The sequence below is a fragment of the Physella acuta genome, unplaced genomic scaffold (assembly GCF_028476545.2).
Source record: "Physella acuta isolate Inbredline_101_S28 unplaced genomic scaffold, ASM2847654v3 ptg000600l, whole genome shotgun sequence".
In the NCBI taxonomy this organism is placed as follows: Eukaryota; Metazoa; Mollusca; class Gastropoda; family Physidae; genus Physella; species Physella acuta.
In genome coordinates this window covers 1568462-1640550 of record NW_026732119.1, presented here as the reverse complement: position 1 = coordinate 1640550, position 72089 = coordinate 1568462, and the positions used below count along the sequence as shown (strand labels likewise).

At 32.8% G+C, this 72089-nt stretch overlaps 2 protein-coding genes and 3 pseudogenes across 2 annotated transcripts; 3 read left to right on the top strand and 2 right to left on the bottom strand.

Annotated features, from left to right (window-relative positions):
• Positions 1-11557: 11557 nt before the first annotated feature.
• On the top strand, positions 11558-12593 carry LOC131947608 (ragulator complex protein LAMTOR1-like; annotated as a pseudogene).
• Positions 12594-17467: 4874 nt separating this feature from the next.
• On the bottom strand, positions 17468-17976 carry LOC131947610 (small ribosomal subunit protein uS10-like; annotated as a pseudogene).
• A 14920-nt stretch (positions 17977-32896) lies between these two features.
• On the top strand, positions 32897-33208 carry LOC131947603 (S-phase kinase-associated protein 1-like). The gene has a single exon (XM_059308840.1). The coding sequence runs from the start codon at positions 32933-32935 to the stop codon at positions 33206-33208; it is 276 nt and encodes a 91-aa protein (XP_059164823.1). The 5' UTR covers positions 32897-32932.
• Positions 33209-61281: 28073 nt separating this feature from the next.
• Positions 61282-63223, bottom strand: LOC131947602 (S-phase kinase-associated protein 1-like; annotated as a pseudogene).
• Positions 63224-65240: 2017 nt separating this feature from the next.
• On the top strand, positions 65241-66011 carry LOC131947601 (uncharacterized). Its single transcript, XM_059308839.1, has one exon. It carries the CDS (start codon positions 65241-65243, stop codon positions 66009-66011), a length of 771 nt encoding a protein of 256 aa, XP_059164822.1.
• Positions 66012-72089: the final 6078 nt, after the last annotated feature.

The following is a 72089-nucleotide window of genomic DNA, read 5'->3' as shown; positions in this document are numbered from 1 at the left end:
ACAGTTACTTCGGCCCCAATCGATGTGAGCGCGCTGGCCGTGATCGTATAGTGGTTAGTACTTCGCGTTGTGGCCGCGACAACCCAGGTTCAAATCCTGGTCGCTCAAGATTTTTAGTCCGTGTATTTATAAACACTTTTTTAAAAACCACGTTTTTCATGTGTAGCAACGGACTAAAAAGGAGAAAATAAAATACTTAAAAAAAACTTTTTAAAAAACCACGTTTTTTATGTGTAGCAACGGACTAAAAAGGAGAACGGACACGGTAACATATTGTTAACGGTGACACGGTTGGTACGCTGGGCATGCTAAAATACACATAAACACGTTTTTCCTTAACTCAGCTTCGCGTTTATTTGTTTGTTTATGGGAGATTTGATCACGTGATTCGTGAGTAGATCTCCACGCCAGCAACGTAAATTACACCCTTTCTCTGTTTAAAGCGTATCGGTCGCTCAAGATTTTTTTAGATGTGTATTTAAAAACACTTAGTCAAGTCATACTTAATCAAGTGATTAGATAAAGTAGAAAATAAACTATATAAAAAACTTTTTAAAAACCACGTTTTTCATGTGTAGCAACGGACTAAAAAGGAGAAAATAAAATACTTAAAAAAAACTTTTTAAAAAACCACGTTTTTCTTGTGGACTAAAAAGTAGAAAATAACTATTTACATACATTTGATGACAAAAAACGTGGGTCGGGCAGATGGGTCGGGAAATTTGATGGTGAACGTACCCACGTTTTTTGTCATCAAATGTATGTAAATAGTTATTTTCTACTTTTTAGTCCACAAGAAAAACGTGGTTTTTTAAAAAGTTTTTTTTAAGTATTTTATTGTGAATTTTAGATATTTGTCTTGGGTTTCGTTGTTGGTTTCGTCTTTATAAATAGCTAATGGCAGTAATCAGTGAAGCGTGCCTGATTTTTGTCCAAGTCTGCGCCGTTGTCGTGTGTTATGATTTGTATTGGTTTAGAATGGGCGTGTATTTGCTATAATATTATGTTGTGGTGTGAGGGCTCTTCACTTCCTATTGTATATTCTCAACAACCATGTATATGTGACAGGTGAAGTAACTATGTACAATACTACACCACATATACCATATCCGACAAATATCATACACGCGAGTTATGTGCTTTATGTTATAGAGGATCTTATACACAGGATTATTGTATTTACTGAACTAAATATTAATACATCGCCAAAAAATATTCGAATTACTGTTTTATCTTCTGATTATCTTTCTCAAAAGATAAGCAAATTGACTTTTTTTTTAAAGTGTAGTATACTTACATAGCCATAAAACAAATGTAGTTACTTTAATATTGTTGTGTTTGCCTTGTCAAAGGGTAGAACACTCGGGTCCCGAAAGATGTCCCTGAGTTTACCCCGGGTATCTAACGGTAGTAAAAGTAAAGGCGATAAGGCTTACAGCTTAACACACTCTCTTTTCAATGCTGACGTTATACGAACAGGTAAACTCTACATCATCTGCACCATGTAGGTCAGGTTTTAAAAGGTAATTTTAGTTACTTTATTTACTTTACTGTTTTTTTTGCAATAAGTGCTGCGTTTAAATTCTGAATAAACAAAACATGTTTTTATGCGGTATTTAAATTTGCATTAGTTGTGTGTAAATATCGTTTTATACAATATCTCATCCATGTGGAACATTTCATTAAAATGTTCTAAGTTGTAGATAGTAAATATATTTTTAAAAAAAATGATTTTTCCGATGTCAGACCGGTGTTACCAAATATCGACCTTAGGAAATACAATAGATCAGTGACAACTTTAAATCTGTATGTAGTTGTTAGCTGTTGTGTTGTATAAAATATTTGAAGTGGTTAGCTGTTGTGTTGTATAAAATATTTCAAGTGGTTACCTGGAATTTGTTTTCGAAAATCACAAAGATAAAACAAAAATGTTATTTTATTCAGAATGCATTTCTCTATGAGTAAGTAATCCTTAATTTGACCTGAGCGACGTAGTTTTCTTTTAAGCTATTAGCTTCCTACTGTTGAGCCGGGTACAGGACGGTGGGGTACGATTTTACCCTGGGCTCTGTGGGGTGGAAGATAGGCCTGATGAGAACCAAAGGACAGAAGCGACCGATCCACTGTTATCAAACCGATATTCAAGCCAGTTAGTCAAAGTTAGCCGTGTTGAGGCCTGACTGGCAGACACGTCCCCTGCCAGTGATGTCTTTACTTTAAAGAAAGAAAAAAAAAGTTAACTCTTCTCAAGTGGATTGGGATAGTCCTATAGTTATATTATTTGATTACTTAACTGATTATCATTGCTAAACATGTGTATGCTTTTATATGAATAAATATGATTTCATATTTATAGCTATTTATTTTAAATAACAAATCACTAGCTAGCTTTTGTAACCGAAAAACAGCTTGAAATACTTTTTTTTTTAATTTTCAAAAAAAAAAAAAAAAAAAAAAAAAAAAAAAAAAAAAAAATATTGGTGAAATTCCATTGAATCTAGCATTAATTTTAATGGAATTTTGTCACACCAAATTTTGAAAATAAAAAAAAAAAAAGTATATTTCTATAGTGATTTCTGTTACAAAAACTAGCCAGCTAACTCTATTAGTGTTAGTACAAGAACGATATGTGTTATATAGCCGATATATATGTTACTTTATGAAATTTTAGAACTCCAGAAAAGAACGTTTTTTTTCAAGATGGCCGCCGTTGCCAGGGCAACCATAATTTCAAAAGAGTCCCTGATGCATGGAAATATTTTCCTTTAAGTACCCTAACTTATACATACACAAATGAATCCATAAAAGGTTTTAATTAAGAAGTGGAACCCCTAAATAGATGAGTCTCGATAGCTGGAGACAGCAACCCATCTAGGACAGAAGAATATAGTTAGTATAGAACTAGCGAACCGCATATTAACATCAAAAGAACCGCATGCAAATCGCGAGCCGCATTTTACCGACCCCTGCATGCGAATATTTTGGTTAAAACAAGAAATCTTGTATACATTTTTTTTTCCTCTTCTTTTTGGCCTCAGACATGTAATTTACAGCGTCAGTTGTGTGTTCGCTTTAGTATTACAGTTTTCATCATCGGCTTGTTAGGACTGATATAGATTTAGAATAGTAATATTTCTTTCTTACTTGTAGCCTACTTTCATTCATTTAAGATGGTTTACTTATACATAGATCTAATACAAAACATCTAAATATAAAAAAAAAAAATAAAAAAAAAAAAATAAAAAAATAATAAAAAACAACCTGAAAATGCAAATGTGTAATTAAATGATGATTCAAGGGATTTTTTCCCTCGGCGTGGTGGGGTGAGGGGGGGGGGGGGACGGGGTGTAATTTGGGTTTTTAAGTAGAGCTGAAATACATTTGTGATTACAGAGAATTACAGTGATACAAATTGTAAGCAATCGGAAAAGTTATGTTATTAGAACAAGACACATTAAAGAAAACACATTCTTCCCTTTCAAACATCTATATCTATACAGTCTTCAATTATTTATTTTTTAATCAATTGTTTTAAACATTTAAATCAGTAATAATAATGTGTTTGATAGTTTTACACAGCATCAAAGATATGAACATCAATTACATATATAATAATCAAAGAGAGAAAAAAAAATGGCATAAGACCAGACTAAAATAAGGTGTGCAAACTCGGTTTCTCTTGACTGCTTTTTTTTTTTTTTTTTTTTTTTTTTTTCAGTTGTATACATATTTTGAGAAACGGAACGTTAACAAAGCTGCTATCGATTAATAATACTATAATAATGAATTAATTTTATTAACGCAAAGTTATCTTACATAGTTATGAGTTTTGTAATTTAATTAAGGATATTTTTTTCTATCAATATCAATACACTTTTAAAGGAGGACAAAATATGTACATATCTTTTAATAAAGCTTATAGAAATAAAAACAAACACACCATGGATTTACATAAGTTTTATATTTCAACTGGGCTATTGGTTTATTTATTAATTTAATAATATAGTTTAAAGTTGTTTCCCTTATCTGTTTAAACTAAAATATGGGACATAACAAAAAGAAACCAATATAATACAGATATATCAAGTTGCAACATTGCTGTTATGTATAGAAGAATTAATATTTATGTTTACGAATAAAGGGCGGAGCATTGTAAGAAAGGTTAATTTATTTTACTATATTGAACGTAGACCTACTTTCCTAAAATAAAAAAGCTACATTTTTGAAACTATGTGAGTTTTCCAATTTGTTAAAAATAGTAATCATACTAAGTAAATGTACGAAGTGTAAACAATTTCTTTATCTTAATAATTATGCAGATGATATATTACAGTATGATCACAATATATTCAAGTGTATAAAACAACGCCGATAAAAACAGAAGATTAGCGTTTCATCTCTTACATCGTGCTGTAAAAATCCTAACTTATAATTAGGTCACTGCCTCTTTGCCTGTTCGAACGTCTTGTCTTAACATTATAATTATCATATAGTCCCGATGACAAATAGAACATTCATCTATACAGGCTATACAGCTAAAAACCCCCTGTGAAGTGGGAGCGTATCCCCACCTTGAAGTGGAAGCGTATCCCCTCAGATAATTTAGAGCTTATTCTCATCGTGAAGTGGGAGCTTATTCTCACCGTGAAGAATTAGCTTATTTTTACTAGTAATATAATAGTAATTTAACAAACCTTTTTATATATAATTTAAATAAGTACAGTCGGTGTGTTTTGTTTTGATAATTGGATTGTGATATTATTTAATGTAAATAAACTACTATTGTGTATCTTGTCATGTAAAACAACAGTTGTGACTTTCGTTGTTTGTCTTTCCCTTACCACTCCAGTTGAGTTCAACGAGGGGTTGAGGGCAGTTTTAAAAATATTTGAATTTATAAATTAATTCAAAACGGCTTTTCATCAGTTTATATATTTTTTTAATAATATGAAACTGGTTGCATTGGATGGTTTCCAAACAGCTTTACTTCTTACAGAGGTAACTATAATTATATCGCTTGCCATTTAAAAAAAAAATCTTTTTGCACATCTTAAAGAATCATGGCAAAATCAATAACGATTATACATTACATTATTTTTGTATAATAGAACAGTCCGTTTTGTAGTAGGACCCTATATTGTATCATTAACTAGGAAAATATTTGATTAAAAGTAGACAATATTTTTATTTTAGTTTAAATTTTGTCGTGTAATCGCCAGGGCCGAACTACAATGCCGCCAGACCCCGCAACGCGATTAGTCCATGTTAATATCCTCCTAATTATCCTTAAAAAAAAAACAACTCAGGTAGTTTGGACACGTAACATGAGCTGTCTGACAAAAACCTTCATGCGGGACCCGTAACAGGCGGGAGGATGCGGGGAAATTCACGTATTTGGATGGAGGACTTCAAGGAATCAATGTTTCTTCCAGACTTTTTTCTCCCGGGAGGGCACTTGATACTTTCGGGGGGGGGGGAGGAACTGGCAAAATATATGTTTTTAATATGAATTCCATTTTGTTCGGGGGGGGGGGGGGTGGGTGGGGGTGGTTGTAGACTTTTTTTCGGGGAGGGGGTCCTGCCTCCCCCCTCCCCCCCCCCCCCCCCCCCCCCCCCCCCCCGAAGAGATGCCTGGAAGAAACTTTGCAATGAATTGATTCGGCTGCCCGTTACTTAATATTTTTAAAGCTTCAGATAAAAGAAAAATATGGCTGAATAAAGAGCAGGAGAAATTAATATGTTGGTGAAATCATCGATACGATGAATAAAATGGGTAATCTATCTTTTTGGGTACGTAAAATCGCCCGCGGCTAATTATGTACGAAAATGTTACTTCATTGTCAAGGCTTTAATGAAAGTATATTGTGATATGTTTGTGTCAAATATTATAGATAAATGGATATTAAACCTAAATCAATGGCTAAATATATCAATATAGGTCAACATTAACTTTAAACAGCAGTGTCTGCGAGCAAGATTTGCTATATAAACAGCAGCCATTTGTAAAATAGAGTGGCTTCCACCTGAATCTCGCGTTATAAGTTTATAAAAATAAACTTAAACAAGATGGCTGCTATAGTAAACGAGCATGGTTGCATATGTTGCAAACATCGCTAGGCTATATTTATTACTGAAACGTTTTATTTCAATTGTTTTTAAAAACAGGGTCATTAATGAGACAAGGAATATTTTTTGTATTTTAAAAGCATAAATCCTCCTCAAAATGAGAAATAATTATTAAAACTTAAGGTCGCCTGTTTTCATATTACAAGTCGCGGGCGATTTTACTTTTTTTTTTTTTTCAAAACTGAAGAATAGCTGTAAATATTTTTTTTTTTTATTAATTTTTTTTTTTCCATTATAACAAAACGTTTACATTTTTAATTGACTACTTCTTTCCCTTCTGAACTGTGAAAGTGTACTCTTTTACCTTATGGCTTTCTCTCGCCCTTTCTTTCTGAGACAAGAGATTTGAATGGTGAGCTAGTACGTGATGATGAATGCTTTTTTCTGGGAGGTTTTTATCACAAAAGCAGCAACTAAAGTTGGTTTCGCTGTTGTGTTTTTCTGTGTAGTGTCGATGTAAGTCTTTGTGAATTTTTGCATCATTACAGAAGTTGCATTGTTTGAGATAAGTGTGTTCTGTTCTTTCGTGATTTAGTACTTCCTTAACTGTTTGGTACGAGCTGGGGCAGAAGCTGCATGTTAGGTGATCGTGGATTAGTTTCTCGATTTTTTTGGATTTAGTTATTTTTTCTTGTTCTGTGGGACTTGTTTGATATTTCCTTTTTGTTGACGAGGCGGTTTCTATTTCTGAATCCGGGTCTGTTGCTTCTGTCTCTGTGTCTTTTGCTGCGTCCTTGGTTGGATGGTTTTGGATTTTGCTTGATGATGGAGCTTGTGGTGCAGTATTTTGCGCTGAAGATTGGTCCTTGGGCGTTAACTCTGGGTTGAAAGCTTGGCATTGGTTGGTCCAATGAAGAGTTGAGGAGCAGAATTGGCACGCCTGCCTTCTTCCAGCAACTGCTACAAGGATGTTCAGAGATTTATTTTTGTAATTTAGTTGAATGTAATGTGGGATGGTTGTTGGGTTGTCGGTGTATATAGTGAAGCTGCGGTTACTAGTGTGGGGGATCGTGGTTATGGATGGTTCTTTGTTGCTGTAGGGTCGTAATGCTTGTATGAGAGTGGCGTTGTTGAGTGTGGGGGGTACCCATCTAAGGGTCCCGTTGATCTTGTTTTTTTCGTGTAGTGTGAAGTGAAAGTGTGTATGGACCATGAGTTTTGTGTGTGTTGTGTAACGTGGTAACATCAAAGGTTTGAGAGGTGAAAAACCAAGTGTCTGCTCTGCCATCATTTAGAAGAAGGATTTGCTGGTTGCTGATTAGTTGTCTCAAGATGTGGCATCGCAGGTTTGGTTGACCTTTGGAGGTGATGAGAACTTGAATAGTGGGTGATTCTGCTGGGCATTCTTCCTCAGGTAGGTTCAGGATTGCCGTCGTTGATTTTGCTGAAAAGGATTGGGCCCAGGATTTCATTAAGAGAAACCAGAGAAACCATTTTTTGTTCCGTATGAAAAATTGTTAACGCAGTGTTCTATTATGCAGGACACTTGCCAAAATTTGCTGTTCCGATGTCCACCAATTACGTAGCTAATAAAGTGATTGGTTTTATTATTAAACTAAAACTGAGCTTTTATGGATCAATCAATAAAAAATTAAAAGCTATAAAAATTTGAATGACATATAGGCCTAATATTTACTATAATATTAAATGCTGTTTTGATGATTATTTTTTTTATAATCGATAAAACGATTTGTATTTACCTGACTTTAAAGAACTTAGTTGTGTGATCTCCCCTGGTAATTTTAAATTTACAAATTGAAGCAACGAATAAACGTATTACTATTAAAATTAGACAATATTTGTATGTTATTTTAAACTTTGTCGTGTAATTGCCATGGGCGGAACTACAATGCCGCCAAACCACGCAATGTGATTGGTCCTTGTTTTGATCCTCCTAAGTATCGTAAAAACAAAACAGCTCAGGCAATTTGGACATGTACCACGAGTTAGCCGTCTATTAAAAACAGGGGGGAGGATGCGATGAAGACATTGACGAATTTGGATGGAGTAAAAACAAATAAAAAAAATAAATAAAAAGGAGAAATCCATTTTTTTTCCGCCTCAGACAAGTAATTTACAGCGTCAGTTTGCCTTGTCATGTTCGCTTTAGTATTACAGTTTCATCATCGGTTTGTGAGGACTGATACGGATTTGAAATAATAATATTTCTTTCTTGTAGCTTTCTTTCATTAATTTAAGATGATTTGTTTATACATATATATATGTAGAAGAAAACGTCTAATTACAATTTTTTTTAAACCTGACAATGCTAATGTGTAGTCAAAAAATGATTCAAGGGAACGTAGAAATCAATGTGAGAAAAATTTGAAAAGAATGTAATACCTGTTAGGCAATGTAAAACACTTTATTTTCCCATAACTAATACATACGTAACTAATAAATTCATTGGTTTTATAATTTAACTAAAAGTAAAAAATTATACTTTAGATATACCTTGATGTATTTCATGAAAAAATAACATTTTCTAAATTAATAAAATATAAACATTAACAATTATTTGGACGAATTTTTGTATAGCAAACGAAACTATCGGTATTTACATTACTAATCAGAACTTAATATTGTGACCTCCCCTGGTAATTGAAAATTTACAAATGGAAGAAACTAATACACGTTTTAAAAGTAGAGCATGTACTACATCTCATAAGAGAATAAAGCTTTTATAAAATAAAACAAATTAATTTTATTTAATGTTTTATCTATTTCAGTGCTTTTAAAAGCTTGCCGGTGTGAAGGCTTTTATATTGTTTTATTAAAATATTTTTAATACCATTTTTTGTTTGTTGTTCATGCGTTTATTGAAAGAAAAAGCTGTTAATATTAGATTTGTGCCAGATGTGATGTTAGACACTGGTACACACCGACAAAAAATGGTTGCATCCCTATATTCTAAATTATCCCCCTCCCCTGTTTTTTTTTTAAAGAAAAACAACCTTAAAACGACATACCTTTATAGATCTAGTAGTTTATGAATATAGAGAAGAGAACACATGTCTCACGCTGGTTTGTTCGGTTTTTTTTTTAATTCCTCAGACATAAAATATTAACAGCCTGAATTATCCGTGTCTCAAATTCTTCTGTTATTGCATTACTATGCTCATCATTCGACGTATGTATAACATTGTAGAATTATATTGCTTGTTATTTCTTATACTCTAGAAATCTGTACATATTATGCACAATTTTAGCCAGAATGATCTCAATTTCTAAAAGTTAAAATTCGGGAGTGGAGAGTTTTGTAAGAATACTTTGAGGGGGGGGGGGAATGAATGTAAAGAAAGCATTTGGGCCAACTAAATGTAGACTATGATCTTTGTCTGGTAAGTTTGGTGGGGTTTTACGGTTTTTTCTGTTATCGAAAGAGCGTATAGGGTACACGAGTTGACTGCAGAAAGTCAATATAAAACATGAAGAAAAACATTTCTTGTTTAGTATAGTGCGAGTTTAGTAAATTTTAAATTTAGAATATTGTGAATTTAGTATATCTCGGGAGTTTATATATTGTGAGTTTAATAAAGATTATTATATCTTGAGTTTAGTATATCGTGAGCTTAGTATATTATAAGTTAAGTATATCGTGAATTTTAGTATATCGTGAGTTAAATATAACATGTGGCTAGTATAACATGAGTTAAGTATAACGTGGGTTTAGTATAACGTGGGTTTAGTATAACGTGGGTTTGAAGATCGTGAGTTCACAATTCGTCACTTATTAAGTGTAAGTAAAGAATGACATATATATAATTAGATAAATTAGATACACACAATGCAATGAAAGTATAGTAATTTTGCAAAATCAAGTGGAGTAAAAAAAATGAACAATAGGTTATATAAATACTTATATAAATTTTCAACTGTCTTTTTCATTTAGTTTTACAATACATTTCTCTAGCTCTACAATCTGTCCAAGAAAGTTATTTATAGATCTAAAAATATCATGTGGCCAAGCAAGTTATGTATAGATCTAGATATAGAATCTAGGTCAAACCAAAGATTAATTAGATACATAACAAAGATTAATTAGATAAAAATACAATCCATTTTACATAATCATAATGCATTTTTAGTCATTAAATACTTGATATAAATCTTTGTGATTTATCTATCTAGATCTAGATCTATCTAGCTAGAATAGGTCTAATGATTGGATCTAGATTCTAGATCTAGATTATTCTAGATCTAGCAAGTGTTACGCAAAAACTAGACTTAAGACTTAAGCAAACGAGTCGTAGAGTCTAGATCTAGATAATTCTATCTAGATCTAGATATATTCAGACCTTCATTATTTTATATAAATCTTTGTTTAGCTATGTAATTGACTAATTTAAGATCAAATTTAATTTGAAAGTTACTACTACTAGACTTAGATCTAGATCTATGCGCGTAAATTAAGTTGCATAAAGAGACTCAAAGTATTAAACTATAGTATAAAATTACTTCGTCACGAGTTAAATAGCTAAGTTGTTAGTGTAATCGGCTTGCATGCGGGTGGCACAGGTTCTAGACCAATACGGCAATGATACATTTATTGTTTCAATTTTTATTTTATTTTTTAGATGTGAATGATAAAGTTTCCTATCTGAACTTGGCAGGATATAGGGCAGTTGAATAAGAGTTAATCTGTTTCTTTGCCCTAAGCATATGAAGGCATAGTGTGGTCAGAGACATGCTCGGCTGGAATTGTTTTATTGAAACGATAAAAACAAGTTGTCTGAGACTTGGCGGGACACAGGGCAGGTGAAGTAGAGTTGAGTAGGTCACCTGTGACATCAGTATATGAAAGGATAGTCCGAAATCGGTGTTTTCGGTGTTTTTAAAAGATATAAAAAACATCTTTTTGAATGTGAGGTCTGGTTTTTTGTGACGATAAGTGACAGACGTGATGTTTTTATGGATGACCCCCGAAACCCACAGTTATCTAACGGATGACGGGTAGTCTTGTAGATTATTAAAACGTTTACTGTTTATTAACATCCAATTTAAAGTGGAATTCCACTTTAAGGCAATCTTGTAGACTTTAAAAGGCGTTTTGCAAGTTTTAAAACATAATGCATTGTTGAAAATAAAAAGTTTAGAAATATATTTTTTTTCAGATTGTGTGATTTAGCAGTCAAGGGAAACAACTTACAACTACATATTAAAAATAGCATAAAACCGCAACAGATTAAATTGTTCTAAAATAATAAATGAATATTGTTTTTACTATAAAAGGTATAAATTGCAATTTATGAGCTTGTCAAAATAAATTATTTTAAATTTGTAAAAATTCAAAATTTAAAAATATGTTTTTACTGTACCCTAAAAAAGAAATGAAGATATTTTTTCCTTTTAAAATGAAAAACTCTTGATTAATAAATGTAGCCTTCTTAACAATTACTGTTTGGTAATTTATTTTATGCAAAATATCTGCCGAACTACTATCATGTGAGAAAGGAAGTTACAATGTTGTTGATACCTTTTTACTGAGGTTCATAGACACTAAATCTATAACAAACAAGGAAATGGGGTGTTGTTTTAGTTCTGACGAAGATAAAGATATCACTGCATCCGAGAGAGCTCCATTGTTGATAGATCCTAGTGACAGAGTTCACACCCAACCTGTTCCTGGAAGTAGGCCTGATCCGAGCTATCCTCAGACCCCTACAAATAATGAAACTTCTGAGTTCAGTCGTATTCTCAAGCAAACAGCCATCAATGTTATTGATGTGACATCAAATGAATCAAAATATGGAGCAAGGGGAGATGCAGGATAGGGCAATACAACATAGCAATCGTTTGAACATGATGCTTTCGGGGTCAGGCAAAACAAGAATATACAGGCCTAACTTGCCTAATGGTATGACATCACCACAGATGACATTGTCTGCAGCACCTGTCTCTTTGTCAGATGTGCAGTTGATAACAAGCTGCACTGAAAAGTTAGCCCTAGCCGCTAAAGATATTAAAATTCAACACAAAGAGAATTTGGTCGTCACTTTTGGTGTTCCATGATATCGCTAGGGTCTTACCAGTGTGCATGTCTTCTAACTGTACATAATACATGATTTTAAAAGGGAGTGTGAATGTGTTACATGAAGTAAGATATTTCTGTTGATTTTTTAACCTTGCTGGGAATTTAGTTCCCTGGTTGTAGTCATGACATGTCTTTCAAATAGGTTATATATTTGTTTGAGGTCTTGTTTTCATAGTTACCTGAAAGTAATATTGTACTAGATCACCCTATTTCAATTTTTTCTTTATGGGATGTGTGCTAGGATTCCTTGAATATGGATGGCATTTCCATGGTACAATTTTTTTTTAAAAGTAGCATGCTTTTTTAAGAATCATTAAGAGTTTTTGTAAATTCAATCATATTAAGGATTTTGAATATTATGTCATATTTTGCACTTCCATATTCACAGAGCAATGTGGAGGAAATGAATAAAATAATGAAACTAAAAAAAAAAAAAAAAAAAAAAAAAAAAAAAAAAAAAAAAAAAATTATGCAAAAAAAAAAATGTTGATAAAATAATATTTCCTTTTCGATTAAAGTGAACTACCACAACACCACAGGGGATGGGGTGTGGGAGGGGGTGAGGATTATGTCGATATCACTAAATATTCAATTAGCGGAGTTGAACTATGTCCAGTTTGGGTTATATCAATATTATCGATTGCATATTTTAACGACATCTCACTTATGAAATAAAAGAGTGAGAACGGCCGATAACGCTTAATTTTTGGCAATGTACAGTTTTTATTAAATAATTGGGATCGTTTAATTTCAGAAACAATTAAAATTTAACATTTGCCTAATTAGATAGAAAATGGAAATTTAAAACAAAAGAGTTATTCTTTAGATAATTCCTCGAGAAACCATTTTGTTGTCTTTATGTACACAATGAAAGTACCTACAAGAAACAAAACTTGATAAATACACACACACACACATACACGCGCACACCCCTCAGGCAAGCGTACAATCGCACACGCCCACACGCCAACACACGTATTCGCACACGCACACACATCTTAGAGTAAGTTTTTATGCGGTGTATGAAAGTGGCCAGGGAAAGTAAAACAACGAAAGTCACACTATTGTCTTACATGACAAGCAGAGTTTCTTCTCGGCATCTCTTTCACCCCCCCCCCCCCCCCGGAAAATGTTGACCCCCCCCCCCAGGAAATAAAAAGTGCCCACCAGGAAGAAAACAGTCTGGAAGAAACACTGATTCCTTTCCCCACATCCTCCCGCCTGTTACGAGCCCCGCATGAAGGTTTTTGATAGACAGCTCATGGTACATGTCCATACTACCTGAGTTGTTTGGTTTTTAAGGATAATTTGGAGGATATCAACATGGACTAATCGCATTGCGGGGTCTGGCGGTATTGTAGTTCCGGCCCTGGTAATTAAACGACACAATTTAAAATAAAATAAAAATATCGTCTACTTTTAATACGTTTATTTGTTGCTTAAATTTGGAAATTTTAAATTATAACGGGAGATCACACAACTAAGTTCTTAAAAGTCATGTAAATAAAAATAGTTTTATCGATGATAAAAACAATCATTCAAACTGAAGTCAGTTTTATACTTAACATTACATGTCATTAACATTTCCATAACTTTTATTTTTTATTGATTTCTTTATAAAATCTCAGTTTTAGTTTACTAATAAAACCGATGACTTTATTAGCTACGTAATTGGTGGACATCGGAACAGTAAATTTAAATTAGTGCATTACAAAGTAGAAAACTGCGTTAACAATTTTTCAAACTGAAAATAAATGTCCAGGGTTTTTTTTTTGTCCAGGGGTTTTTTGACCGGACACAGAAATAGAAACCACCGTGGGAGAAGTGTCTCTGTAATACACATACTGATCTATCATTCCAAAACTTTCCATGACATAAAATTAAATGTGTTGTATAAATATTTTAAGAACCACCACAGAACATTACACTGATTAATAAGAAGGAGTTCATGTTATTAAAGCGAATCTGTCTTACATAATTATAAGCTTCGTAGTTTAATTAGGGATAATTTTTTCTATTAATATTAATAAACTTTTTAAGGCAGACAAAATTTGTGTATACATTTTAAAAATATTTATAGAAAATATACACAATCAACAAGGATTAACATAATTATTATATTTCAACTGGGGTATTTGTTTATAAAATTAATTTGATAACATAATATAAAGTTGTTTCCCTTATTTGTTTAACCTATAGTAGGGGAAGTAACAAAAAGAAACCAATATAATATAGAATCTATCTAGTCGCAAAATTGCTGTGTTGTATAGAAGAAATAAAAGTTATGTTTACGAGAAAAGGTCGGAACATTGTAAGAAAGGTTAATTTATTTTACAATATTGAAGGTAGACCTACTTTCCTAAAATAAAGACGCTACATATTTGAAACTATGTGAGTTTTACAATTTGTTAAAAATAGTAATCATACTAAGTAAATGTACAAAGTGTAAACACTTTCTTTATCTTATTAATTATGCCGATGATAAATATTAGTATGATCACAATATATTCAAGTGTATAAAACAACGTCGATAAAAACAGAAGATTAGCGTTTCATCTCTTACATTCTGCTGTAAAAATCCAAACTTATAATTAGGTCACTGCCTCTTTGCCTGTTCGAAAGCCTTGCCTTAACATTATAATTATGATAAAGTCCCGAGGATAAATAACACAATTATCTATACAGGCTATAAATTAAGCTAAGTACGTAACAAAAATCAAACACTAACTACAAGGTAAACCAAACGTGTCTCTAGTTTAAGCGTTTAACCCTAACATCAAACGGAAAACACGAATCTTAACATTTAACCTTCTCACATAAATGTTATTACTGACCATTTCTTTAATACCAAAGTTAAATAACAAAACAACCAAGCGCTAGAACTAAAACCAACACTAAGCCTAGATTTAACTTAATTCTTAACTCTGTTCTCTAGGCCTCTCTAATATAAGACTGCCTTAGTCTGCCTCTAACACATTACAGTAAACATTACATTATGTTATTGTAGAAAGCTATAATGAACTATGTAAGAAATGGAAAACGTTTTTTTTTTTTTTTTAATTTAAAACAATCCAATTTAACATCGAAATGCCATAACATAATATTACTTGTCCTCCCCTTGTATTGTTTATTTAAAATGCGATTGGCCGGGCTCAGAGACTGGGCCACACGTGTAGGTCAAGAGCTGGATCTGGTTGTCAGAAACTTTCAGTGACATGGGGTGTTAGGGGCATTTAGTGGGAGCTAATCCTCACTGTGAAGTGGGAGCTTATCCATACCATGAAGTGGGAGTTCATCACCACCGTAAAGAATTAGCTTAGATAAGGGGGGGGGGGGGCAACACCAAGACAAATAATTGTAAAATATAAGAGTAAAAAATTATGTTCAGTTAAATTATTGGTTAATTAGAGTAAAAAAAACAACTATTTTAAATAGAAATTAATAATTCGTACAAGGGTATGGGGGAATGACACCTGCTAAATATAGAAAAAAAAAACAATGCTAGATCCAGCTGTATTAATAACCGACAATAGATACGCATCATCAATATTAGCTGTGAACACTTTAAAGCTATCACCCAGGGTTGGGGGTGAAACCAAATGCAAAATTTAAAGAGAAAAAAAAAGTGTAGTTGAATGTTTTTAAAGGTGAATTACACGGATGTATTTTTAGTTTTAAGTCTCACATTTAATATCTTCAATAATGAGTTTAATTATTGTTTATTGTTTAAGTTCATGTTAATTAAGATGTTTGTATCTGTCGATAATAAAATTTATGAAGACATCGAGAGACTGATCCAGAAGTCAGACATGAGAGATGACTTAGAGATCTCATGCATAGATCAAATAGGAAATGTAGAGTTTTCTTAGAATAATCATTAATGCGAAACGTCTCTGCTTAGTATCGTAAAAACAAAACAACTCAGGTAATATGGACATGTACCACGAGCTGTCTATCAAAAACCTTCATGCGGGACTCGTAACAGGCGGGAGGATGTGTGGAAGGCACTTACGTTTTTGGTTGGAGGACTTCAAGGAATCGACTCGGCTGCCCGTTACTTAATATTTTTAAAGCATCATAGAACCGAAAATGGTGGCACGAAGTAATGGGAGAAATTATTTTAAAGCAGCTGCCATACCCAAATCCGCAGAACTTTGCAGAAATAACAATTCCTGAACCTCTTCAAACGACAACAGGAGGGCATCATTTTGTTTTGTGGGATTGCGGACCGACTGACGTTTACAGAATGATGGTGTTCAGAAAAACGTATAATATTAATCGTCAATACCAGATTTTTAGTTTAAAAAAAAAAACAGAACTTTTAGTTATTTTTCATGAAACAATAAAGAGTTAACATCAAACAATGCCTTCTGATCTGAGTTAATTTTCTTGTTCCTATTAATTAAATATTGTTTTTCGATCTTTAGTTTGCGCTCTTATGTCGGCGCTCCTTTGTCAGCAAATTAGTGCGCTCTTTGTCGACGCTCTTATGTCGGCGCTCTTTTGTCGTGCGCTCTTTTGACGGGTCACCCATAAATATATTTTGTTTTAATAAAAAAAAGAATATATATAATTGCGTAAAGGAATAATTGTATACCCTTGGTAGTTTAAAATTTAGAAATAGAAACAACAAATGCACATTTTAAAAGTATACAACATTTTTTGTTTTAAATTTCAGCTTTGGCGTTTAATTACAGCATATTAAATAAAAAGTGTCATATAATATTACCTATGCTGTTACAGATGTATAAGTATACATCTATATGTCAAAGATGTGTTTTTTTATCATTTCCTCATACATTTTTCGAACAAGCAAAATATTAAACATCAAAAAGCAGTCGACATACAACACACACAGTACATTTTAAATAGAACCTCAGACGACAACAGGTACGTCTACGTCGTATAAGGCTTTGATTAAAAATAATGATTTAACTTTCTGTCATTAGGTTACACAATCTATTAGGGCCTTGATCTAGTTGCCTCTCAAACCAATGTTTCAGTTATTTTAAATGTTTAAAAATTAACTTGAAACGCCGTGTGTTGTTTTTTTTTTTTCCGCGGTCCAACACGTGGACGGCCAGAATGACCCCCAACCCCCCACTCGTCCACAAAAGTCTACTTTATTCGACTTCCCCCCCCCCCCTTGTGGAAGTCATACGCGGTTGACCCCAACTGTGACGGTGGGAAAACTACAAGAAATGTGTTTGGATGGAGCACTACAAGAATTGTTTTCGGCTGCGCTTAACAGATTTCGTAAAGCGTCAGAAAACCGAAAAAAAAATTAAAATATTAAAGTAGGTGATATTTTTTTTTTTTTTTTTTTTTTTTCATTTGAATATTTTATTCATTAAATCAGAGACCAAGTCAGTCTTATGCAGCATCAGCAATAGTCACTTCAACCTCCACACCAGGCTCAATGCTAATAGAGGTAATTTGCTTAACAATCTCAGAGGGGCTGTGCAAATCAATGATGCGCTTGTGGATTCTCATCTGGTACCTATCCCAGGTCTTGGAACCCTCACCACAGGGTGTTTTACGGTTAGTGATGCGCAAAATCTTTGTTGGCATTCTAACTGGACCTTTAACTTTGAGGTTCTTTTCTTTAGCACCCTTGATCAAGTCAGCACATACTTTCTCCAAAATTTTGTCAACTCTGCTGGTGAGAGTAATTCGGATTCGGTGAATGGGTGCCTCCTCAGAGAGCCATCCTTTGTGTAGTTGTTATCCTTGAATCCTGACATTTTATGAGATCTGGCCGACTTAATCTAAGAAAAGTTTTAAAAGTCTTGAACAGCGGTGAGCCAGCGACTTGCTTGTTCGAAGTAGTTGAAATCAATATTTTTTTTTTTTTAAATTTTAAATATTTTTATTGTTTAAATATTTTGACATGTAAACATAAAACAGTGGTGCTTGAACTGGATTGTGATGAAAAAAATGACATGATGGCAGTGTAGAATCAGTCAACCTTTTTAACATTATTGACAGAGACATAGTGGTATAACACTACTAGCAGAAACAAGGCAAATCATAGGCCATTGGCAAAAATAGCTAGCTGCACATCAGTAATCATTCTTGTATTTTAGAATACTCGTTAAGTGTACTCAAGATTCAACGTAACGATTATTATAATTTGAAATCAATATTAGAAATGATTTCACAGATATGCAATGGAGATAAAATACTAATAATTCTTAATTTTCGCATTACTATAGCTTAAGTGGTTTATAAAGTCATTGGTTTTATAATTGAACTGAAAGTAAAATTGTTACTTTTTAAAAATAAAAAAGTATATATTGTAGAAAGAATGTAATAAAACGTTGCTTTTTGGTTCATACAAATAAATCTATAAACAATTTTGTTAGCAAAAATGTTTGTATAATAAATAAAACTATTGGTGTTTACTTGAATTTAAACATTAAGCTGTTGGTCTCCCCTGGTAATTTAAAATTTACAAATGGAAAATACTTTAACTCTTTTTAAAAATAGACAATAATTTAAAAAAAAAAAAAACAACTTACTTTACATTTTGGCGTGTAATCACAACATACTAAATAAACATATAATAAAATATCATTTAGGCTGTTACATATTATGTATATATATATATATGTTAAAAATGTTTTAATTTGTTAAAATGTATGTGTTTAACTCACTTATAGTATCAGATACTTTACAATTTAAAACAGCGTGAGAACTAAAAAAAAAAAATACTTTAAAAAAGTTAACAATTACTTGGTGTTTAACTAGGTGAGTTGTGTTAAAGTCTGCTTAAATTGAAAATGTTTTTTTTTTTTTTTTTACCTTAAATTGTTTCCTATTTTTTCATCTTAAAGCGTTTCAGTTAACGTTCTATAAATATTATTTTTCGTTTAGTATTACTATTGACGTGTGTAGAATTTGTGTTAAAACCATCGATATAATATTGAATGTTTTCACATACAACAGTGTCAGCTTCACAAAAATATAATTAAATGTATGCAAATGAGCAACTTCATCCATTGCACAAATATATATATATATACTTTAATAACATGTAGGCCTATACACCTATTGTTATTCAATATTAAAAAGCTAAAACAACATATTTGCATTCCCATGATATTGTTAAGCTTTAAATAAAATTATTCTAAATCTGCTTTAATTACTTCTCATTTGTTAATTAAACAAGATAATCAGGGGAACTGTAATGATTGCTGATTAGTTGAAGAGAAAATATAGTTTTGAAAATATTAAGAAACATCAAATCACCGTATTAATTAGTCTCTCTACTAAAGTTGTGTAAAGCGAGATAACAATGCATAGATCCGTCAGTGTATTATTATAGTAGTTCCCCTTGATTAAATACAGTAGTTTACTCTCGGTGTTGATCAAAGCTCGTTGATCCTCGCTTCAGATGTGAGAAGTCACGAGTTCAAATCCAAAGACTTTTTATTAAATGCATTTTTCAAATTTCAAAAGATAGATTTCATAGTCTGTAAATAGTCATGCTAGTCTTCTCACATTGACGCCAGGTGTAGACACTCAATCTCCAGAAAATATATGTGTGTTTATTTTCATGGTGTTTATTTATAGACCATTTGCGATGATTTACTAAATTGTTTTGATTCAACTGAGTTCTCTGTTTTATATTATTTTGTTATAATAGTTTAAAGTGGTTTCCAATATGTATTTAAAAAAATAAGATGGGAAGTAACTAAAAAATAAATATTTAACTATACTGTTACAGCATTGCCGTAGTACAACTCACGCTAATGCTATACGTGCATGCTGTACATTATAATATTAGTACAACATGACTATAGGAAAGCAAAGTGTGATATTAACACTATAAGAAATATTCACAAAAAATGTGGATTATTGAAAGAAGATAAATTTGTTTCAAATAATTGATGTAAAATTGGTAGAGGTTTTTTTTTTTAATTTTATTACTTTAACTAATTACTTAAATTTTTATCTGCTGATTTTACTGCTCAAATAGTGTAGATGAGCTAATTTTATGTTAAAATAGCTAAATTTTGTTAATCTTAAAGCAATGCAGTTAATGTTCGATAACTTTTATTTTTATTTTGGTACGAAAAAAATTGGGATTGTTGTGTTAAAATCCTAAACATAAAATTGCATGTTTTTCAGGTACGAACATCGGTCTATGTTTTACAAAGATTTAACAGCATTTCTGCAAAATAAAAATTAAAAAAAATCATACACTGCATAAAAACTTTCTCTAAGATGTGTGTTCGTGTGCGCATATGTATATGTGCGCGTGTGCGTAATCGCGCGTGTGGGCATGTGTGCGTGTGCGATTGTACGCTTGCGTGAGTGTGCGTGTGCGATTGTACGTGTGTGTATGTATTTATTAAGTGTTATTTCTTGTAAGTACGTTCATTGTGTACATAAAGACAACAAAATGGTTGCTCAGGAAATTATCTAAAGAATATCTGCATTTGTTTTGAATTTCCATTTTCTATCTAATTAGTTCAATGTTAAATTTTAATTGTTTCTGAAATTAAACAATTCCAATTATTAAATACAAACTGTGCATTGCAAAAAACCAAGCGTTATCGGCCGTTCTCACTCTTTTATTTCTTAATGGAGATGTCATTAACATATTTATAAAGAAAAATATCTTCATTTGTCTAAGGCTACCATAAAAAAATGTTTTAAAATTGTAAACATTTAAACGTATAAATCATAGTCTTTGACAAACACAAAATTTGCAATGTTTTGCAACTTTATAGTAAAATTATGTGTTTATTACTTTTAGAATAATTTAATCAACTGCTGTTTTGTGTAATTTTTAATAGGGAGTTTTAAGCTGTTTCTCTTGACTGCTAAATCACATAATCTGAAAATAAATATATTTCTAAACTTTCTATTTTCAACAATGCAATCTGTTCTAAACTTTTAAAACGCCGGTTAAAGTCTACAAGATTGCCCTTTTGTGTATGTAAATATCGTTTTATACAATAGCTCTTCCATGTGGAAAATTTCGTTAAAATTTACTAAGTTGTAGATAGTAAATTTTATTTTTAAAAAGTGAATATATTTTTTAAAATGTTCCGATGTCAGACGGGTGTTACCAAATATCGACCTTAGGAAATACAATAGATCAATGACAACTTTTAATCTGCATGTAGTTTGTAGCTGTTGTGTTGTATAAAGTATTTGAAGTGGTTAGCTGTTGTGTTGTATAATATATTTGAAATGGTTAGCTGTTGTGTTGTATAAACTATTTGAAGTGGTTAGCTGTTGTGTTGTATAAAATATTTGAAGTGGTTAGCTGTTGTGTTGTATAAAATATTTGAAGTGGTTAGTGGAGATCTACATCAGGATATAAACTAGATGGAGGTGTGGGTAAAAAAATAAAACACTTCACATTTTTAAATTCCAATACTATCATAATGCATAGATGAACCTAATCATATAGTATTGTATCGTCTATTTTACTATTCTATTTTTAATATCATTACATACACTTCAAGCATTTTAAAAATCCGTATGCAAATCTTTAGAAAACATGGAGTGGTCGCGCTGGTAATGCTTCACCGACAAGTCCCTAGGTTAAACCCCTAAGTAGATGAGTCTCGATAGCTGGGGACAGCAATCCATCTAGGAGAGAAAACTTCAACATCCAACAGATACGGCTTTGTAGTTTGTTCTTGAATGGACACATTTTCTGAGAGGAAATCCACAAATAAAAGTTGTAGAAACGAAAGTTTTAGCGGCTGGACATAGTGTTGTAACCAATGATAGAGAAAGTAAAAGCCGCTATACATAGTGCTGTAACCAATGATAGAGAAAGTAAAAGCCGCTATACATAGTGCTGTGCTTAAAATACCAAAGTCTCAGACTTAGGTTGACTCTACTTCATTCGCACATTCAGGTTCGAAAAAGGAACTTTACTGTCCCAATGTATCGCTATAAGACATTTGTTGCAACAAACACTATACATGCTGCATGTATGTTCGTGTGTGTACGTGTGTTTGTGTCTAGCAATTAATAGTATGGTTAGGCTGGCTTGGTTCCTGCGAGCAGGGGTCGGCAACCTTTTGAGACGGAAGAGCCAAATGTTACAATCTACAAAATTTCCCAGACTTTAAAGAGCCACTAACATTTGTATGTGCACTTCGGTAGTGGAAAGCTTGGAACCATTAACACGGGTCTGGCCACAGCATAGTTGTGGGGCTGGGCCTAATGCCTAATGTCCTAGGCTGTCAACTGTCCATATATACACTCTACTCCACCTATTCTCATTGTTTTTAATTTTGTTTAAAGTTTTTGTTTTTACAGTATATTTTTTTTTTTTAGTTTCTATAATAAAAGAATATACTTATTATAGAAATCCGCATGTTGACATCAAAAGAACCGAATGCAATTCGCGAGCCGCAGGTAACGACCCTTGCGTTCGAGTAAATTCATTAACACAAGAATTGTTGTATAAATATTTTGAAGCACCAAGTAGCAAGTGAAATACATTAATCATATATAGAGAATTCATTTTATTAAAGCAAAGTTATCTTAAATAATTACAAGTTTCGTAATTTAATTAGGAATATACTTTTTCTATTGAAATCAATTAACTTTTAAAGGCAGGCAAAAGTAGTACATACAGTTTATTAATACTTATCGAAAAGAAAACAAAATCAACTATGATGTACATAATTATTATATTTCCAATGAGGCATCGATATTTTTGTAAATTTGATAACATAATTTTAGGTTTTTTCCCTTACTTGTTTAAACTAAGATATGGGAAGTAACAAGAAACCCAGATAATACAGATCCATCAAGTTGCAACATTGCTGTGTTGTAGAGAAGAATTAAAATGTATGTTTACGAGAAAAGGGCGGTGCATTGTAGGAAAGGTTAATTTATTTTACTACATTGAAGGTAGACCTACTTTCCTAAAATAAAGAAGCTACATATTTGAAACTATATGCTTTTTCCAACTTGTAAAAAATAGTAATCATACTAATTAAATGTACAAAATGTAAACAATTTCTTTATCTGAATAATTATGGAGAGGATATATTACTGTATTTTAACAATATACTAGGCATGCTGCCCAGCTTCGCTTAGGCTTTCGAAAACATTGAGAATTTGAATGCTTAATTAATTCGCCCGAAGGTCGGTCTACGACCTCAAGAGTTATGAAGAGGTTCCTCCGTGGACATTTTTTTTTCGATTTATAGCTCATATAAGGTACCGGTCAGTCCAGGTCAGTTTTGACCCCCACATCGTAGACTTTTCGGCCAACCGGCCCCCGTGTTCTGTCGCACCAAGGCAAGATCATGCCAAATTTGAAGCGCCTGCGGCGCCGGGAAGTGCCCTGTCGGACACCCGTCAATCTAGATCTAGATCTAGATTCCTAAAAGAATTTTTTTTTAAAATTTAGCCCGAGCATAATAAAAAAGAATACATTAATCAAGTTGACTTGCTGTGTCTCGAACCCGCACCACCTGCGTGGTTTAATGTACACTAACATCTCCGCTATTTAGGCACCTTATAAAATACGGAGAATGAAACACGTATTTTAAAATCTTAACTTACGCGAATATGCCTATTCTTTCAAATTAATTTTTTATCCCAAATTAGCCAGTTCCAAACAAAGATTTTGTATAAAATAAATAAGTCTTGAAATAGTTTAGTCCTAATATAGACATTTATTTTTGGAATTGATTTTAGAGAAGTTAGAGTCTAAATCTAGATCTTAGCGTCTACGTCTAGATCTAGTTATTGCGTAGATTTAGATTTAGATTTAGTCTAGATCTAGAATCTCTAGATCTAGAATCCAAATACATAAAATAAATTTTATGAGTTTAGGCCGGAAAAATTGTATTGTATACATTTCATAGTGTACGTAGATCTAAATCAAATTTGAATGAAATAGTTCATTTCTTTTCATTCTTAACACGGCAGATGACGTCATTAGTTAATGTATAAGCAATAGTGACGTCACAGTTTTATGCGTTCTTTTTCACATATATTAATGCTTTTCCGGTTGCATAAATAATACTGTTTCTCTACATTCGAATACGCCTTTAATTTTTATTTTTCTTCTTTAAGTAAAATTGTGGTTATACATTTAAAACATCTAACATATTATTTTCAACAAAAGTCCGTAAAAAGTTCTCCATATACCGCTGCCGATTCTGACGTGATGTCCGGCGAAAATTTTTTGCGGACAGAGAAAGAGAGAGAGAGAGAGAAGAGCGCACATGGCCTTTTATAAATTAGGATTCAAGTCTATAAAACAACGCCGATAAAAACAGAAGATTAGCGTTTCATCTCTTACATTGTGCTGCAAAAATCCTAACTTATAATTAGTTCACTGCCTCTTTGCCTGTCCGAAAGTCTTGTCTTAACATTATAATTATCATATAGTCCCGAGGTCATAAAAAACATTCATCTATACAGGGTATACACTAATCTAAGTACGTAACATAAATCAAACACAAACTACAAGGTAAACCAAACGTGTCTCTAGTTTAAACGTTTAACCCTAACATCAAACGTAAAACACGAATCCTAGCATTTAGCATTCTCACATAAATATTATTACTGACTTTAACTACAAAGTTAAATAACAAATGCAACCAAGCGCTAGAACCAAAACCAACACTAAGCCTAGATTTAACTTAACTCTTAACTCTGTTCTGTAGGCCTCTCTAACATAAGACTGCCTTAGTCTGCCTTTAACACATTACCGTATACATTATATCATGTTTATGTAGAAACCTATAATGAACTATGTAAGAAATAGAAATATTTAATTTAAAACATAATATTACTTGTCTTCCCCTTGTACTGTTTGTTTAAAATGCGATTGGCCGGACTCAGAGACTGGGCCACTCGTGTAGGTCAAGAGCTGGATCTGGTTGTCAGAAACTTTCAGTGACGTGGGATGTAAGGGGCATTTAGTGGGAGCTAATCCTCACTGTGAAGTGGGAGCGTATCCCCATCTTGATGTGGAAGCGTATCCCCTCAGTGAATTTAGAGCTTATTTTCATCGTGAAGTGAGAGTTTATTCTCATCGTGAATAATTAGCTTATCTTTACAGTGGAATAGGTGCTTATTCCAACCGTGAAGTGGGAGATTATACTCACCATAAAGCCTGAGCTTATTTCCACCTTGGAGCGGGAGCTAATCTCCACTTCCAACCCGCGCTGTAACGATAATTAAATCTACAATTAAGTTATTCGTTACCGATAATAACTCGTTAAAAAAATGTTAACAAAGCATAAAAGTGCAGACACGATTTATATGTCACTATTTGAATTTACTTAACAGTAGGTAGTTACGTTAATGGTAGCAAACTTTTAACTAGAGGCGTCGTGAGGCGGTGACGGGGGTTGCTGAACAGGTAACAACAATAAGGGGGGGGGGGGGCAACACAAATAATTGCAAAATATATTAATATTAAAATTAATTATTTCCTGTTAAATTAATGGTTTATTACAGTAAAAAAACTATTTTAAATACAAATTAACAATCCCTACTAGGGGGAGAGGGGATTATATATGTTAAATTTAGAAAAAGCAGCTATATTAGTAACCGACAATAGATACACCTCGTCAATATTAACTGTGAACACTTTAAAGCTATCACCCAGGGTTAGGGGTGAAACCAAATGTTAAATTTAAAGGGAAAAAAAAAGTGTAGTTGAATGTTTTTAAAGGTGTATGTACGTTCGTTATCTTAAGGAATGCCTTTAATTATGATGTAAGTTCATGTAAATTAAGATGTTTGTATCTGAGCAATAACAAAATGTATTCAGACTTCCAGAGACTGATCCAGGAGCGATGAATGAAAGATGACTTTGAGATCTCATGCATAGATCAAATATGAAATGTAGAGGTCCGTAGAATAATCACTAATGCGATTGGTCCCTGTTAAGCACCTGGATGTAGTTGCCTCTTAATCCAACGTTTCAATTGTTTGAAATGTTTAAAAATTAAACTTGAAACGCAGTGTGTTGTTTTTTTTTTTTCCGCGGTCCAACATGTGGACGGTCAGAATGACCTCCAACCCCCTCTCGTCCACAAGAGTCTACCTTGTGGACGTCATACATGGTTGACCCCAACGGTCTAGCAAATATAATTTTGGGCTGGTGACGTTGGGGAGAAGAGAAGTTAAACGAAAAAAGATATCAGTGGAATAAGGTAGATGAAATCAGTTGGAGAAAATGTGTTTTAAAATCTTCATTTCTAATAAGTCTAAATTGATTCAAAATTGTAATTTTCGCATTACTATAGCTTAAGTACTTTATAAAATCATTGGTTTTATAATTAAACTGAAAGTAAAATTGTTACTTTTTAAAATGAATATATATATATTGTGGAAAGAATGTCATAAAAAGTTGATCGTTGGTTCATAAAAATAAGTCTACACACAATTTTTTAGCAAAACTATTTTATATAACAAATAAAACTATTCGTATTTACAAGACTTTAACAAATTAGTTGTGTGACCTCCCCTGGTAATTTAAAATTTACAAATGGAAGAAACTTTAATGCGTTTTAAAAATAGACAATATTAAAAAAAAAAAAAAACTTTACATTTTGAAGTGTAATCACAACATACTAAATAAACATATAATAAAATATCACTTAGGCTGTTACATACTATATATACGAGTATACATGTTAGAATGTTTTAATTTGTTGGGATGTATGTGTTTAGCTCACTTATACGTTATAGTTTCAGATACTATACTACTTAAAACAGTGTGAAAACTAAAAAACTTAAAAATAGTTGACAATTACTTGGTGTTTAACTAGTTGGGTTTTGTTAAAGTCTTCTAAAATTGAAAAGTTTTTTTTTTATCTTAAATTAATTCAATTTTTTTTTTATCTCAAAGCTTTTCAGTTCTATAACTTTTATTTTTAGTTTAAGACTAGACATGTGTAGAATTTGTGTTAATACCATCGATAAAACCTCTGGCCATTTTCAGCAAAGTGGCGCCTTTTTGGAAACTTTTTAAACTCAAAGTTTTAAAATATGATATTTGTTAAAAAAAGATTTTTGGTTGGCACATCTATGTAAATCACAAGATTTCTTTTCATGCAGCAATTAAGCATTATTGTACTAGTCTAGTAGTGTCTACGTTTTCAACACGTATTAACAGATGCATCAGTTTGCCATTCTAAAAATAACCATTACGATGCATCGCAATGTTTTAAAAACCTCTACGGTAGTACCACTTGGCAAGAGGGGTGTTAAATTTAAGGCTTCTGTATAATGTATTTGCTTACGAATAATTGAATTAGAAAATGGTATACATAAAACTTCACACATAATTACTTTATATATATACAGTTTGAATAGTGTGATTAATTAAAAAAAAATACAATACAGAAACAAATACAATTGATGTGGCACCTCTATTTAAGTTTACTTATGAGCAAACTGCGTAGTGGTTGGGACATTTTGACAAGGTTAACAATGTCATCACGATGAAGTAGTAGTATTCTTACAGTTTGGGCGATAGTGATTACGATTGCAAATTATATGAAACAGTTACAACCCCCCTCCCCCATGGACCCCTCTGTAAAAAAAAATATTGTCATAATACGACTGCTACTTATTTAAATTTATTTCTGTAATATATATATATGTGTGTAATATATATATATATATATTTGTGTAATATATATGTATGTTTAGAACAGTCATCTAAAAACTGACGCTATGTTCACTCTGAGTTGGTTATCTCTCCCCCCCCCCCACACACACACACCTCACCACCACAATTGTGTAGAGCGACATAAATGTCACACCTAGATATACACTGGGTTGGATAATTGACCTAAAGTGAACGGACAGTGGTGAATGAAGTTGACCCCCCCCCCCCCCACAACCCACCTTGAACTGATCTGATAAGTACATGTAGAAAAACGCGTAATGATGTACCAAAGTACCATGCCGCCAGAAAATTAGCTTTTTAAACGTAAATATTGTTTTTGCACTTAGCAGTAAAAAGGTGTGTGAGCAATATAGTGATCTAACCCATACCTATCACTGTTAAAAAATGATCTTTAAAGAACACAAAGAAGTAATAGTTAAATAAAAATACATGATCAGAACTAAAGGACCAATTATTAGTTCAATGTAGGATGGTATTCTTCAGAGTGCTACTTTCACTTTATTTTACATCAAAGCGAAGTAACGACATACAGCTAGTAATTATACATATATATATATATATATATATATATATATATATATATATATATATATATATATATATATATATATATATATATATATATAATGCATGTATATAGAACGTGTTAAAAATTCGGCGCCTTTTTTTGCTCTTTTCGCTCCACCTAGAACGAAAACCTGGATACGCCTCTGCATAGATGAACCAAGAACTCTCACACAGTGTTTGCTGACACTTAATATTGAAAAAAAAAATTCGTATTTTCACAAAACTAGGATTTAAATTTTTAACAAGCAGAGAGACATGGTAAAACATATACTTTCGTGTTTAGTATATCGTGAGTTTAGTACATTGTGAATTTAGTATAAAGTAAATGTAGTATATCATAAGTTTATATCGTAAGTTTAGTATATTGTTAGTGTAATATATATTGATTTTATTATATCGTGAATTTAGTTTATCGCAAATGTAGTATATCTCGTGAGTTTAGTATATCGTGAGTTTAGTTCACAATCCATCTGCACATTGTTATGTGTAAGTAAAAAATGACAGATATATTTATATACATTAAAATATTTAATGAAAGAAGAGTGACTTTACAAAATCTAGTGCAGCAAAATAAAAAATCCAACGATATCACATAACATACATGTTGAAGACAGACAGACTGCGGTTAACCAGTAAAATATAGCTTGTAAAAACAATAAGGCAACTAAAGTAATAAATCACGACAACGCCATTTATACAACATGTACTTTTAGATGAGTAAAAGTTTATTTTTATTTTTATTTTCAGGAATCACAGAGGTGTGTCTATCTGTTAAGTATGTGGTCAGTTGGAAATGTACTTGTGTCTAGCAATTAGTTGTATGGTTAGGTTGGCGGGTAAACTAAATGATCCGGTTTTAATACATTATTGACAACATTTTTTAAAACCTTTCTTTGTGTCTCAGACATATAATTTACAGCGTCAGTTTACCTTCCCATGCTGTGTTTAGTATTACGGTTTTCATCATCGGCTTGTGAGGACTGATGTAGATTTACAACAGTAATACTTTTTTCTGACATGTACTTTTATTCATTTTTAAATGGTTTACTTTTACATAAGGCAAAGCGTATAATTACAATTTTTTTTTCAACCCGATATGGCATATTTTTGTGATTAATATGTGATTTAACAATGTGTGTTAATTTAACCCGAATTTGATTTCAACTCCACTTATGAGGCCATACCCCATCACCCCACTCACCCCAACGAAAATGAAATTTGGCAAAATACCTCAATTGTTTTAATCCTTTCAAAAGAACAACGTTTTGTATAAAAGGTCTACCAGTTCTGATGCATTGATTAACCATCAGAAAATTATTTAAATTAAAATTCAGTAATTTAAAACCATGAACGTTTTTTAATTTAATTAGAGATAACTTATTTTTGTTAAATCAATTAACTTTTAGCACTAGAAAGTTTGTTTCATTTTAAATATTATTTTTATGTTACGATAATAATAAATAACATGAATAATAATTTACTAATTTGTATTACTTCAACTGGAACTGGGCTATCGGTTCTATATTATTTTGTTATAATAGTTTAAAGTGGTTTTCCATATGTTTAAAAAAAAAATTAAGATGGAAAAAAACTAATAAAAAAATATTTAACTATCCAGTTACAACATTGCTGTTGTACAAATCATGCCAACTCTGTGCGTATATTTAAGCGTTATCGGCCCTTCTCAAACTTTTATTTCTTAATTGAGATGTCATTAAAATATACAATCAATAATATTTATATAACACAACTGGACATAGTTCAACTTTGCTTACTCACTGTTAAGTGATACCGACATGTAACTCACTTCCGACCACACACCATCCCTAGCTGTTGTGTTGTATAAAATATTTGAAGTGGTTAGTTGTTGTGTTGTATAAAATATTTGAAGTGGTTAGCTGTTGTGTTGTATAAAATAGTTGAAGTGGTTAGCTGTTGTGTTGTATAAAATATTTGAAGTGGTTAGCTGTTGTGTTGTATAAAATATTTGAAGTGGTTAGCTGTTGTGTTGTATAAAATATTTGAAGTGGTTAGCTGTTGTGTTGTATAAAATATTTGAAGTGGTTAGCTGTTGTGTTGTATAAAATATTTGAAGTGGTTAGCTGTTGTGTTGTATAAAATATTTGAAGTGGTTAGCTGTTGTGTTGTATAAAATATTTGAAGTGGTTAGCTGTTGTGTTGTATAAAATATTTGAAGTGGTTAGCTGTTGTGTTGTATAAAATATTTGTAGTGGTTAGCTGTTGTGTTGTATAAAATATTTGTAGTGGTTAGCTGTTGTGTTGTATAAAATATTTGAAGTGGTTAGCTGTTGTGTTGTATAAAATATTTGAAGTGGTTAGCTGTTGTGTTGTATAAAATATTTGAAGTGGTTAGCTGTTGTGTTGTATAAAATATTTGAAGTGGTTAGCTGTTGTGTTGTATAAAATATTTGAAGTGGTTAGCTGTTGTGTTGTATAAAATATTTGTAGTGGTTAGCTGTTGTGTTGTATAAAATATTTGTAGTGGTTAGCTGTTGTGTTGTATAAAATATTTGAAGTGGTTAGCTGTTGTGTTGTATAAAATATTTGAAGTGGTTAGCTGTTGTGTTGTATAAAATATTTGAAGTGGTTAGCTGTTGTGTTGTATACAATATTTGAAGTGGTTAGCTGTTGTGTTGTATAAAATATTTGAAGTGGTTAGCTGTTGTGTTGTATAAAATATATGAAGTGGTTAGCTGTTGTGTTGTATAGAATATTTGTAGTGGTTAGCTGTTGTGTTATATAAAATATTTGAAGTGGTTAGCTGTTGTGTTGTATAAAATATTTGAAGTGGTTAGCTGGGAAATGTTTTCAAACTTCACAAAGATAAAACAAAAATGTTATTTTATGCAGAATGCATTTCTTTTTGAGTAAGTAATCATTAATTTGACCTGAGTGATGTAGTTGTCTTTTAAGCTATTAGCTTCCTACTGTTGAGCCCGGTACAAGACGGTGGGGTACGATTTTACCCTGGGCTCTGTGGGGTGGAAGATAGGCCTGATGAGAACCAAAGGACAGAAGCGACCGATACACTGTTATCAAACCGATATTCAAGTCAGTTAGTCAAAGTTAGCCGTGTTGAGGCCTGACTGGCTAATGGCAGACACGTCCCCTGCCGGTGATGTCTTTACTTTAAAGAAATAAAAAAAAAAGTTAACTTCTTCTCAAATGGATTGGGAGAGTCCTATAGTTATATTATTTGATTACTAAACTCATTATTATTGCTAAACATGTGTATGTTTTTATATGAGTAAATAGTATTTAATATTTATAGCTATTTATTTAAAATAACAAATCACATTTGTTTACCTAGTTCTAATCAAATAATCCATATTAAAATAAAAATATTTGTGGCTCTTTAATAACTGGGACATTTTGGAAATTGTATTTTTGGCTCTTTCGTCTCAAAAGGTTGCCGATCCCTGATCTAGTCCTATGCTATATTCTAAACTTTAATCTGCTGTAAAGTACGAGAAACTACTTTTTATCTAAAATGATTATCCTTTTTTTTTCATTAAAATGATTATCCACTTATACTTTTGAAGAAAAAACAGATGAAGAATCATAAGCAATCTTAATCAAAAATTTGTCGATAATAAACTTTATTTTACCTTAAAAACCTACAGGTTTTCTATTTTTAATTTAAGATAAAATTTTATTTTTTTGCAAATTATAAGAATTGAAAAAAATTACTTGTTCTAACTTATGTTGTTATAAGTAATATAAATTACAATGTTTTGCATGTTTTCTTGTGTGTTACTTAGAAAAAAAATATTTTTACATACTTTTAAGTACTTAGTTGTGTAGCCTCCCCTGGTAATTTAAAATTTACAAATTGAAATCATTTAATACACATTTTAAAAGTAAACATTTTTTTTTAAAATCGCAGCATCTAGGTTGTTGGCTAGTAAAATAATCGTATTTATGTATTTGTATATCATCAATACATTTAAAATAAATTGATTAAAAACATGTGAAAGAACAGCTATAGATATGTTTGAAAGTGAAGAATGTTTAATTTGAAGTATTTGATTGTACTGAAAATATTCCGACTTCTTATAATATTTACAATGTTTTTATTTATCCCAAATTTCTTTCGTCTACACTTAAAAGCCCAAAACCCCCTCAAACTACCATGCCGATGAAAACAATCCATTGAATCACCATTTAATTACACATTTGTATTTTTATGTTTAAAAACAAAACTGTAATTAGGCGTTTTGTATTATGTAAACCATCTAAAATGGAAAAGAGTCAGGAGGAAGTATTATGATTGTAAATCTGTATCAGTCCTCACAAGCCGATGATGAAAACTGTAATAATCAAGCGAACATGACAAGGCAAACTGACGCTGTAAATTACATGTCTGAGGTAAAAAAAAAAGTAGGGACATTTTCTGACAATGTTACATTGAAAAAGAAAGAAAAAAACACCCTTCTATCATTGAAAACCCTTTGTTTACACTTTTTCATTTGAATATAATATCAATTGTAAAATAAATAAATGTTGAGATTGTTAAACAATCTGTCACTGTTAAAAACATGTTAGAAGATTTGGGAATGGATGAGGATGAAGATGAACCTGTTCCACTAAATAATGTTAATGCTGCTATATTAAAGAAGGTAATTCAATGGTGTACCTTCCATCGGGATGACCCTCCACCACCTGAAGATGATGAAAACAAAGAAAAAAGAACCGTTGATGTTTGCTCCTGGGATACAGAATTTCTTAAAGTTGACCAGTGCACCTTGTTTGAGTTGATTATGGCTTACAACTTCTTAGATATCAAAGGCTTGCTTAATGTAATAAACTATTAGCACTAGAAAGTTTGTTACATTTTAAATATTATTGTGTTACAATAATAAGAAATAAAATGAATAAGGATTTACACAATTGTTTTACTACAACTGGGGTATCGGTTTTATATAATTTTGGTATAATAGTTCAAAATGGTTTCCCATATTTTTTAAAAATATTTAGGTGGGAAGTAACTAAAAAAAATATTTAACTCTATCCAGTTACAGCATTGCCGTAGTACAACTCACGCTAATACTATACGTACATGCTGTACATTCTAATATTAGTACAACATGACTATATGAAAGCAAAGTGTGTTATTTACAATATAAGAACTACTCACAAGAAAAGGATGGGGCATTGAAAGAAGATGTATTTGTTTCAATGTATTGATGTAAAACTATAATTAGTAGATTTTTTTTTAATGTTATAACTTTAACTAATCAAGGGAGTGTTTAACTGTTGTTTCTACTCTTCAAATAGTGTAGTTGAGCTAATTTCATGTTAAAATAGCTAGATTTTAAAGCATTTCAGTTAATGTACGATAACTTTTTTTTGTTTTTTTAGTACGACAAGTTTGTAACTGTTGTGTTACAATCATAAACATAATATTCTATGGTTTTTTTTTTCAAGGTACAAACAGCAGCGGTTTAAAGATTTAAACAAAATAAAAAGTAGCATACACTGCATAAAAACTTACTCTAAGATGTTTGTGCATGTGCGCATATGTGTATATTTGTGTGTCTGCGTTAGTGTGCGTGTGCGTGAGTGTGTGTGCATTTGTGCGTTTGTGCGCTTGTACGTGTGTGTGTATTTATTAAGTTGTATTCTTGTAAGTACTCGTCTTTCTTTGTGTACATAAAGACAACAAAACAGTTGCTCAGGGAATTATTTAACGAATATCTTCATTTCCTCGACATTTTTTTTTTTTTCTAATTAGTCAAAAGTTAAATCTTAATTTATTCTGAAATGAAACAAATCCAAATTTTAAATAAAAATTGTGCATTGCAAAAAAAAAAAAAAAAAAAAAAACTTTACGGGTGATCTCACTCTTTAATTTTACAAGCTTTTATTTAACTCACTTCCTCTGTCGTCAGTCTAGATCGAAACGCCGGAGAGAAAATTCGGACACTTCTACTTGACCGATACGATTCACGGCTGGCACGTGGGTCAAGACATAAAGACAATGCAATCTGAAATTAAATTTGACTTAATTGGATGCCTAATTATTTTTTATGAATTAATTAAAATTTGGACCGAATTAGTAGGCATGACTATCCAACTACACCATACGCGTCATCACGTTCAATAGCTGCGCCATCACGTTCAATAGCTTCGCCATCACGTTTAGTAGGCGCGCAATGGTTTTTAGTCATGTAACTCTATTGTAAATAAAACATGTAAAGTACTGATTTTTTTTTTTTATAAAAAACGTTTTAATAACAAGCTTTTATGTAATAATGCGCTAAAAAGTAGAAAATAAATTATAGACTACTATTTAAATAACTGTAAAGAAAAGCGTGGGTGTCTTCCTTAACATTAGTAAAGGTATCCAATAGATACTAAAGTGACCCACGCTTTTCTTTATAGTTATTTAAATAGTAGTCTATAATTTATTTTCTACTTTTTAGTGCATTATTTCATAAAAGCTTGTTATTAAAACGTTTTTGTCATTCAAATATGCAATCAATAACATTGATATAACCCAAACTGGACGTAGTTCAACTTTGCTTACACATTATTAAGTGATACCGACATGTTATCCACCCCCGACCACACCACATCCCCTGTAAGGTTGTTGTCGTTTACGGTAATTGAACAGGAAAAAAAATATTTTGTAACGTTGTGTTGGTGTGTGTCCCTTTTAGCAAAATAGCCTTGCGGGAGTGGTATAGTTTGTATGTTTTTTTCAAGAAATAAAGCTTTAAAATATGTTATTCGGACTGGGGAGCTAATCTCCACTTTCAACCCCAGTTGTAACAATAATAATCGAGTCAGTTTTATTTCCAGACTTTTTTCTCGAAAAAAGGGGGGGGGGGGGGCGTTGAGTGGGGGGGGGGGGGGGGGCTGGGAAAACTTAAATGTTATGGGGTCGAACCCTCTTAAAAGTACATGCGCTGTTTCTTTTTCTTTTATGTTTTATAATATGATTATTTTTAGTTTATTAATTTAAAATAGACTACGTCTACGTCGTCTTAGAATTTGATAAAAAATTATTTAGGTTTCTGTGATTAGGAATCTATTAGGGCCTGGATCTAGTTGCCTCTTAAACACATGTTTTATTTATTTTAAATGTTTATACATTAATTTGAAACGCAGTGTGTTTTTTAGCTGCGGTCCAACATGTGGACGGCCAGAATGACCTTAAGCCCCAACCCCCTCCCCTCGTCCGTCCGTCCATACTCGTCCACAAGTGTCTACTGTATTCGAACCACCCCCCCCCCACCCTAACTCCCCCCCACACCCTTGTGGACGTCATACACGGTTGACCCCAACGGTCTATCAAATATCATAAATCTGGGCTCGTGACAATGGGGGTATAGAAGGAAGGCGTTTGGATGGAGCAATACAAGAAATGTATTCGGCTGCCCGTTACAGATTTCGGAAAGCATTAGATAAACGAAATAGATATCAAACGAATAAAGTAGCTGAAATCAATGTGAGAAAATAATTTTCAGTTAATCTTAGAACTGTCATGAACATATAAAAAAATTTATTTTTCATATTATTTCAGCTTAAGTTGTTTTAAAGTCATTGGTTTTATAATTAAACTGAATGTAAAATTGTTACTTTTTTAAATAAAAGATATATATTGTAGAAACAATTTCATAACACATGTTTTTTTTTGTTTATTAAAATAAGTCTATAGAAATGTTGTCTGCAAAAATGTTTGTAAAACAAATAAAACAATTGGTATTTACAAGACTTTAATAACTTAATTGTGTAATCTCCCCTGGTAATTTAAAATTTAGAAATGGAATATACTTTAATGCGTTTTAAAAAAAAGACACAAAAATTGTTAAATTAACTTTTCATGTTGGCGTGTAATCACAGCAGAGGCGGAACTACAATGCCGCCAGACCCCGCAATGTGTACTTAGGAATGAACTTAGCAAATGTTTATTTATAAATCTATAAATGTTTATAAATGTTTAGCAAATGTTGCATACTATAACGGCAAGACTTGCATTGCTTTGGTTATCGTTAGTTATTATTTTGATACTCGCGATGCTGAGGTAGCACCAGAGATGTGCCAATCTAGTGCCTGCCTGGTGATGTTGTTAGTTGGTTCACAAAGATGCTTGCAAAAGTTTGTAATAAGAGTGGCGTGTGGAGGGAACATGGGTATGTTATTACCTATTTGTTTATAATATACGAACAAAATTAAAATAAGAGGAAATATACATTTTTAAAAGCGAGGAAACTCTGGTGTCCTCTTTTTTTGGTCAATTACTCGTTTGTTTCCCTTGGGTGATATACCTCAAGCTCACAAGACAACTTCCGTATTCTCCAAAATCACCCGCCCCCCTTGTTTATTTTTAAAATAATTTAAAGACGAGCGACCAAAGTAAAACCTTGTATTTTAAGATCAGCGAGCATACTACACATGTCTATTTTATTACATTTCTAGGAAAACAGCTAAATACTATGTATTACTATATATATATATATATATATATATATATATATATATATATATATATATATACATATATATATATATATATATATATATATATATATATATATATATATATATATATATATATATATATATATGCCCGAATGGACACTTGCCCGAATGCGACAAATGCCCGAATGCCACTTGCCCGAAGGCCGTTTGCCCGAAAAATGTTAACATTATATATTACTAAATAATCATTTGTAATCAATTTAAATTTAAAATGTTGGTAAACAAAACACATCTACGCAAACAGAAAGTGAAAAAAATAATATTATATATTACCACGCAGACATTTTAAATTAATTTGTATTTTATATTTAAAAAGTGTAAAAACATACTTTCTCTTCCATATATGAAATTAGACAAAAATACAATTTTCATTCATCTCCGGATTTTAAAATGAGTTTCGCTTTCTTTATTAATTAATCGCTTCTACGCATTGTCTTAACAAGCTGCATTAAATGGGGATCAAACATATTTGACTACGTTTAGTTTTTAAATTCGCCACCTAGACATCGCCTCATTCTTTTGTTAAGCATAACAAGATAAACAAACGCGCCTCTGTTCAATGTTGCGAGACCCGCGCCGCCTACGCCGTGTCATAAAAGCTATATAACCACCGCAACACGTCAGCTTAACAAGGTGTTCAAAACTTACATCAAAAGAATGTAAAGACAACGCCGACAACGCCGCCAACATCACCTTATATTTATTAAAGAATAAAGTGTTTCTTACTGCACTTTCACAGTTTTGAAAAAAAAAGCTAAATTTAAAAATATAAACAACTTTGTTTTATGCTTAGAATTGTGTTTATAATCAAAATTTCAAACTTAAATTGATTAAAGAATGTCTATTTGGAAATATTATTTATTATCTAATATTAACATTTTTCGGGCAAACGGCCTTCGGGCAAGTGGCATTCGGGCATTTGTCGCATTCGGGCAAGTGTCCATTCGGGCATTTGTCCCATTCGGGCAAGTGTCCATTCGGGCATTTGTCGCATTCGGGCAAGTGTCCATTCGGGCATTTGTCGCATTCGGGCAAGTGTCCATTCGGGCGTTTGTCGCATTCGGGCAAGTGTCCATTCGGGCGTTTGTCGCATTCGGGCAAGTGTCCATTCGGGAAATCGGCCTTCGGGCAAACGGCATTCGGGCAAGTGTCTTTCGGGAAAACGTCCGGCTCCCATATATATATATATATATATATATATATATATATATATATATATATATATATATATATATATATGTATATTTAAATTTATTTTATAACTTATAACTTTAACAAATCACTGAAGCCTATCGGGATAAAATAGTAATCATTATATATATAAAAACCCATCGTCCCTATAATTTGGTCAAAAATATTACAGTATGGTCACAATATTTCCTGTTTATTGAACAACACCGATCATAAAAGAATAATACCATTGCATCATTCACATTTTCTGTGGAGGAAATCAAGAAATAAAGGAAAGTTTTAGCCGCTATACATAGTGCTTTAACCAACCATAGAGAAAGTAAAAGCCGATATACATAGTGATGTGCTTCATGTAACTAAGTCTCAGATTCAGGTTGACTCTACTTCATTCGCACATTCAGGTTCGTAAAAGGAACTTTATTGTCCCAATGTATCTCTATAAAACATATGTTGCGACAAACACTATACATACTGCATGTATGGTCGTGTGTGTACGTGTGTTTGTGTCTAGCAATTAGTAGTATGGTTAGGCTGGCTTGGTTCGTGCGAGCAGGGGTCGGCAACCTTTTGAGATGGAAGAGCCTACAGTTACAATCTACAAAATTTCCCAGACTTTAAAGAGCCACTAACATTTGTATGTGCACTTCGGTAGTGGAAAGCTTGGAACCATTGCTACAGATCTGGCCACAGCATAGTTGTGGGGCTGGGCCTAATGTCTAATGTCCTAGGCTGTCAACATCACCTATACACTCTACTCCACCTATTCTCATTGTAAAGTTTTTGTTTTATCAATATAATTTTTTTGAGTTTCTATAATAAAAGAATGTAATTATTATAGAAGTAGAGAGCCGCATATTGACATCAAAAGAACCGCATGCAACTCGCGAGCCGCAGGTTGCCGACCCCTGCGTGCGAGTAATTTGGTTAATACCTAATGCCCTAGGCCGTCAACTGCCCATATACACTCTACTCCACATATTCGCATTGTTTTTTTTTTTTGTTTAAAGTTTTTGTTTTTCCATTATAATTTGTTTTTGAGTTTCTATAATAAATGAATATTAAATTTTTGAACTAGAGAGCCGCATATTGACATCAAAAGAATAGCTCGCAAACCGCAGGTTACAGACCCTGCGTGCGAGTAATTTGGTTAACCCAAAAAAAGAAATCTTTTATATATTTTATGAGAAGACATTGGTGGCATAACGGATTAATTAAAAATTAAGGAATTAATTTTATAAATAAGATGCTATCTTGCATAGTTATGGCATTCGTAATTTAATTAAGAATATATTATCTATTTGTGTCAATACATTTTTAAATAATGACCAAATTTGTACATAACATTATTTATTACTCATGGAAAACAAAACAAAATCAAAAAGGATTTACTTAAGTTTTATATTTCAACTGGGGTATTGGTTTTATTATTAATTTGATAACATTATTTAAAGTTGTTTCCCTTACTTGTTAAAACTATAATATGGGAAGTAATACAAATAAACCAATATAATACACATTTATCAAGTGCAACATTGCTGTGTTGTATAGAAGAATTAAGATTTATGTTTACGAGAAAAAAAATCATTTTACTTTATTGAAGGTAGACCTAATTTCCTAAAAATAAAGAAGCTGCATATTTGAAAGAATGTGAGTTTTCCAACTTGTTAAAAATAGTAATCACACTAATTAAATGTACAAAATGTAAACAATTTATTTATCTTAATAATTATTCAGATGATATACCACAGTATGATCACAATATATTCATGTGTATAAAAAAACGCTGATAAAAACAGAAGATTAGCGTTTCATCTCTTACATTGTGCTGTAAAAATCCTAACTTATAATTAGGTCACAGACTCTTTATATTTATTTAATAAATGTACTAAAATGTACCACGTCATGCAAATCATTATCGAAGACCAATATGCATTGTGTCTGGAGCAAATATTTCAGGAGCCTATTTGTTGGGAGCCTATACGGTGGGAGCCAATATGTCCTGAACCTATTTGTCGGGAGCCTATATGTCGCGAGTCCATATGACGGGTGCCGATGGAGTCAATAAGTCGGGGCCCTTTTGACGTACCTATTTTGACTTGGTCGTTTTGCAAGGGGTCGATTTGATGGGGTCATATTGTGTGAAAACGCGGATAGGATATCTGTATAAGATATTGGTCTCGTTCAGCTTAGGGGTTGGGGATTTCCTGAAATAGGGCGTGTAATTTAGGAGGGCGGAACGATAAGAATAATGTACAACACTTATTAAGAAATGTCAATGACCCCATTCATTTTTACATACTACCTACAAGAGTCGTCTTTTTTCTGGTAAAAAGGAAACAACAAATGTACACATTCCACACGAGCACAAGTAGAATCCCCTGTTTTATCTGCAATAACAAAGCAATAAACGCAACATCACAAGCATCACAACAGTAAAACGTCCATCACAACAGTATAACGTATATCACAACAGTATAACGTCCATCACAACAGTATAACGTCCATCACAACAGTATAACGTCCATCACAACAGTATAACGTCCATCACAACAGTATAACGTCCATCACAACAGTATAACGTCCATCACAACAGTATAACGTCCATCACAACAGTATAACGTCCATCACAACAGTATAACGTCCATCACAACAGTATAACGTCCATCACAACAGTATAACGTCCAGCCATACAGTATAACGTCCATCACAACAGTATAACGTCCATCACAACAGTATAACGTCCATCACAACAGTATAACGTCCATTACAACAGTATAACGTCCATCACAACAGTATAACGTCCATCACAACAGTATAACGTCCAGCAATACCACAAGGATCACAACAGTATAACGTCCATCACAACAGTATAACGTCCATCACAACAGTATAACGTCCATCACAACAGTATAACGTCCATCACAACAGTATAACGTCCATCACAACAGTATAACGTCCATCACAACAGTATAACGTCCATCACAACAGTATAACGTCCATCACAACAGTATAACGTCCAGCCATACCAAGCCGTCAAACAACCACAGGTGCCCCTCCTCCCCCTTCGTTATGGCACTACAAAAAATACTGCTACACTATTGTATGTATCATACCCATTTTAATACAACACCAGGGAGGAAGCTAAGTGTTTTAATTTACTTTCGTCATATATAATGTTGTAAGAAGCTGAACTTTAAATAATCCCCTCCCCCTAATCTAATTCCTGTAGATTTATTAAAACATAAAACAAAAAATAAAATACTTTAAAAAAACTTTTTAAAAAACCACGTTTTTCTTGTGGACTAAAAAGTAGAAAATAACTATTTACATACATTTGATGACAAAAAACGTGGGTACGTTCACCATCAAATTTCCCGACCCATCTGCCCGACCCACGTTTTTTGTCATCAAATGTATGTAAATAGTTATTTTCTACTTTTTAGTCCACAAGAAAAACGTGGTTTTTTAAAAAGTTTTTTTAAAGTATTTTATTTTCTCCTTTTTAGTCCGTTGCTACACATGAAAAACGTGGTTTTTAAAAAAGTTTTTTATATAGTTTATTTTCTACTTTATCTAATGACTTGATTAAGTATGAATTGACTAAGTGTTTATAAATACACGGACTAAAAAAATCTTGAGCGACCAGGATTCGAACCTGGGTTGTCGCGGCCACAACGCGAAGTACTAACCACTATACGATCACGGCCAGCGCGCTCACATCGATTGGGGCCGAAGTAACTGTGTCAACAAACCTCCAGTCTTGTCGGTATCTTTAGAAATCATGTCCTCAATTTTATGGTCGTTTGGGCGTAATTAAATTAAGCTAATTACGGTCTCTAATTGCTAGTTTTTATGATTGCATCTGAAATTGTTAGGCGAAAGTAACCTGCATGCCAAATTTCAGATCTATAGAGCAATCAGAAGTGGGCTAATTTTCGATGTCAATTTTAACAACAAACACATCCACGCGAAGCTGAGTTAATAATAAAATACTTAAAAAAAACTTTTTAAAAAACCACGTTTTTCTTGTGGACTAAAAAGTAGAAAATAACTATTTACATACATTTGATGACAAAAAACGTGGGTACGTTCACCATCAAATTTCCCGACCCATCTGCCCGACCCACGTTTTTTGTCATCAAATGTATGTAAATAGTTATTTTCTACTTTTTAGTCCACAAGAAAAACGTGGTTTTTTAAAAAGTTTTTTTTAAGTATTTTATTTTCTCCTTTTTAGTCCGTTGCTACACATGAAAAACGTGGTTTTTAAAAAGTTTTTTATATAGTTTATTTTCTACTTTATCTAATCACTTGATTAAGTATGACTTGACTAAGTGTTTTTAAATACACGGACTAAAAAAATCTTGAGCGACCGATACGCTTTAAACAGAGAAAGGGTGTAATTTACGTTGCTGGCGTGGAGATCTACTCACGAATCACGTGATCAAATCTCCCATAAACAAACAAATAAACGCGAAGCTGAGTTAAGGAAAAACGTGTTTATGTGTATTTTAGCATGCCCAGCGTACCAACCGTGTCACCGTTAACAATGTGTTACCGTGTCCGTTCTCCTTTTTAGTCCGTTGCTACACATGAAAAACGTGGTTTTTAAAAAAGTGTTTATAAATACACGGACTAAAAATCTTGAGCGACCAGGATTCGAACCTGGGTTGTCGCGGCCACAACGCGAAGTACTAACCACTATACGATCACGGCCAGCGCGCTCACATCGATTTGGGCAGAAGTAACTGTGTCAATAGGCTTCAAGTCTTGTCGGTATCTTTAGAAATCATGTCCTCAATTTTATGGTCCTTGGGGCGTAATTAAATTAAGCTAATTACGGTCACTAATTGCTAGTTTTTATGATTGCATCTGAAATTGTTAGGCGAAAGTAGCATGCATGCCAAATTTCAGGTCTGTAGAGCAATCAGAAGTGGGCTAATTTTCGATGTCAATTTTAACAACAAACATCCAAACAAACAAACGCGAAGCTGAGTTAAGAAAAACGTTTTAAAAACGTGTTAATTATATTGAATATGTATTTACTCCAGCCGTTATGTCACCAAAGGGAAGCCAGCGAGTAATTGCTGAGTCAGACAGGAAGCCATTACTGTCTCCCTTTATTTTTACCTATATAGTACAATGTTATTTTCCCTTTATGCACCTATTTGGGCTTACAATACTCTCTCTCTCTCTAAAAACTTTGACAACCACGTAGTTAAGCAGAAATAAAAAAAAAAATTACATTTCCTAACCGTTTTGATCCTTGAAGTCTCAACATATCCCTATTTTTCTAAGTGAAAAGAAAAACAAACGAATACATCAAGAACCAAGCATGACACCAGAGTTGTCTCTTTTATTTAGGTTTCTTCCTATTCTTTTAGACCATGTTACATTTTCACATTTTCCTCATTTCTCAATTTTCTTTATATGCCTAATTTGATTTCTTATAATTATATTATTTACAAAACAAATATATTGTTCTTAAAAGGAATTTACATAATCAGATATGTATATTTTTTCTTTCTCTTCTTTTTTTCTTTTTTTCGAGCCGAGTCCTGCCAGGCGGCGAAACCGCACAAGCTGCTTATACAATCAGATATGTATAGCAGATATACATAAGGAACGAAAGTGTTTACGAAGTAGCGAGCATTGATTATTAAAATCTGTTAATAATATTTGTAATATATATAATGTATATTATTTTTGTATTAATTTTAGATTAGTGTTAAAATATTTAAACCTTAATTATCAATATTTTACAATCTTTAAACTCATTATATCAGTAGTTACATAATGTAAGTGAAAAAGTATTTAGTTAACTCCTATACATATTTAACGATCGATTTTTGTATCAGATTTTTAGAAAATTTTAGCAACTTATTTCCCCTTGATTAAATAAAATAGACAGATGGGAAGTGATTACTTTATATTCAATACTATCTATTTTTATTTTGATAAACATTAAAATTAAAATGTAAGCTAGATAATGTTACAAATTTTAGATTATAATATATATATATATATATATATATATATATATATATATATATATATATATATATATATATATATATATATATATATATATATATATACAATAAATAAATAAATGTATACATATATATAACAATATTATTAAATATGTATTACGTATAACAATCCACCTGTTTATTATGTGTACACAATGCATTACATGATTTAAACGGAAAATAACAAACACAATTATTTAAAAAACGTTTACGAATATATTAATCTTTTATTGTAAAAAAAAGCAATAATTTGGTTTAAATGGGTGTATTTTGGTTATTTCTTTATGTCAAGCTGTATTATTGGTCTCTGTTATAATTTTAATGTAAGAATCTACTTTACTGACTTCTGTTTGTTTTATTTAAGTTTATAATAAAGTCGCTCTTTAGTTTGGATATGGGTCTATAATTTATGTCTTTTGTGTTGTTTGATTTGTCTGTGTTGGGTTTTGGTATAAGTGTGGTGTAGGCTCTGCTGAAATATGTCGCGATTACCCTATTGTCTTTAATGTAGGCTTATATCTTTTAGTGCCACGCTCAGTAGCTATAGAGTATCAATCTCTAAAAGTTTGACGAAATTCGTTAGTTAGTCCGTCTTGTCTAGATGCTTTTATTTATTTCAAGCCATCGATTGTTTTACCTAAGTCTCGCTTATTTGGTCTTGATCTTCGTCTTTTAATTTTGTTGTGAATTTTAGATATTTGTCTTGGGTTTCGTTGTTGGTTTCGTCTTTATAAATAGCTAATGGCAGTAATCAGTGAAGCGTGCCTGATTTTTGTCCAAGTCTGCGCCGTTGTCGTGTGTTATGATTTGTATTGGTTTAGAATGGGCGTGTATTTGCTATAATATTATGTTGTGGTGTGAGGGCTCTTCACTTCCTATTGTATATTCTCAACAACCATGTATATGTGACAGGTGAAGAAACTATGTACAATACTACACCACATATACCATATCCGACAAATATCATGACGTGTGTTATATAGTTTATGTTATAGATGATGTTATACACAAGATTATTGCATTTACTGAATTAAATTTTAAAACATCGCCAAAAGATATTGTATGCACTGTTTTATCTTCTGATTATCTTTCGCAACGGATAAGCAATTTGATTTTTTTTTAAAGTTTAGTATACTTTCATAACCAAAAAACAAATGTAGTTACTTTAATATTGATGTGTTGGCCTTGTCAAATGGTAGAACACTCGGGTCCAAAAGATGCCCCTGAGTTTACACCGGGTATCTAACGGTAGGGAAAGTAAAGGCGATAAGGCTTACAGCTTAACAAACTCTATTGTCAATGCTGACGGCATACGAACAGGTAAACTCTACATCATCTGCATCATGTAGGTCAGGTTTTAAAAGGTAATTTCAGTTTCTTTATTTACTTTACTGTCGGTTGCGTTAAGTCGTGCGTTTAAATCCTGAATTAACAAAACACGTTTTTATGCGGTATTTAATTTTACATTTTTTGTATGTAAATATCGGTTTAAACAATATCTCTTCCATGTGGAAAATTTCGTTAAAATGTTCTAAGTTGTAGATATTAAATATCTTTTAAAAAGTGCATTTATTCCGATGTCAGACGGGTGTTACCAAATATCGACCTTAGGAAATACAATAGAACAGTGACAACTTTAAATCTGCATGTAGTTGTTAGCTGTTGTGTTGTATAAAATATTTGAAGTGTTTAGCTGTTGTGTTGTATAAAACATTTGAAGCGATTAGCTGTTGTGTTGTATACCATATTTGAAGTGATTAGCTGGTGTGTTGTATAAAATATTTGAAGTGGTTATTGGAGATCTACATCGGGATATAAACTAGATAGAGTGTGGGTAAAAAAATAAAACACTTCACATTTTAAAATTCCAATACTATCATAATGCATAGATTATCCTAATCATATCGTATTGTATCGTCTATTTTACTATTCTATTTTTATTTTATCCGAATGTGTACGGGGATGGCGTGGTCAAGCGTTAGTGCACTAGTCTCGAGTTCGAATCCTGGTTCGAGTCAGAGTTGAGTCCACTCAGCTTCGATGAGTACCTACCCATGGGCGGCTGGGCATAGTAATATCACCCTCGTTAGGAAATAAAGGCGGCTGGGTAACCTAGGTTAGGAAAATAAAAGCTGCTGGATATAACACTGTAATCGAGGTTAGGAAATAAAGGAGGCTGGCTATAATAATGCTTTGCTTCAAACATGCGTGATACATGCACGTTACAATTATTGTCCACAAGCATACAATTTGAAATGGAAGTGTTTTTAAGGTAATCTTGTAGGTTTGCAAATACGTGTAATAATGTATGGCATAGTATTATTTAAAACTTTTGGAACATATTATAAAGCTGAAAATAGAAATATTTAGTAATACATTTTATTTCCCAATTTAGTAATTGAAACATTAAGGGAAACAGCTGACACATTTTTTGTTAGAATGATTTACAATAGAAGTACATTAAATTGATATAAAAAAACAAATACATGATTTTTCTATTAAAAAATAAATATATTAACATGTATATGTGTATCAAAATGAATACAATACGTATATTGCATGTATATCAACACGAATGGTAAACTATTGTAGGGCATGTCCTATTTCAAATGGTGATTAAAAACAAAATTAAAGACGCTTATTTTAACTTGTTCAGAATGTGCAATGTTAATTTGCAAATGTTAAAAGTATGTATGTAAAAGCCGTCTTAATTTTCAAAATAGTGTTTTACTCACGTAAATAAACGATTATAATATTTAAATTAAACTAATATCCCGCTACAAATTAGATTAAACTGTTTCCAAAAATCTTTTAGATAAAAAAAATTACAACGACTTGTATTTACTAGGTGCCATGTAAAAAAAAAATGCACGGTGCGTCTTTAGCCATTTATTTTTGTAATATTGAGAGTGTTATAAACTAAGCTATTTTTAGTGAAATATGCTATGTAAATTCAAACTGCACATAAAAAAAAATGTTATGCTATTATTAACGATGGATAATGAAAACTACCTCTTTAAATTGTGTTTTGCCAGTTAAATACGTTGTTTCAGGAATAAAGTGTTATACATTTGTGTATAACCGTGTATCAAAACCTTCATGTTACAGGAGAAAGGATGTGAGGAAGACATTGACGAATATGGATGGAGGACTTCAAGGAATGGACTCGGCTGGCCATTACAACATTTTTAAAAGCATCAAAAATCAAAATAGATCACAGGACAAAATATGAAAATAACTCCATTTGATCCCTTAATGATCCCCCCCCCCCCACACACCACCAAACATTGATCGTGTTACGGGATGATTAGTTGATTAAACTTGAATGTCCATGACACTAGAGTCAGAATAAGGCTAGTTGTAGGTCTTTAACTTCTCGTACTCGTACTTACCAGCTAGTATTATTCAAACAGCATTTGAATATATTTATTTAATCGGTAAATAAAACAAAAACATTTAAATTATTTTTGCTATCGTTGATTTATTTAAAACCGTAAACAATAATGATGGTAGACTACACGATGTAGGTTAACTTAAATAAAAATAGAGAGTACGTTAAAAAGTTATTTTTTAAAGTAGCATACATTATATTATGAATTGGAACAAGTTATCTTAAGCGTAGTCAAAATATTAGAATAATGTTATTGATATTTTAGGCCTACCGGTGCTTAATTTGAGTTTTCATTATCGTATGATTATATTATTTTATTTGTAATTGTTGCATTTTTGGTAATCTTGATATTTTTAATTCGTGAAGCCAAGCCTAAAAACAAAAAGCCGCCATGTTTTTTGTATCAATAGGAATCATGTTCACAATAATTAAATTCAGTTCGAAATTAATATTTATTCTTGGCTAACGGCATTATGAATTTTAAGCGAGAAACTTAAAATTCATTTTACGACTTATTAAGCTCCATATATTCTAGACATATGCTAGAATATACACTTTGATCTGATGTAAAGGAAATTGAACTATTTTAGATCAATTATTTTTTTTTAATTTGCAATTAAAACAATTGACATCAAACATATATGTGGCGACATATTTACATAGTAGAATATTCAATACATAATTGATGTTGGGGTGGGTGGTGGGGTCGTTGGAACAGTTGAAGGGGATGTGTGGTTATCATGTCTGAGGGTGATGTGGGCAGAGGGTGAGGGGGTAGATGTGTCTGACGAGGCGTGGAGAGGGTGTCTGTGTTTAAGGCAAGCCAAGCGTCAACATGTGTGCTGTGTGATCTAACTGCTGAGGTGTTGCTATATATAGTGTGTGTGGATGAACTATCCACTTATACTCTTAAAGAAATTGTTGCTAAACTATATTAAGTCTAAATTTGTCTATTATAAATTTTATTTTACCTTATAAAACTACAGGCTTTTAATTTTTAATTTAAGACAGAATTTTATTTTTTTTAAGGTATGGAATTATTTGTACTTTAAAATATTATTAAAACTAATTAGCGTCATAAAAAATTACATACATTTTTATGCACGTTCCTTAGAGTATAATCTAAAACATGTATATTTTTAAAAGACTTTTAAGTCCTTAGTTGTGTAATCTCCCCTGATAATTTAAAATTAAAAAATTGAAAGCATTTAATACACATTTTAAAAGTAAACATTTTTTTTTAACTTTCAACTTTGGCGTCAAATCGCAGCATCTAGGTTGTTGGCTGGTAAAAAAATCGTATTTATGTATTTGTATTTCATCAATACATTTAAAATAAATTGATTAAAAAACATGTGGAAGAACAGCTATAGATATATTCGAAAATGAAGAATGTTTGATTTGAAGAATTTGATTGTACTGAAAATATTCCGGTTTCTTATAATATTTACATTTTTTTTCCCAAATTTCTTTCAACTACACTTAAAAGTCCAAACCCCCTCAAACCCCCATGCCGATAAAAACAACACATTGAATCACCATTTAATTAAACATTTGCATTTTCACGTTTAAAAACAAAATTGTAATTAGGCGTTTTGTATTATGTAAACCATCTAAAATGAAGGAGAGTCAGAGGGAAGTATTATGATTGTAAATCTGTATCAATCCTCACAAGCCAATGATGAAACTGTAATACTCAAGCGAACATGACAAGGCAAACTGACGATGTAAAGTACATGTCTGAGGCCAAAAAAAAAAAGAAACAACCATGTATTGACATTTTCTGACAATGTAACATTGAAAAAGAAAAAAAAAATAATACCTTTCTATCATTGAATCACCTTTTATTTACACTTTTGCATTTAAATATAATATCAATTGTAAAATAAGTAAATGTTGAGATTGCTAAACAATCTGTCACTGTTAAAACCATGTTAGAAGATTTGGGTATGGATGAGGATGAAGATGAACCTGTTCCACTACCTAATTTTAATGCTGCTATATTAAAAAAGGTAATTCAATGGTGTACCTTCCATCGGGATGACCCTCCACCACCTGAAGATGATGAAAACAAAGAAAAAAGAACAGATGATGTTTGCTCCTGGGATGTAGAATTTCTTAAAGTTGACCAGGGCACCTTGTTTGAGTTGATTTTGGCTCCCAACTGCTTAGATATCAAAGGCTTGCTTGATGTAACAAACGGGTCTACGACAAATTCCCGAAAGACACTTGCCTGAATGCCGTTTGCCCGAAGGCCGATTTCCCGAATGGACACTTGCCCGAATGCGACAAACGCCCGAATGGACACTTGCCCGAATGCGACAAATGCCCGAATTGACACTTGCCCGAATGCGACAAATGCCCGAATGGACACTTGCCCGAATGCGACAAATGCCCGAATGGACACTTGCCCGAATGCGACAAATGCCCGAAAGCCACTTGCCCGAAGGCCGTTTGCCCGAAATATGTTAGTATTAGAAAATAAAAAAATATTACCAAATATACATTCTTAATCAATTTAAGTTTGAAATTTTGATAATAAACACAATTCTAAGCATAAAAACAAAGTTGTTTAAATTTAATTTTTTTTTTTTTTTAAACTGAGTAATCGCTGTAAAAATATCTGTATTCTTTAATAAATGGAAGGTGATGCTGGCGGCGGTGTCTTTGCATTCTTTTGATGAATGTTTGAACACGTTGTTTAACCGACGTGTTGCGGTGGTTATACAGCGCTTAGGACACGGTGTTGTCGGCGCGGCGTCTCGCAACATTGAACAGAGGCGCGTTTGTTTGCTGATCTTGTTATGCTTAACTTGTGGGGTGATCATTTCACAACAGAACAAGGCGTGGTCTAGGCGGCGAATTTAAAAACTAAAGGTAGTCAAATATGGTTGATCTCCACTTAATGCACCGTGTTTAGACAACGTAATGAAGCGATTACTTAAATAAGAAACCAAAATTCATTTTAAAATCCTGAGATAAATAAAATTGGTATTTTTGTCTTACTTCTTAAATGGAAGAGAAAGTATGTTTTACACTTTTTAAATAGCAAATACAAATTAATTTAAAATGTCTGGGTGGTAATATATAACATTATTTTATTTTCCTTTCTTTTTGCGTAGATGTGTTTTGTTTATCAATTTTTCAAATTTATATCGATTACGAATGCTTATTTGGTAAAATATAATGTTAACATTTTTCGGGCAAACGGCCTTCGGGCAAGTGGCATTCGGGCATTTGTCGCATTCGGGCAAGTGTCCATTCGGGCATTTGTCGCATTCGGGCAAGTGTCCATTCGGGCGTTTGTCGCATTCGGGCAAGTGTCCATTCGGGCATTTGTCGCATTCGGGCAAGTGTCCATTCGGGCATTTGTCGCATTCGGGCAAGTGTCCATTCGGGAAATCGGCCTTCGGGCAAACGGCATTCGGGCAAGTGTCTTTCGGGAAAACGTCCGGCTCCCGTAACAAACTATTAGCACTAGAAAGTTTGTTACATTTTAAAAAAAAATGTGTTACAATAATAATAAATAAAATGAACAAGGATTTACAACATTGTTTTACTACAACTGGGTTATCGGTTTTAAATAATTCTGATACAATAGTTTAAAATTGTTTCCCTCATGTACTTAAAAATATCTAGATGGGAAGTAACTGATCAAAAAAAAATATTTAACTCTATCCAGCTACAGCAGTGCCGTAGTACAATTCACGCTAATACTACACGTACATGCTGTACATTCTAATATTAGTAGAAACATGACTATATGAAAGCAAAGTGTGATATTAACACTGTAAGAAATATTCACACAAAAAAATGGAGCATTGCAAGAAGATATATTTGTTTCAAATAATTGATGTAAAACTCTAATTGGTAGATTTTTTTATATTTTATAATTTTAACTAATTACTGAAGTTTCTAACTGTTGATTTTACTCTTCAAATAGTGTAGGTGAGCTAATTGCATGTTAAAATAGCTAGATTGTGTTGATCTTGAAGCGACTCAGTTTATGTTCAATAACTTTTATTTTTATTTTAGTACGAAACGGTTGTGACTGTTGTGTTAAAATCATAAACATAAAATTGCATGTTAATATCAAAATATTAATAGTGTGTCTATAGTAAAAATGATTTACAAAATGTTGACCATCCCATATTAATTAAGTATTTGGCTTATTAAAATTATAGTCTGCCTTATAAGAGAGATAATGTAGTGAGTACGCATTTTGCGTGTGTAAAAAAATGTGTGACTAGTCACTAGGAGTTAGATATACGGCTAAATCGTCTCTAAACTTTCTCGAATATTCTAATACTAGGCATGCTGCCCAGCTTTGCTTAGGCTTTCGAAAACATTGAGAATTTGAATGCTTAATTAATTCGCCCGAGGGTCGGTCTACGACCTCAGGAGTTATGAAGAGGTTCCTCCGTGGACATTTTTTTTCGATTTATAGCTCATATAAGGCGCCGGTCAGTCGAGGTCAGTTTTGACCCCATCATCGTAGACTTTTCGGCCAACCGGCCACCGTGTTCTGTCGCCCCAAGGCAAGATCCTGCCAAATTCGAAGCGCCTGCGGCGCCGGGAAGTGCCCTATCGGGCACCCGACAACTTTGCTTTATATATTATAGAGATTAGCAAATTGCATAGATAAACAAAGATTTCAATAAAGTAATTAAGGCCTGAAATACTTTAGTATAGAAATGTATTATTTGAATAGATGAATCTAGAATCTCTAGATCTAGAATCCAAATACATAAAATAAATTTTATGAGTTTAGGCCTGAAAAATTGTATTGTATACATTTCATAGTGTACGTAGATCTATATCAAATTTGAATGAAATAGTTCATTTCTTTTTATTCTAAACACGGCAGATGACGTCATTGGTTAATGTATAAGCAATAGTGACGTCACAGTTTTAAGCGTTCTTTTTCACATTTATTAATGCTTTTCCGGTTGCATAAATAATACTGTTTCTCTACATTCGAATAAGCCTTTAATTTTTATTTTTCTTCTTTAAATAAAATTGTGGTTATACATTTAAAACATCTAACATATTATTTTCAACAAAAGTCCGTATAAAGTTCTCCATATATCGCTGCCGTTTCTGACGTGATTTCCGGCGAAAATATTTTGCGGACAGACAGAGAGAGAGAGAGAGAGAGAGAGAGAGAGAGAGAGAGAGAAGAGCGCACATGGCGTTTTATATATTAGGATAACACTACGTGGGATGTCAACTCGGAATATAGACATGATTTTTGTTTACTTAAACTTTTAAAAATAGAATAAAATCTAGTAGAAAAAAAAAAAATTGCGCACCAAGCGAGCACCAAAACCAAATGTGCGTAATAGTGCGCAATAATATTAGTACTTTATAAATTTACATGCGTTTTTTGAGAAATCGGAAATAACGTACATTAGTACTTCCGGTCAACGGAAATTACTCAAAATTTGATAGAAGGTAGAGAATTAGTTCTTTTACTTACATGTGAAATTTCATTTATCAATCTGAATTAGTACTCAAGTTATAGGCTTTTGAAAAATTCAAAGTAGAAAAAGTACCACTTCCGGTAATCGAAAATCGCTCAAAAGTTGATACGGATCTACGATTTTGATATAATACTTATATATGAAATTTCATCAACCTAGCTGTAACGGTATTCGAGTAATCGTGTTTACACACAGACAGACACACAGACACACAGACACACAGACATACGGACAAGATTGCAAAATTATGTTTTTCCGTATCAGTGAGGTGTAAAACGTCGAGATTTGTAAAAATCTCGATTTTTTTTTTGCACGATTACAATAATTTCTCTATACCACGTATATATGAGAAAGTAAAAAACACGAATATTAGCATTGAACCTTATCACATTAACATTATTACTGCCCTTTCTTTAACGCTAATGATACATTACGAAACAACAAAGCGATTTAACCAAAACCAACTTTTATCCCAGATTTAACTTAACAACAACGCTGTTCTTTAATCCCCGCTCAGGATCTAAACGGAGACCAATCGCATTAATGATATTCCACGGACCTCTACATTTCCTATTTGATCTATTCATGAGATCTCTAAGTCATCTTTCATGTGTGGCTCATGGATCAGTATATGGATGTCAGCATATATTTAATTATTGCACGGATATAATAAATATCTTAATTTACATGATATATCACAATATATAAAGCCATTCCTGAAGAAATACACACGTTCATACACTATTAAAAATACTCAGCTAAACTTTGTTTTACTTTTTAAAGTTTGCATTTGGTTTTACCCCCACCCATGCTGATAGCTTTAAAGTGTTCACAGTTAATTTTGACGATGTGAATTTACTGTCAGTTATTAGTTTAGCTGGATCTAGCATTGCTTTTTTTCTATATTTAGCAGGCGCCATCCCCCCTCCTCCATGTAGAAATTATTAATTTATATTTAAAATAGTTTGTTTTTTTAATCTAATTAACCATTAATTTAACTGAACATAATTATTTTTACTCTTATATTTTGCAATTATTTATCTTGGTGTCTTACCCCCCCCCCCCCCAGTTATCGGTGTCACCCGGTGCGATCACAGTGGGGATAAGCTCCCACTTCACTGCGGCATAAGCTCCCACTTCACTGCGGCATAAGCTCCCACTTCACTGCGGCATAAGCTCCCACTTCAAGGTGGGCATAAGCTCCCACTTCACGGTGGGCATAAGCTCCTTCTTCAGGGTGGGAATAAGCTCCCACTTCTCAAACAATGCCCCTAACATCTGACGTCACTAAAAGCTTCTGACAACCGGATCCATCTCCTGACCTTCACATCAATAGAGTCAGCTGGCTAGTTTTTGTAACCGAAAAACAGCTTGAAATATTTTTTTTTTTTTAAATTTTCAATAAAAAATTGTTTTGTGAAATTCCATTGAATATAGCATTCATTTTAATGGAATTCCATCACATCAAATTTTGAAAAAAAAATATATTTCTATAGTGATTTATGTTACAAAAACTAGCCAGCTAACTCTATTAGTGTTAGTACAAGAACGATAAATTGTTATATAGCCGATATATATGTTACTTTGTGAAATTTTAGAACTCCAGAACAGGATGTGTTTTTCAAGATGGCCGCCGTTGTCAAGGCAACCATAATTTCAAAAGAGTCCCTGGTGCATGGACATTTTTTCCTTTAAGTACCCTAACTATTATATACACACATGAATCCATAAAAGGTTTTAATTAAGAAGTTGGGTTTTTTTTGTTTTTTTTGGAGCCTACCCCCTTAACCGGAATGTCCCTAGGTGGAACCCATAAGTAGATGAGTCTCGATAGCTGGAGACAGCAACCCATCTAGGGCAGAAAACTTCAACATCAAACAGCTACGGCTTTGTAGTTTGTTCTTGAATGGACACATTTTCTGAGAGGAAATCCAGAAATAAAAGTTGTATAAAGGAAAGTTTTAGCGGCTAGACATAGTGCTACAACTAAAAATATAGAAAGTAACAGCCGCAATACATAGTGTTGTGCTACATATACCAAAGTCTCAGACACCGACTGACTCTACTTTATTCGCACATTCAGGTTTGAAAAGGGAAATTTACTGTCAAAATATATAGCTATAAGACATTTGTTGCGACATACATTATAAAAATTGCATGTATGTTCGTGTGTGTACGTGTGTTTGTGTCTAGCAAATAGTTGTATGGTTAGGCTGGCTTGGTTCGTGCGAGCAGGGGTCGGCAACCTTTTGAGACGGAAGAGCTAAAAGCTGCAATCTACAGAATTTCCCAGACTTTAAAGAGCCACTAACATTTGTATGTGCAATTCGGTAGTGGAAAGCTTGGAACCATTGCTACAGAGCTGGCCATAGCATAGTTGTAGGGCTGGGCATAATGCCTAATGCACTAGGCTGTCAACTGTCCATATACACTCTACTCCACCTATTTTCATTGGTTTTTTTTTTTTTTAGTTTTAGTTTTTACAGTATATTTTTTTCTTTGAGTTTCTATAATAAAAGAATATAATTATTATAGAAGTAGAGAGCCGCATATTAACATCAAAAGAACCGCATGCAACTCGTGAGCCGCAGGTTGCCGACCCCTGCGTGCGAGTAATTTGGTTAACACAAGAAATCTTGAATACATATTTTGAAAGACCAACTACAGCAGATTACCTATTGTCAAAAATAAAGAATTCATTTTATTTAAGCAAAGATATCTTACATAATTATAAGTTTTGTAATTTAATTAGGAATATTTGTACTATTTATATCAATAAACTTTTAAAGGCAGACAAAATGTGTACATACCTTTTAGTAATATTTATAGATAATATATCACAAAATCAACACGGATTTACATAATTTTTATATTTCAACTGGGGAATGTGTTTATTTATTAATTTGATAACATAGATTAAAGTTGTTTTCCTTGTCTGTTTAAACTATAATATGGGAAGTAACAAAAAGAAAACAATATAATACAGGCATATCAATTTGCAACATTAATGTGTTGTATAGAAGAATTAAGATTTATGTTTAAGGGAAAATGTACAAAATGTAAACAATTTCTTTATCTTAATAATTATGCAGATAATATATCACAGTATGATCACAATATAATCATGTGTATAAAACAACGCCGATAAAAACAGAAGATCATCGTTTCATCTCTTTCATTGTGCTGTAAAAATCCTAACTTATGATTAGGTCACTGCCTCTTTGCCTGTCCGAAAGCCCTCCCTTAACATTATAACTATCACCAAAGTTAAATAACAAATGCAACCAAGCGCTAGAACCAAAACCTACACTAAGCCTAGATTTAACTTAACTCTTAACTCTATTCTGTAGGCCTCTCTAACATATGACTGTCTTAGTCCGCCTCTAACACATTATCGTAAACATTACATTATGTTTTTGTAGAAACCTATAATGAACTATGTAAAAAATAGAAATGTTTTTTTTAATTTAAAACAATCGTTTAAAATGCGATTGGCCGGACTCAGAGACTGGGCCACACGTGTAGGTCAAGAGCTGGATATGGTTGTCAGAAAATTTCAGTGACGTGGGGTGTTAGGGGCATTTAGTGGGAGCTAATTCTCACTGTGAAGTGGGAGCGTATCTCCACCTTGAAGTGGAAGCGCATCCCCTAGGTGAATTTAGAGCTTATTCTCACCGTGAAGTGGGAGCTTATTCTCACCGTAAAGTGGGAGCTTATTCTCACCCTGAAGTGGGAGCTTATTCTCACCCTGAAGTGGGAGCTTATCCATACCATGAAGTGGGAGCTCATCACCACCGTGAAGAAATAAATTATATGTACAGTGAAGTTGGAGCTTATTCTCACCGTGAAGTGGGAGCTTATACTCACTATAAAGTGGGAGCGTATACCCACCTTGGAGTGGGAGGTAATATCCACTTCCAACCCGCGCTGTAACGATAATTAAATCTACAATTAAGTTATTCGTTACTGATAATAACTCGTTAAAAATGTTAACAAAGCATAAAAATGAAGGCAAGATTTATATGTCACTATTTGAATTTACTTAACAGTAGGTTGTTATGTTAATGGTAGAAAATTACAGTAAAATTACAGTAATTACAGTAATTACAGTAACATAAGCTATTTTAAATAAAAATTAACAACCCCTACTAGGGGGAGAGGGGATTACATCTGTTAAATATCGAAAAAGCAGCTATATTAATAACCGACAATAGATACACATCGTCAAGCTATTATTTCCTGTTAAATTAATGGTTAATTACAGTAAAACAATCTTTTAAATGCAAAATAACAATCCCCACTAGGGGAAGAGGGGATTATATCTGCTAAATATAGAATAAGCAGCTTTATTCATAACCGACAATAGATACACATCGTCAATTTTAACTGTTAACACTTTAAAGCTATCACCCAGTGTTGGGGGTGAAACCAAATGCAAAATTTAAAGAGAAAAAAAAAGTGTAGTTGAATATTTTTAAATGGGTAGATCTATATACGGGTGTATTTTTAGTTTTAGATCCCACGTTCATTATCTTCAGGAATGCTTTTAATTATTGTGTAAGTTCATGTAAATTAAGATGTTTGCATCTGAGCAATAATAAAATGTTCGCAGACATCGAGAGACTGATCCAGGAGCGATGAATGAAAGATGACTAAGAGATCTCATGCATAGATCAAATAGGAAATGTAGAGGTCCGTAGAATAATCACTAATGCGATTGGTCCCTGTTAAGAACCTGGATTTAGTTGCCTCTTAAACCAATGTTTCAGTTGTTTGCATGTTTAAAAATTAACTTGAAACGCAGTGTGTTGTTTTTTTCCGCGGTCCAACATGTGGACGGCCAGAATGACCTCCAACCTACCATTCGACCACCAAAGTCTACTTTATTCGACCCCCCCCCCCCCCCCCATCTCCTCCTCCTTGTGGACGTGATACACGGTCTACCAAATATAATGCAGGGCTGGTGACGGTGTGTTAGAGGCGTAGCGATGGGGGGGGGGAGGGGGGGAATAAATGTCCCCGGGCGCCGACCTTAGTGGGCGCCAAAATGGGTTATAAAAACAAATAAAAGTGTCAATTTATCTGCATTTTTGCAGTTTGAGAGGGGGGTGGGATGCAAATTGAAAATTTACTCCCGAGTGGGGCGCCTAATTGAAAGTTCGTCCACGGGCGCCGGGAAGGGTCGCTACGCCTCTGCGGTGGGATGAATAGAAGGTAGGCGTTTGGATGGAGCACTACAAGAAATGTATTCGGCTGTCCGTTACAGATTTTGGAAAGCATCAGAAAACCGAAATTAGATATCACAACAATAGAGTGCATGAGATCAATTTGAAAAAAATGTGTTTTTTAAATAAAAATATATATATATTGCAAACAGAATGTCATAAAAAGTTACTCTGTGTTTCATAAAAAAATAAGTCTATAAACAATTTGTTAGCAAAAATGATTGTATAACAAATAAAGCTATTGCTATTTACAAGACTTTAAAAACTTAGTTGTGTGACCTCCCCTGGTAATTTAAAATTTGCAAATGGAAGAAGCTTTAATGCGTTTAAAAAAAAGACAATATTTAAAAAAAAATTAACTTTACATTTTTGCATGTAATCACAACATATTAAATAAACACATAAATAAATATTGCCTAGGCTGTTAAATACTATGTATACGTATACACACACACACACACATATATATATATATATATATATATATATATATATATATATATATATATATATATATATATATATATATATATATATATGTATATATATATTAGACATGTTTTAATTTGTTGGGATGTATGTGTTTAACACACTTAAACGTTATAGTTTCAAATACTATACTGTTTAAAACAGTGTGAGAACTAAAAACTTAAAAATAGTTGACAATTACTTGGTGTTTAACTAAGTGGGTTGCGTTAAATTCTGCTTTAATTGAAAATTTTTTTTTTTTTTATCTTAAAAGTGTCTAATTTTTTTTTTATCTCAAAGCGTTTCAGTTCTATAACTTTTATTTTTAGTTTAGGACTAGACCTTTGTGGAGTTTGTGTTAAAACCATCGATATTTTATTGAATGTTTTTCACAAAAAAAGAACATTGTCAGATGTACAAAGATTTAATTAAATGAATGCAGATGAGCAACTTACTCCATTGCATAAATACATACTTTAAAATGTATGTATATACCTAACGTTATTTAATATTAAAAAGCTAAAAGAATTTTTTTTTTAAATTGCATTCACATTATATTGTTAAACTTTAATTAAAATTATTCTAAATCTGCTTTAGTTACTTCGTATTTGTTAATTAAACAAGATAATCAGATGAAGTGTAATGATTGCTGAAAAGTTGAAGAGAAAATATTGTTTTGAAAATATTAAAAAATCACCGTATTGATTAGTCTCTCTACTAAAGTTGTATAAAGCGAGATAACAAAGCTTAGATCTGTCAGTGTATTATTATAGTAGTTCCCCTTGATTATATACAGTAGTTCACTCTCGGTGTTGATCAAAGCTCGTTGATCTTAGCTTCAGATGTGAGAAATGTTATTTGTATAGCCAGGCACGAGCCAGACACTGGCCCCTGTCTACCCAACTCAGAGAAAAATTATATGGGGCACTTGCTGATCTGGAGACCACAGTCCAGTTTGTTCACGAAGTTGGAATTGTTGTCTGAATCCTCCACCATATTCTCAATTAAGAACGAAGAAGAAGAAAGATGTGAGAAGTCACGAGTTCAAATCCAGAGACTTTTTATTAAATGCATTTTTCGAATTTCAAAAGAATGATTTCATAGTCTGTAAAGAGTCATGCTAGTCTTCTCACATTGACGCCAGGCGTAGACACTCAATCTACGAAAAGATATGTGTGTTTATTTTCATGTAGTTTATTTATACACCATTTGCGATAGGTGTGTTTTGAAGATTCGAATACATGCTCAAGGCTAAATAAGGAAATATGTTGTGAACACGGAAAACGAATCAACGTTTTTTAAAAGATATTTACAGGGAACGATGCCAGCGGAAGAAGACGGTAGAGACAAAAGAGAGGATGCTTGGATAACGTCAGGGACTGGATCAGATATTTTAATATAGACTTACTGAGGGTAGTAGTTGGCATAACGTTGAGAAAAGAGAACCAGAGACGTACCAAGGACTCTCACACAGTGTTTGATGACACTTTATATTGAAACAAAAATAATATTCGTATTTTTAAAAAACTGGCATTTAAATTTTTGCATCGCTTTCAATTTTTAACAAGCAGAGAGACATGGTAAAACATGAAGAAAAACATATTATTTCATGTTTAGTATATCGTGAGTTTAGTAGATTGTGAATTTAGTATAAAGTAAATGTAGTGTACCGTACGTTAAGCATATTGTTAGTTTAATATATCATGAATTTATTTTATCGTGAATTTTGTTTATCGTAAATGTAGTATATCTCGTGAGTTTAGTTTATCGTGAGTTTACATCCCGACTGCCAATTGTTAAGTGTAAGTAAACAATGACACATATATATATATATATATATATATATATATATATATATATATATATATATATATATATATATACATATATATATATATATATATATATATATATATATATATATATATATATATATATATATATGTATTTCCCTATGAGTAAGTAATCATTAATTCGACCTGAGTGACGTAGTTGTCTTTTAAGCTATTAACTCCCAACTGTTGAGCCGGGTACAGGGCGGTGGGGTGGGGATGTCTTTACTTTAAAGAAAGAAAAAAAAAGTTAACTTCTTCTCAAGTGGATTGGGATAGTCCTATAGTTATATTATGTATTATGTTAACTCATTATTATTGCGAAACATGTGTATGTTTTTATATGAATAAATATTATTTCATATGTATAGCTATTTATTTTAAATAACAAAAATCACATTTATTTACGTAGTACTAATCAAATAATCAAATTTTATAATAAAAATGTTAGTTGCTCTTTAATAACTGGAAAATTGTGAGAATTGTAACTTTTGGCTCTTTCGTCTTAAAAGGTTGCCGACCCCTGACGTATAGTATTAGCGTGCGTTGTACTATGGCAATGCTGTAACTGGATAGAGTTATTTTTTTTTATTAGTTACTTCCCATCTAAATATTTTATAATACATAAGGGAAACCATTTTGAACTATTATATCAAAATTATATAAAACCGATACCCCGATACCTCAGTTGTAGTAAAACAATGTTGTAAATCCTTGTTCATTGTATTTATTATTCTTGTAACAAAATAATATTTAAAATGTAGCAGTCTTTCTAGTGCTAATAGTTTATTACACCAAGCAAGCCTTTGATATCTAAGTAGTTGGCTGCCAAAATCAACTCAAACAAGGTGCCCTGGTCAACTTTAAGAAATTCTGCATCCCAGGAGCAAACATCATCTTTTTTTTTCTTTGTTTTCATCATCTTCAGTTGGTGGAGGGTCATCCCGATGGAAGGTACACCATTGAATTACCTTCTTTAATATAGCAGCATTAACATTAGGTAGTGGAACAGGTTCATCTTCATCCTCATCCATACCCAAATCTTCTAACATGGTTTTAACAGTGACAGATTGTTTAGCAATCTCAACATTTACTTATTTTACAATTAAATTATATTCAAATGTAAAAGTGTAAATAAAGGACGATTCAATGACAGAAGGGTATTTTTTTCCCTTTTTTAATGTTAAATTGTCAGAAATATCCCTACTTGTTTTTTTTTTTTTTTTTTTTTTTACAGCGTCAGTTTGCCTTGTCATGTTCAATTGAGTATTACAGTTTTCATCATCGGCTTGTGAGGAATGATACAGATTAATAATCACAATATCCTTCTGACTCTCCTTCATTTTAGATGGTTTACATAATACAAAACGCCTAATTACAATTTCGATTTTAAACCGGAAAATGCAAATATTGTAATTAAATGATGATTCAATGGATTGTTTTTATCGGCATGGTGGTTTGAGTGGGGTTAGGGCTTTTAAGTATAGATGAAAGAAATGTGGGTATAAAGAAAACAAATATTGTAAATATTATAAGAAGCCGGAACATTTTCGGTACAATGAAACACTTCAAACCAAACATTCTTCATTTTCAAACATAGCTGTTCTTCCACATGTTTTTTTTAATCAATTTGTTTAAAATATATTGATGATATATATATATATCTTCTCCGATGTCAGCCTGCTTTTCTTTTTGATATTTTGCTTTCATAGCCTTTGTACTTTGTAACATTAAGAACTAACTACAAGGCAGCAGTTTTAGTTTTTGGAGTTTTTTCTCCTAGAAGAGTTGCTGTCGAGACTTTTCGGTTTAGCAACCATGAGCTTTACCGACTCGACCACTCCGACCCCTTATATATACCTAATCCAAATAATAAAGGGTTCTAGTTTTTAGCTTATAAATATTTGCCTAATAAATAAAATATTTTATTTTACTCTGCGAAATAACGGCTCCCCCCCCCCTTTCCCAAATTACTTAAAAATGGCAGTCCATCTCTTTGTCTGTCTAGGTAACTTACTTAAGCAAATCGGTGACAAGTCAATTTTAATTTTTATATATAACTAAGAAGATAATCTTCCAATTAAAAAAATGCGACTTCCTCTAAAATAATAATAATTATCCTTGCGGTATCACTAATTGTACATCTATGCATGAATTATGTTATTGACTAATAATACAAGTAATTACTGTTTCTACTTAATTATTAATGTTTAGGTTATTAATACAATTACTTTGTTTGAACATACACTATTTCTATTAGAATTGTTCTACGCATTTTAAATAATTTTATAAATACACATAATCAGTATGTAAGTCAGTGCCTGTTATGATAGATTATAAATATCTATCATGGTGTCTCCACCTCTCCCCCCTTCTTGCTACCCCACAGGTAACGGTACACACCTGGACCTGAGTCCAGCGGTATTGTAAGGCTGACCGGGCCTCGACCTCAGACTGCGGTCACGAGGGCGGAGCCTAACTCATGTGACCTGTAGGGTAGGGACGCCACAGTCCGGTCACTCTACCTTCTCCCCTCTTCGGAGGTAGCCTATGCGTTTTTTGTGTGCTAAGGCACTTGCCGTTATAATATTATACTTATTTTGATGATAAGGCACTTTCCATCATAAAATTATACTCATTTTGGTGCTACGGCATTTGATCTCTACCGAGAAATTTAACTCACTTTTTGGCAACGTGTGTAGAGGATTGTGTGGCTTCATTTGAAGGTAATTGAAAACTTATTTTTATTAACTGTACTGTTATATAGTAATCGATAAGTATGGAATGTGTATAAAACAATGTATGCATAAAAATGATATTTTTTAGTAATATTTATGGTAGGTCCTATGTCAGGCTAATGTAAATCTAGTACTATCTTTGTAACAATAGTAAAATTCTATGTGTCAGAAGTCTAAATGAATGTGTATATCACACAGATGTTAGGAAGATTGTCAAATGTATTTACAGCCGACCAGCTTGGGGCTAAAGACTAGACGCTACAGAGGTCTGTGTGTGAGCAAGTGTGACCACGCCGCCCTGGAGACCAGTCGCCCCTTTCAGGCTAATCTGACTACGTTAAAACGTTGCAATTATGTCAATTACTCTATGTTAACTTCATGTATTAAAATGTAACTAATTGTCAAATCTTTGCACTGAGTTAATTATTGACTCATATTGTTAAACCCTTTTCACTGAGCCAAGTATTGGTAACCAGTCAATAACAATAATATACATTAATACAACACGATTAAGTATTAAGGGGCCTCTTGTCCAACGAGACAATCCCTAGACCAAACAAGCCATTCTGTAGTTGCGGCTATATATTTATGTGCGGTATTACTCGATAGAGCATATTTACCACTGTGCCGGGTGACACCAAAACGAAATATAGCAAATTGTTATGAAAAGGTCAGCTTTTTAAGTAAATTTAATTAGTTATTAAAGTAATAGACCTTCATCATAATGTACAGGGAGAAACTCTAAATTACTAGTAGAAGTATTATATTATTGTACACGTTTTATCGTTAGCGAAGGGGCGGGGTGACACTTGGGAAGGGGGCGATAGACTTTTTTCGAGGGTGGGAGGGGGCGGGCACTGTTAAAAGTATATATTTTCTATATACATTTCATTTCGTTCGGGGGGGGGGGGGGGGGTGGCGGCAGACTTTATTGGGGGGGGGGGCCTTAGCGTCTAGTCGCGTCGGTATACGCAATCAAAAGATGAATACAGTGACGGATTGAGTTCGATCTTCCAAACACGGGTACAAGTATAAGAACAAACCCCTAGTTCGATTGTATTTTTATACAGACTAAGGGCGTCACTATCCTGTCATTGAGTGTGCACCACACTCCCGCCTTGTGATGCTACTGTACAGAACACCTAAAGTTTGAAACAAAATAACTTCCTCTATTTGATCATATAACTTCAGCTCTAAAACTTCAACTCTTAATTCATTTGTAAAATGTAATGTTGTTTTTGGTGATATGTGGTAGGTCTATACATAATAAATACAATATTCTATGCGTTTTTGTTTACCCTATAAACAATTTTTTTAGAAATCCAACACCAGTAACCAAGTCTTTCAATTTCAAAATGCTTATAGCATAACAATACTATTCATTTCTAAACGAAATAAATATTTCTAAAATATGGATTTTCTCAATATAAAAAGTCTAACACTAAGTCTAACAAAAAAGGAAAGAAAACACCTTACAGTTATTAATCTTAAAGAAAGAAAAAAAAGGAAAGAAAAAAAAGGAAAGAAAAACAGCCAGTGCGAATCGAAGTTTAATCACAGGCTTCACCACACAACCTTAATTACATGTACGAATCAAACAACAAAAAAAGAAGAAAATTCGATTTTTACTCTACAATTTTTATTTTAGTTCAGGCGAACTAATTAAGTTAACCTCAATGTTTATTCATCAAAAAGAATTGTATGACTTTACTGATGTATGAACAAAGTGTAATTAGTGTAATTTTTAATTAACTGTCGATCGAACTATCGGTGCGTAGACATAAGCATCAAGGTTAAACTAATTGCATTAATCTGATTTTAAATTTTCATATCTGAAAATAATTATTTAACGACGAGTGTGCCTATCTCTTTCCGCTGAGGATAATTAAAGAGCAAATATAATTGATCTTAGTATAATTTATATAAGAGTAAATACTTCATCTTCGTTAAGTAAAGAACAAACACATTTTTGTGTCGTATATGTACCCAATCGTAAAAGATGTCCAATCACAAAGCGTTTAACATCTCGACTACAACACCGCCTGTGAGAGCGGTCGTTGACCTGGGCTACGAAAGGTCAGGCATCGCGTTCCTGCTTGTGGTTCTACTAGGGTTCATTGCCCACTTCCTGAATGCCGTCAACAACGGCATCAATGTCATCGTCTTCTTCAAGATCGGCCTCGTAGACGTCCTGTTTGTGTCGTTATTCGCCTTGTCCCTCTACGATCTCTTCTTCACCATCATCGGCTCTATCCACACAGACGGCAACATCACCCTCTACATCATCTACCACAAGACGCTGTGGTCACGTAACCTCATCCTCTGGTACACCATCTCTTTCAAAGACTCCACTTTTCTCTTCGTGACCTACATCACCATACCCCACTGCTGTTTGGTGACCTTCCCCTTGCAGTTCAAAACAACCTTCACCTTCCGACGTACGTACTACTCCTTGTTCGGGATCTCCATTGTGAACTTGATCCTTCACCTCCCCATCCTCTGTACCCAAGGCTTGATGTTCTGTGAATCCCCGGATGTCAAAACCACGCTGACATTTCACAACCTCGTCTACCCTTACGTCTGCTATCCCCTCATCTTCATCTGCTTCACATTTTTCGCCACACAACTTGTTTCATCCCCCAAGTTCCGTCAGCCTCTCAGAAACGCCGCGACCAAAACACCATCAAAGTTAAACTTCTTGGTCGTCCGGATAGTTAAAGCCATGTTAGTGATCTCTCTGTTCTATCATGTGAGTTGTGTCCCATGTTAGTGATTTTTCTGTTCTATCATGTGAGTTGTGTCCCATGTTAGTGATCTCTCTGTTCTGTCATGTGAGTTGTGTCCCATGTTAGTGATTTCTCTGTTCTGTCATGTGAGTTGTGTCCCATGTTAGTGATCTCTCTGTTCTGTCATGTGAGTTGTGTCCCATGTTAGTGATCTCTCTGTTCTATCATGTGAGTTGTGTCCCATGTTAGTGATTTCTCTTTTCTGTCATGTGAGTTGTGTCCCATGTTAGTGATTTCTCTGTTCTATCATGTGAGTTGTGTCCCATGTTAGTGATTTCTCTGTTCTATCATGTGAGTTGTGTCCCATGTTAGTGATTTCTCTTTTCTGTCATTTGAGTTGTGTCCCATGTTAGTGATTTCTCTGTTCTATCATGTGAGTTGTATCCCATGTTAGTGATTTCTCTGTTCTATCATGTGAGTTGTGTCCCATGTTAGTGATTTCTCTGTTATATCATGTGAGTTGTGTCCCATGTTAGTGATCTCTCTGTTCTGTCATGTGAGTTGTGTCCCATGTTAGTGATTTCTCTGTTCTATCATGTGAGTTGTGTCCCATGTTAGTGATTTCTCTGTTCTGTCATGTGAGTTGTGTCCCATGTTAGTGATTTCTCTGTTCTATCATGTGAGTTGTGTCCCATGTTAGTGATTTCTCTGTTCTGTCATGTGAGTTGTGTCCCATGTTAGTGATTTCTCTGTTCTATCATGTGAGTTGTGTCCCATGTTAGTGATCTCTCTGTTCTATCATGTGAGTTGTGTCCCATGTTAGTGATCTCTCTGTTCTATCATGTGAGTTGTGTCCCATGTTAGTGATCTCTCTGTTCTATCATGTGAGTTGTGTCCCATGTTAGTGATTTCTCTGTTCTATCATGTGAGTTGTGTCCCATGTTAGTGATTTCTCTGTTCTGTCATGTGAGTTGTGTCCCATGTTAGTGATCTCTATGTTCTATCATGTGAGTTGTGTCCCATGTTAGTGATATCTCTGTTCTATCATGTGAGTTGTGTCCCATGTTAGTGATCTCTCTGTTCTATCATGTGAGTTGTGTCCCATGTTAGTGATTTCGCTGTTCTGTCATGTGAGTTGTGTCCCATGTTAGTGATCTCTCTGTTCTATCATGTGAGTTGTGTCCCATGTTAGTGATTTCGCTGTTCTGTCATGTGAGTTGTGTCCCTGCTGTCGCTCTACATTTCTGTCACTTCTTATTCCCAGAACTCATCAACCTGAAGTTGTACAACAATACATATTTCTTTATTTTCGCACTGTCCAATTGTATTTTACCGTTGAATTTAACCTTCAACATTACTTTCCATTTAAAATACTATACAAAGTTCAGGGCAGCCGTTATGCAATGCAGGTTTTGTTTCAATGAAAAAATAAAATAAATAAATGTTCAATCAGATTCTAAAATGCTGTTACAGTTACTATGTTAATGCTTTATTCAGGGGCGGAACTACAGTGCCGCCAGACCCCGCAATGCGGGGGCCCACGTCATTTAGGGGCCCAGAGCCGACCATAATAAATATTTTTATAGTTTAAAAAAAAGTAAATTTTCTTTCATTTTTGACTTGATGGTTGTTTTGTAAAAAATTACAGTAGCTGCGGTTGGATTATCTTTATTCTATAGACACCACCCCACGCTCTTTTATATTCTATTTCCCTTTTTTTTTATTAAACCACAGTGAAAGCCGAGTATTTCTCCTACAGTTTAACTTATCAAAGATAAGCAAACGTTCAAACCACTTCCATGACTTATTTCCCTTTTTTAAAAAAATGGGTCAAGTAGGGGTGATCATAAGCTCTTTTTAATAGATTTGTACTAAACAAATTAAAAAGCAATTACTTCTCTTAATTATTATTATTTTTATAAGTAATTACAAAAAAATGACATTGCATAAAAAAGAAGTGATTAAATCAACAATATTTAAAAAATTAATGATATAAATACAAAAAAAAACTAAAAATAAACATAACACGAGACACCATTACTTAAACAAAGCTTTCATGTTTTATATTATTTTGACCGACGAGGAGTGGGCTTCTATCAAAAGCTAATCAAAACTGATTTTCACAAAACACACTAATTCAATTAGATTCTACACACATGACATGGTGTTGACTTTTTTAAAATTGATGTTTTTCAAATCCCGAACAGGCCAGCAATGAGTATCCTATGTTCGTATTTTGGGATTGTATATATATATATATATATATATATATATATATATATATATATATATATATATATATATATATATATATATACATATATATATATATATATATATATATATATATATATATATATATATATATATTTCATATATATTTCATATATATTTCATATATATATATATATATATATATATATATATATATATGGGGGGGGGGGGGCTAAAAAAATTGCGGGGTGGCCCTTCTTTTCTGGCTCCGCAACTGGCTTTATTTCATATTTCTTAAACATTTGTCAAATTTTAATGACATCATATGGAACTCTACTTCGAAAGTTCGATTTCCCATTTGTCAATTGTATTTTGCCTCATCCCATAAACCGCGGTCTCTGATTTACAAAGAGTTAATGAACTGTTTACAAATGAACAACCTCGTTTATTTTATAAATATAGACTTTAAGAAATGTTTATATACATATTGTTATTTAACATTGAATGCGATAATTTAGTAAACTGTTATATTCAAATTATATTGTTAAACTTAAAACAAAATAAAATCTTACAATTGTTGTAGTTACTTCCCATTCGAAGATTTGAATTGATAATAGTAGACAACTTACATTAATATTCTTGAAATGTAAAAAAAAATTAATTCATTTATTTTAAATAAAAAGAAACAACAAATCAGTGTGTCGTTAATTATCAAAACGACAATATAAAGTTTAACCTTTTATATGCTGATGTTGTCCGTTCTACTCTATTGATTTTATTAATAATTTAACTTACTTTAAATTTAAAACAAATAACTAACTACAATATCTAATTAAATTGAGATGGGATATTATACTTGAGATTACTAACTAGCAAAAGTTTATATCAGGGGTCGGCAACCTTTCCAGACGGAGAGCCAATAGCTACAATTTTCAAAATTTTCCAGTTTCTAAAGAGCCACTAACGTTTTTATTTCAATATTTAGTATTTGATTAAGATTAGGTAAATTAATTGTATTTGTTTATTTAAAATAAAAACCCTTAAATATGAAATAATATTTATTAATATAAAAACTTACACGTTTCTCCAGAATAATGAACTTAGTAATCAAATAATATAACTATAGGACTATCGCAATCCACTTTGGAAGCTGTTAACTATATTTTTCTTTCTTTCCGTATATCACCGATTAACGGGCTTGGGTATCTGTTTGATTACTGGGTACAGGTCGCTTTTGGGTCTCACCAGGCTTATCCTCCACCCCACTGAACGCAGGGTCAGCTTGTACCCCAGCGTCCAGTACCTGGCTCAACAGTAGGAAGCTAATAACTAAAAAAAGCTACGTCACTGAGGTCAAATTGATGATTGCTGACAGATAATGACATGCTTTCTGAATAAAATAACATTACACATTTAACTATATTCGAAAAAGTCGACACTTCTGCAGTGGCAAGCATGGAATTGTTGTCACGGGGTTGGCTACAGCTACAGCACGGCTGTGGGGCTGGGCCTGGTGCCCTAGCGGCTGCAGTGTTTCTTCCAGATTTTTTTCTACCGGGAGAGGGGGCACTTCAAATTTTCGGGGCAGGGGGGGGGGGGAAGCGGGCTAATATTTCCGGGGTATCTTATTTTATATATATCCCGAAAGGCTATCTGGAAGAAACTCTGAACTGTCCGTATACTCTCTACTCCACCTCTGCTCACTGTTCTCTGACGAGTGTTTTTATCCTGTTTAAAGTTGAGTTTTTTACAGTATAATATTTGTTGCGAATTTTGAAAATTAAATAATATAACTATTAATATTCCGGTATCAACCCTACCAGTATAGTGACAGTATTATATTTGTATCCAATAAAGATTTTGAATTTTTAATTAGCATAGTAAACCAAAGATACTTCTAGTTAATCTTAAAATCTGACCTGATGTCGATAACATCTATAGCCTGCTACATTTAGACTCGACTTAATATCGACAACATGAACATGTGCTACAAATGAATAATGCGCTACGCTTGTATCAGTCTTGTATCACTGTATGTATAATGCATCTTAAAGTATTTACAGCAACATTAAAACACAATAATATGTAACATACCGTTATGTATTCTAGAATCTAAACTTGACTACCTAATATATAAAAGACAACAGATGGGCCCTTTTTCTCTGACATGATAAGATATAACCTAACGGACATCCACATCATAGCTGTACATAATGGAACCAAGGGCTGTATGTTTAAAGCTTCATCAGGCGATGTTGTCTGAAGTTTAATATAGAAACATAAGACCATCGCAATGTTAAATTGATGTGTTAAAAAGGGAAGTATAACTCTTAATTAAGTTGTCTAAATAATAATCTTCAGAGAGGCTTATTTTATAACTCGACTGTAGCCTCATGTATTCATAGTGTAGTACATTTGGTAGGCACAGGTACAGATACATTTAGTCTAACGTAAGGGCCGGCAACCTTTTGAGACTGTACAGCCAAAAGTTACAATTTTCAAAAATGCCCAGTTTTAAAGAGCCACTAACATTCTTTTTTTTTCAATATTTTGATATTTGAGAAGGATTAGGTATTTCTGAATCAGCATTGCAAACACAATAATATAATTATATCTAGGTAATATTAAAATCTGACCTGATGTCGATAACATGGGGAGCTACTACATCTAGACCTGACCAAATGTCGACAACATGGGCATGTATTACATTTACATCATGAGTTACGTTTGTATCAGTATTTTGATTGTAATGTATATTAAAAATTTACATCAACATGAAAACACAATATGTGCTGTAAGATTATTTAAGTAGTATATTTAAATAAAACTAACTCCTAGATCATTTTACTCATTGCATATCATTTTAAGTAGACAGTTACATACGACGTCTTGTTTTGCACATGAAAAAATTCAATAATTTACCCGACAGATGCCCTTTATTCACTCTCTGTTACGCTCACTAACTGCTTAATCGTTTAGGTAAAAAAAAAATCAATCTTAGCCTTTGTTTAAATTGTAGAACCATGTCCCCCCACTCTCCCCCTCCCCATTTCGATCGACTTTGTATCTATGAACCCACCCCTAACCATTGTTCAACTTATTCTTTTAAACCAAGGGTGTATTGCTTCTAAGGCAGCTCGTATCTCCTACATCCTGACTTGGCTCGTGAGTCCAAGTACCGATGCATCTTTATTTCTTGTCCCCGAACGGGGATCCAAAATTAGAAAAATACTGAATTTGTTGCTGATAACATAAGAAAGAGGTGATTCAACTTATATCAAATAGCAATACATAATAATATGACTTATAATTAATTAATATTTATAAATTGTAAACCATTTTTAAAAAGAATCATATTGTAGTAAAATATAAAACTAAGATTTATCATTTGCTATATAATGCTTGTATATTATCAATCAGTTGAATGTTCTTAATTTACAGTGTTTGATTAGTGTGTTTTTTTTATTTTATTTTAAAAGTTAACTCCCTTGGGTGGAACTTGCTTTAGTTTCTTTATACTAGTTTATACCAGGGGCGGCAACCTGCGGCTCGCGAGCCTCTTGCGGCTCTTTGATGTCGAGATGCGGCTCTTCAGCTCCATATACACATATTATTAATTGTATTGTTTTATGTTCAAAACTCAAAAAATATTGTGCTGCAACACTCGGTAATGGCGTCGACCATAAATTACGTCACGCTTTTTTGACGATTTTTACCTCTCCACTCCCCTCCGTCACACATCGTCACAAAAAGCCAGACCCCCCCCCCCAAAATGACGTCACACTTCAGCCTACGACCCCCTCAAAATTGCAGTTGCATTTTCTTAAAACATCGATATTTGTCCAAATTCTTGTCTGAACTCTGTCAAAATATAGTATTTTAATCAATTCCTATTGCAATGCATTAAA

Coding starts and splice junctions, on each gene's coding strand:
- LOC131947603 (XM_059308840.1), top strand. CDS start 32,933: ATGTTAGAAGATTTGGGAATGGATGAGGATGAAGATGAACCTGTTCCA.
- LOC131947601 (XM_059308839.1), top strand. CDS start 65,241: ATGTCCAATCACAAAGCGTTTAACATCTCGACTACAACACCGCCTGTG.